Source organism: Esox lucius, chromosome 14 (genome assembly GCF_011004845.1).
Source record: "Esox lucius isolate fEsoLuc1 chromosome 14, fEsoLuc1.pri, whole genome shotgun sequence".
Classification (NCBI taxonomy): Eukaryota; Metazoa; Chordata; class Actinopteri; order Esociformes; family Esocidae; genus Esox; species Esox lucius.
The window spans coordinates 7,594,636-7,666,724 of record NC_047582.1 but is presented as its reverse complement, the minus strand read 5'-3'; the positions used below and the strand labels follow the sequence as shown (position 1 = coordinate 7,666,724).

The window sequence follows — 72,089 nt, the reverse complement described above, 5'->3', positions numbered from 1 at the left end:
TGTAAGGTAGAAGGAAAGTTTTTGAGTGTTGTGGCAAGTGTCTGTGTTCAAATTTTATGTGCATTGTGGCATTTGTTTGTGTTTAAACCTTTTCCATTTGTTTCCAGGGGGAAGGGGAAAGCCATTGTGCTTTAGGCAAGAGGCCCTGGGGCATACACCTCCCATAGCTTTACTCTGTCTAAAACCACTAGGTAAGACCTGGGCGGACCACCCCCTGTATTTTGGTTAGAGCACCGGCGCAAGAGGTGCTAGTTAGGTAAGTTCTTGGTTTGACAGGTAAGGTAGGTTTAGAGGGTTTGGGTTTACTTTTATGTTCTTTGCTTTGGTTCTGTCCTGCCCCTTTTCCCTGAATTACCGTTATGTTCATTAAATAGTCCTGAAAACGGTAATCCTGTCTCTGTCATCCATTCTCGCACCCACGACCCCATACCCATTCTGTCAAGTCATAGGGTGTTTTACGTGTAGCGGGGTGTTGCGCTCTCTCCTCCGGGAGGCGTGCGTAACATACGTGGGGGCTCGTCCGGGATCCAAACGATCCATAAGACCCCGCTACACTGAGCACCACTGTGGTTTTGGTGGGATTGTGGTGTGGCGGCAGTGGTGGTGAGATTGGTGTTCAGTTCCGTCGTTTGCCAGGTCTAGGTCTGTAGGCAAGCGTGCGTAACATGGCTGCCTCGGTCATCTCTACATTTTGTGAGGCGCCTTCTGCTGGCCAACTGGTGGGGCTGCGGAAAGCTGACCTCTTCGCTATAGCTGACCGCTACCATATTTCGGTGCCGAAACAGGCCCTAAAGGCTGAGCCTTTGGTACTAGTTAGAGAGGGTTTGGTGGAAAAAGGGGTGCTGACCTTAAAGGACGAGGAAAGTGAGGGCCTGGACTCTGGAAAGGAGGCTGGTGAGAAGGGAACTGCTGTTTTTGTCTCCCCTGCACGGTCGGAGGACGGTGCACGGGAGGGAGTTATTGGCGCCCCCCTGACACTGCCTAAGTTTGATCCGTTGTCTCCTCAGTCGAGTGGTTCCGGATCTGGTTCAGCAACCGCCAGGTTCAAGGTGAGGGTAGCCCGGTTTGAAAGGGAGCTGAAAGACAGGGAACAGGCCAGACGGATGGAATTTGAATTAGAGGTACGAAAGAAGGAGATAGAGGCCGAAGCTGACAAAGAGGTGAGAATAAGAATTTGACAGCTGGAGTTAGAGGCAGGCTTCAGTATGTCACCTACCCGTCAGCAGGCCCAGTTTGATGTAAGCAAGAATATTGCTTTGGTGCCACCCTTTCGGGAGGCCGAAGTGGATAGCTACTTCTCCGCCTTTGAGCGCGTGGCCGCTGCACTACATTGGCCGCTGCACTACATTGGCCACAGGATGTTTGGCCTCTCCTCCTCCAATGTAAATTATCTGGGAAGGCCCAGGAAGTGGTAGCCGCACTCTCCCTGGAAGACAGTTTACAGTATGAGTTAGTAAAGGCAACAGTACTGAGGGCGTATGAACTGGTTCCAGAAGCCTATAGGCAGCGTTTTAGAAACTACAAAAAAACTTCAAATCGCACTTTTGTAGAATTCGCTAGAGACAAGGAATCTCTATTTGATCGCTGGTGTGCAGCCAGCAAGGCTACAACTGTCAGAGAAATTAGGGAATAAATCCTGCTGGAGGAATTTAACCTTTTCACGCGTGAGTTTCAAATATTCCTTACCGACCCCCCAGCGTGAGTTTTTATGCACGTGACTTCAGTACTCTGCAGCATTTGAACTCATGCCAGCATTTGAACAGTCACCTTGCTAGGTAAGGAACACTACATGCATTGCATTGCAAGCTTCTCTCGTTGACTCAAATTCTAAGAGCTGCAAAAGTTGGTTGATTTATTACTGTAGCTAGCTAGAAAACGTCAGCTAACCGCTAGCAAACGTCAGCTGCCTGCTAGCTAACAAATCGTGACCAGTTATTCAGTGCAGTGAAAATGAATAAACTATATAAAATGCATACAACGGGGAACGTAACTTCTAGAAAGTTTTTGCAATGGTTTTGATCGGTAGTAGTCGCTAATATAATTCGTTTTTGTGCATTAGTGTTGGCTGTCTGTTGGTACGTAACTAACACTTCTTGTCCCGATGCTTTCTACCTGGTTAATATCATAGTATGGTCTTGAAACAATTACAATCAGGAAATAAAGTTATAAACACTGTTTGAGCTAAATGTGAGTAAATAATAGCGCGGTTTTACCAACCATTGTTACGTTACTTGTAGCTAGGTATGCTAATGGTGCGTTCTAAACATGACGTTCTAATCACACCGGTGTGATCGTACGCTCCAGGGACCACTCTAGATTGATCACACCAGTGTGATCGTACGCGCCAAAGGGTTAAAAACCACCTTCCTGATCGTGTTGTTGTTCATTTAAATGAACAGAAAGTGGCGACGTTGTCCCAGGCAGCTGTATTGGCAGATGAGTATTCCTTAACCCACAAAACTGTGTTTGGCGGGCCTCGCTTTGAAAACCGAACAGTGACGTCAACAGCGTCTCGTTCGCCTCGGTTCTCATCCGGTGACAATAAAGCTTCGCCTGAGACCCGCGAGTGTTTCTACTGCCACCGAATAGGCCACGTAATTTCGGACTGCCCGGTTTTAAAAGGCAAACCGAAACAGTCCCCGCCATCGTCCGCTAAACCGAAAGGTGTTGGGTTCGTTCAGACTGTGCGTCGTGTACCGGGCACATCGGTTGTCTCTGTGGACACTGTTAAGCCGGATCCCGTCTACGCTCCGTTTGTGTCTGTCGGTTGTGTTTCGGTAACGGGAAAACCAACCGATCAGAAAAGCGTTCGGATACTTCGAGACACCAGTACAGCGCAGTCACTCATTCTCACAGACAGTTTGCCCTGGTCTGCTGAGACGTACTGCGGCTCACACGTCCTCTTACTAGGCCTAGAGAACAAGCCAAAGTCTGTGCCGTTACACTGGCTTCATTTGACATCTGAATTGGTATCAGGCCGTTTCCGTGTTGGCGTAGTGCATAACCTACCAGTGAAAGGGGTCACACTCTTACTAGGGAACGACATCGCTGGTGGTCACGTGACTCCAGTGTTAGAGGTGGTAGACAGCCCAAGACCCGAGAGTACGGATGATAACCTGATCCAAGCATTTCCCCAGGTGTTTCCGGCTTGTGTGCTAACGAGAGCCCAGTCTCGCAAGCTGGGTGACGTGGTGGATTTGTCTGGTTCCATATTTGAGCAAGTTAGGGTAGAGGACCCAAAATCGAACAGTCCTTCTACTAAGTCTACGGTGTCTAGTCCCATACGGACTCAGAAAGGGGAAAGCGGAGTCGCGCCCCAAATGCAAGACATTCTTCTGTCAGTCACCCCGGAGAAGTTGATCCAGTGGCAAAAGGACAACGTTAGCCTGCGTAAATGTTTTGAGTCAGTAGTGTCCCCTAAGGAGGCCAAGCTTAGGGAGACTGCCTTCTTCATAGATGCAGGGGTTTTGATGCGTAAATGGGCAGCGCATAACGCTGTTAACGACTGGAGTGCAGTCCGGCAAGTCGTTGTTCCAACACCATTGCGAAAGCAGGTGCTGTCACTAGCTCATGATCCTGCATGGTCTGGACATTTAGGGGTAACGAAAACATACGACAGGGTCCTCCGGCATTTCTTTTGGCCAGGTTTAAAGTCCGACATTGTGAAGTTCTGTAAGACGTGTCATGTGTGCCAGCTCGCAGGTAAAGCGAATCAGCCCGTCCCTCGTGCGCTGCTTCATCCGATCCCAGTGATGGGGGAACCGTTTGAGCGCGTGATCATTGATTGTGTGGGTCCACTCCCGAAAACCCGGTCAGGTAATCAATACCTACTCACCATAATGTGCAGTGCTACCCGTTACCCAGAGGCTATCCCTCTCCGTACCATTACAGCTAAAACAGTTGTAAAAGCTATGATATAATTCTTCTCCACATTCGGACTTCCTAAAGTGCTCCAAACTGACCAAGGAACCAACTTCATGTCTAAACTGTTTTCTACCGTGCTGAAAAATGTGTCTATTGCTCACCAGGTCTCCAGCCCATACCACCCCGAGAGTCAGGGTGCCCTCGAACGCTGGCACCAAACACTCAAAGCAATGCTTAGGAAGTACTGCATGGACGCCAGTACCGATTGGGATGAAGGAGTGCCATATGTCTTATTTGCAATAAGGGAAACTATTCAGGAGTCTTTGGGGTTTAGTCCTGCAGATCTCGTGTTTGGACACACCCCACGAGGTCCACTGAAACTGTTGAAGGAGCATGTTCTGTCTCCTACTCCCAGTAGCGCCCCCAAGAATGTGTTAGACTACATCAGCCAGATGCGGGAGAGACTGCACACAGCATGCGTGCTAGCTCAGGGGTCTCTCTCTTCTGCCCAGAAACGCATGAAAGTACGTCACGACAAAACCGCAGTGGAGCGGTCATTTACGCCAGGAGACCAAGTGTTAGTTTTATTGCCAGTCCCTGGCTCATCCTTATCAGCCTGTTTTTCAGGGCCATATCTTGTGGACCAGAAGCTCAGTGACACCAACTATGTTATAAGAACACCAGATTGCAGACGCTCCTCTCGTGTGTGCCATGTTAACATGTTAAAGCCGTATTATGCACGGTGTTCCACTGACAGCTCCCTCAGCCTGCCGGTTCAGCCCGCTGTCTCCAGCGTGGCTGCGGTGGTGCTGCAGCCTGGCACAAACCTAGAGGAGAACGACGATGGGTTGGTGTTACGTCATACGTTGCAGCAGTGTGAACGCCTCAGTAACTCAGAGATGTTAAAAACATTGCCCTTGATAATGGGACATTTGAACAAAGATCAAATGACTGATCTTATTGCCTTGATAAACTGTTTTCTTACTGTGTTTCAAGACGTTCCCAGTCACACCTCTGTCCTGGAACATGACGTGGATGTGGGGGACACCGCTCCCATTCGGCAACATCCTTATCGAGTAAACGCTCGAAAAAGAGATATTGAAAGGTGAGTTTGAGTACTTGTTAAAGATTGACATGGCTAAGCCCAGTAACAGCTCCTGGAGTTCTCCATGTATTCTTGATCCTAAGCCAGACGGTACGTCTTGCTTATGCACTGACTATCGTCGTGTGAATTCTGTCACGGTGCCGGATTCTTTCCCACTGCCTCGGATGGAAGACTGTATAGACAGGATAGGCTCCGCTAAATATGTGAGTAAGTTAGACTTGCTGAAAGGTTACTGGCAAGTGCCTCTGACCCCTCGTGCTTCAGACATTTCAGCTTTTGTGACACCTGACAACTTTGTGCAATACACTGTAATGCCTTTTGGTATGTGCAACGCTCCGGCAACATTTCAGCGGTTGGTTAACATTGTGTTTGCTGATGTACCAAATTGTACTGCTTACCTGGATGATGTGGTAGTCCATTCTCCTACTTGGTCCGACCATCTCTCTACGCTGGAGATGGTGCTTCAGCGCTTGGAGAAGGCCTCGCTAACCCTTAATTTGGCCAAATGTGAGTTTGGCAAGGCAACTGTAACCTATTTGGGAAAGCAGGTGGGAGGTGGTCAGGTGCGCCCCATTGCTAGCAAGGTGGAAGCGATAACTGCTTTTCCTGCTACTCGCCGTCAGTTGCGTCGGTTCCTAGGAATGGTGGGGTACTATCGCACCTTCTGCAAAAACTTCTCGGCGGTGGTTGCTCCCCTGACGTCCTTGCTTAGTCCCAAAGTACCGTATAAATGGTCCGCAGAATGTGACTCGGCCTTCGAGTCAGCTAAAGCGCTGCTTTGTAGTGCCCCAGTGCTAGCTGCCCCCAACTTCGACAAACCTTTTAAGTTGGAGGTGGATGCTAGCATGGCAGGGGCGGGTGCAGTCCTCCTACAGGAAGATGAGGAGGGAATTGATAGACCAGTCAGTTTCTTCTCAAAGAAGTTCAATGCGTGTCAGTCAAGGTACTCAACAATTGAACAAGAGACGCTAGCGCTATTACTGGCTTTACAGTTCTTTGAAGTCTATGTCGGCTCTAGCGCCGTGCCTGCTATGGTCTTCACAGACCATAACCCGTTAACATTTCTCAGACAAATGTACAACCAGAACCGTCGCCTCATGCGGTGGGCTCTGGTTGTACAAGGGTACAATTTAAGCATCCACTATGTGAAGGGTTCCACAAACGTGGTTGCCGACACGTTATCGCGTACTCACTGTGTGTAGGTGTTGTGCATGTTTGCTATAGTTGCAAACCCAGGGTTTGCATCTTTTGGGGTGGGCGTGTTACGTCCCCAGTGCTTTCTTTTGCTCTGTGTTCGTTTGTGTTTTTGTTCCTTTGTGTTCTATGTGGTGGTTGCAGGCTAATTGGCTTCCTGATCGCCGGTTGCAGCTGATTGGTTGGTTTTGGGCTGATTGGAGAGCCCCTACGCCCGCTCGTCAGTGGTTGCAGCTGGTTTAGCCTGCATATAAGCCACAGTTCTAGTGTCTCAGAGGGAGTCACACATGCTGTTGCTTTTGATCTGTGTTGCTATCTGTAAGGTAGAAGGAACGTTTTGTGATTGAGTGTTGTGGCAAGTGTCTGTGTTCAAACTTTATGTGCATTGTGTGTTGTGGCATTTGTTTGTGTTTAAACCTTTTCCATTTGTTTCCAGGGGGAAGGGGAAAGCCATTGTGCTTTAGGCAAGAGGCCCTGGGGCATACACCTCCCATAGCTTTACTCTGTCTAAAACCACTAGGTAAGACCTGGGCGGACCACCCCCTGTATTTTGGTTAGAGCACCGGCGCAAGAGGTGCTAGTTAGGTAAGTTCTTGGTTTGACAGGTAAGGTAGGTTTAGAGGGTTTGGGTTTACTTTTATGTTCTTTGCTTTGGTTCTGTCCAGCCCCTTTTCCCTGAATTACCGTTACGTTCATTAAATAGTCCTGAAAACGGTAATCCTGTCTCTGTCATCCATTCTCGCACCCACGACCCCATACCCATTCTGTCAAGTCATAGGGTGTTTTACGTGTAGCGGGGTGTTGCGCTCTCTCCTCGGGGAGGCGTGCGTAACAGTAGTCAAATAATATTGAATACAATTCTGGTAGAGAATGTGAAATTGATAGCAAAATAGTGTGTTATGAATAATTAAATGGCAGAATTAATTAAATTCAGAAACAAAGACAGTTCTTCCGAAATCATCTTGGTCTATGCTGCCCTCCAGGCCATTATAGAAGCATGGATTTCCCAAGAAAACACAGTTACTCTGGCTGTTTTCTCTTCATCTGACTATGTGTTTTCCCATAGTTCAAGAGCATCTGACTACACACTGTTGTTCTCATGTTCTACAACATACACCGATCAGCCTTAACATAATGATCACCTGCCAAATATTGTGTAGGTCCCTGTTTTGCCGCCAAAACAGCCCTGACCCGTCGAGACGTGGACACTAGACCTGTGAATGTGTGCTGTGGTACCTGGCACCAAGATGTTAGCAGCAGATCCTTTAAGTCCTGTAAGTTGCGAGGTGGGGACTCCATGGATTGGATCATCCCACAGATGCTTGATTGGATTGAGATCTGGGGAATTTGGAGGCCAAGTCAACACCTTAAACTTGTTTTGTCCTCAAACAATTCCTGAACCATTTTGCTTCGTGGCAAGGCGCATTACCATCCGACGCCTCAGGAGAGGGAAACAGTGCCCTACCAACGCTGTTTACTGTAGAGGTGGGCAGCTGTTGACCTCAACTGGGGATGTTGTCGGGCGGTGGAAGGAGTACTTCGAGGATCTCCTCAATCCCGCCGTCACGTCTTCCATTGAGGAAGCAGAGGTTGAAGTCACAGAGGTGGTCAAGAAACTCCTCGGTGGCAAGGCACCGGGGGTGGATGAGATCCGCCCTGAGTACCTCAAGTCTCTGGATGTTGTGGGGCTGTCTTGGCTGACACGCCTGTGCAACATCGCGTGGCAGTCGGGGACAGTGCCTCTGGGATGGCAGACCGGGGTGGTGGTCCCTCTTTTTAAGAAGGGGGACTGGAGGGTGTGTTCCAACTATAGGGGGATCCCTGGGAAAGTCTATGCCAGGGTTCTGGAGAGGAAAATACGGCCGATAGTAGAACCTCGGATTCAGGAGGAACAGTGTGGTTTTCGTCCAGGCCGTGGAACACTGGACCAGCTCTATACCCTCTACAGGGTGATGGAGGATTCATGGGAGTTTGCCCAACCAATCCACATGCGTTTTGACTGTGTCCCTCGTGGCATCCTGTGGAGGGTGCTTCGAGAATATGGGGTCCTGGGTCCTTTGCTAAGGGCTGTCAGGTCCCTGTACGACCAAAGCAGGAGCTTGGTCCGCATTGCCGGCAGTAAGTCAGACTTGTTCCCTGTGGATGTTGGACTCCGGCAGGGCTGCCCTTTGTCGCCGGTTCTGTTCGTAATTTTTATGGACAGAATTTCTAGGCGCAGCCAGGGGCCGGAGGGTGTCAGGTTTGGGGACCACACGATTTCGTCTCTGCTCTTTGCGGATGATGTTGTCGTGTCGGCCCCTTCAAGCCAGGACCTTCAGCATGCACTTGGACGGTTTGCAACCGTGTGAAGTGGTGGGGATGAAAATCAGTACCTCCAAATCCGAGGCCATGGTCCTCAGTCGGAAAAGGGTGGCTTGCCCACTTCAGGTTGGTGGAGAGTACCTGTCTCAAGTGGAGGAGTTTAAGTATCTAGGGGTCTTGTTCACGAGTGAGGGAAGGATGGAACGGGAGATTGTCAGACGGATCGGTGCAGCTTCTGCAGTAATGCGGTCGATGTATCGGTCTGTCGTGGTGAAGAAAGAGCTGAGCCGCAAGGCGAAGCTCTCGATTTACCGGTCAATCTACGTTCCTACTCAATCAATCAATCAATCAAAATTTATTTATAAAGCGCTTTTTACAACAGCAGTTGTCACAAAGTGCTTTACAGAGACACCCGGCCTTAAACCCCAAGGAGCAAACAACAGTAGTGTTGAATTTCAGTGGCTAGGAAAAACTCCCTAAGAAGGTCGAATTTTAGGAAGAAACCTAGAGAGGACCCAGGCTCAGAGGGGTGACCAGTCCTCTTCTGGCTGTGCCGGGTGAGATATTAAGAGTCCAATTGGAATAATAAATAAATTTCTCTTGGCTAAATCCAGAGTATATTTGATTTTAGACTAGGTCAGAAGTATGACCAAGTGGACAAGGACAGGAACAGCAACGGTCCCCCCAAACCAGGTAATCCGCAGGTGTGGACCAGGACCTCATCTCCTTCTAAAATTTAAAATTGGAGGAAACTGAGAAAAGTTAGTAGTACATCCCTCATGTCCCCCAGCACAATAATATAGCAGCGTAACACCTTGGAAACTGAGACGGGGGGGTCCGGTGACACTGTGGCCCTACCCGGGGGAGGCCCCGGACAGGGCCCAACAGGCAGGAAATCAATCCAACCACATTGCCAGGCATCAACCAAAGGGACACTCACCAACCGCAACCCCCCTGAATGAGGGCCGAGTATTGCTAGTAGCGTACAGCCCAACTGCACAAGTGCGCAATAGAGAGTCAACAACAAGCCAGTGACTCTTCCCCCGAAGGGCATTGGAGGGAGGGCATCCCAGTGGCGACGAGAGCCCACCTGGCAAGACAGCAAGGGTGGACAGTATCAAGCCTACTGGTCACCTTCACGCCCCCGGGCCAGGCTACACCTAATTATAAACCGTGCTGTAGAGATGAGTTTTTAGTAGACACTTGAAAGTTTGCACTGAGTTTGCATTTCTAACCTTAATTGGCAGATCATTCCACAGGAGTGGAGCTCTATGAGAAAAGGCCCTGCCGCCAATTGTTTGTTTAGAAATTCTAGGTACAATTAAAAGGCCTGCGTCTTGCGATCTAAGGTTACGTGTAGGTATATATGGCTGGATCATTTCAGCAAGGTAAGTAGGAGCAAGTCCATGTATTGATTTATAGGTTAAGAGTAAAACCTTAAAATCAGCCCTAACCCTAACAGGCAGCCAATGTAAGGATGCCAGGACAGGAGTAATGTGTTCAAATTTTTTTGTTCTAGTTAGGATTCTAGCAGCTGTGTGCAGCACTAATTGAAGTTTATTTATTAATTTGTCTGGATAACCAGAGATAAGAGCATTGCAGTAATCTAATCTAGAAGTAACGAAAGCATGGATTAATTTTTCTGCATCAGTTTTTGATAGGAAGTTTCTAATTTTTGCGATGTTTCGAAGATGAAAATAAGCAACTCTTGAGACATATTTTATATGTTCTTCAAAGGAGAGGTCAGGGTCAAGGGTAACGCCAAGGTTTTTTACAGTTTTTTGGGATACGACCATGCAGCCGTCGAGGTTCACAGTGAGATCTGTTAACAACGCTATTTGGTTTTTGGGTCCTAAAAGGAGCATTTCTGTTTTATTTGAGTTTAAGAGCAAGAAATTCTCTGTCATCCACTTCCTAATATCTGAAACGCATGCTTCCAAAATAGCTAATTTAGGGGCTTCTCCATGCTTCATTGAAATATATAACTGTGTGTCATCAGCATAACAGTGAAAGTTAATATTGTGATTTCGGATTACATCGCCCAGAGGGAGCATGTATAGTGAGAAAAGTAATGGGCCCAGAACCGAGCCTTGAGGAACTCCAAAGCATACCTTTGACTTGTCAGAGGATATGCCATCCACACTAACGAACTGATATCTTTCAGATAAATAAGATTTAAACCAGGCTAGAACATGTCCACGTAGCCCAATATTGGTTTCCAGTCTCTCTAAGAGAAGGGAGTGATCAATAGTGTCAAAAGCAGCACTAAGATCAAGAAGCAACAGGACGGATGCGGAACCTTTGTCTGAGGCCATTAGAAGGTCATTTGTTACCTTCACGAGTGCAGTCTAAGTACTATGATGAGATCTAAAACCAGACTTCTCACCTATGGTCATGAGCTTTGGGTCATGACCGAAAGGACAAGATCCCGGATACAGGCGGCCGAAATGAGCTTTCTCCGCAGGGTGGCTGGGCGATCCCTTAGAGATAGGGTGAGAAGCTCGGTCACCCGGGAGGAGCTCAGAGTAGAGCCGCTGCTCCTCCACATCGAGAGGGGTCAGCTGAGGTGGCTTGGGCATCTGTTTCGGATGCCTCCGGAACGCCTTCCTGGGAAGGAGACCCCGGGGAAGACCTAGGACACGCTGGAGGGACTATGTCTCCCGGCTGGCCTGGGAATCCCGGAAGTGCTGGAGGAAGTGTCTAGGGAGAGGGAGGTCTGGGCATCCCTGCTTAGACTGCTGCCCCCGCGATCCCGGCCCCGGATAAGCGGTAGATGATGCCATGCCATGATGCCATGCAAGGCGCATTATCCTGCTGAAAGAGGCCAATGCCATCAGGGAATACCGTTGCCATGAAAGAGTGCACATGGTCTGCAACAATGCTTAGGAAGGTGGTATGTTTACATTTTTTCCAGCATTCACTTTTTCAGCAATTTCAGCTACTGTAGCTCGTCTCTTGGATCGGACCACACAGGCCAGCCTTCGCTACCCACATGCATCAATGAGCCTTGGCCGTCCATGACCCTGTCGCTGGTTCACCACTTTTCCTTTCTTGGACCACTTTTGATAGGTACTGACTACTGTATACCGGGAACACCCCACAAGGGCTGTAGTTTTGGAGACGCTCTGACCCAGTCGTCTAGCCATCAGAGTTTGGCCCTTAACGAAGTCGCTCAGATCCTTATGCTTGCCTATTTGTCCTGCTTCTAACACATCAACTTTGAGGACAGAAGGTTCACTTGCTGCCTAATATATCCCACTCACTGACAGGTGCCATGTTGGAAACACAACATGTCAGACCAGGCTACTTGTTTCCAGTCATCAAGGGTCCAGTGGCAATGTTCCCGATCCCAGACGAGGCACATAGCTGTGTGTCGGGTATTCATCAGGGGTACTTGAGTTGGGTATTGGCTCCTAAAGCCCATATCCCAGAGGGAATGTTGCCCAGTCCTCAAGCTGATATTTGTTGAGAGCCCAGCATTGAATGCAGATGTTATTTGAGGCAGTGCTGCATGCCAATCACGTGAAAAGATTCTTGACAGCCAACGCTGGTCACATTCTCCCAGTCTTATTATGGCCACACTGTTTTCGTAAGTTAGATGTTTTGCCAGAATTCTTGTAGTCACGGTACTCTCTTGAAATGGTTTTATGTGAAAATCCAAACTTCCAAACTCCTCTACCTCCGAAATGCTATGACCCATCTCACATGCTCCAACTATGTCGAAAATCGCTTAAATCGTGATAACTTCAAATTCACAGTGTGGAAACAGCTCTAGATGCTTCTACAGATGTCTGTAGCTTTATAGATGCACTGGCAGACACAACCAATGACGTGCATTGGTGGTGTTGCTATGTATACTGAACTAAATTATAAAAGCAACACTTTTGGTTTTGCTTAATTTATCATGAGCTGAACTCAAAGATCTAAGATCTTTCTCTATGTACACAAAAGGCCTAGTTCTCTCAAATATTGTTCACAAATCTTTCTAAATCTGTTGGTTAGCACTTCTCCTTTGCTGAGATAATCCATCCACCTCACAGGTGTGGCATATCAAGATGCTGATTAGACAGCATGATCATTGCACAGGTGTGCCTTAGGCTGGTCACAATAAAAGGCCACTCTAAAATGTGCAATTCCATCACACAGCACAATGCCACAGATGTCGCAAGTTTTGAGGGAGTGTGGAATTTGCATGCGTGCAATTGGCACTTCTCAGAGTCTCGTATAGCAGTTGATTATTTCAAGTTTAATTACGTCGCACCACTGGAACAACCGTCACAATACTGACAGAGAATGAGTACAGAGACTAGCAAAGTAGCGTCATGACAGATTGTTCTGATTGTGCATTTCAAGTTTCAAGCTTATATTCTCTCCCAACAGTACAGATGACAGAATTAGCATTTGCAGAATGTATATACAAGGAATAATAGCCACTATGAGGTAGTTTAAAATCCAAGGTTGCACAAATAGCTCCAGGAGACAGAAAATCATAGAATGTCGGTTGCCCAGAGAGCCTGGTCAAAGGCAGGAGATATATCAATCTAGACAGTTACTATATGGGGACTCAAGTTGACTATGCTATTCCCAATAAGGAATAGAGCTCTGTTCACCTGTAGGACGTAAGTAATAATAATGCCGTGCTCTTCAAGAGCTTCTTCCTAGAGAACAGATTCTTATGGCGGTTTTATGGCACAGGCAGAGGCCTGTTTCTCTTACTGCTGAAAGGAGCCAAGGCCCTGGTCAGCCGACATTCCATTCATCGCTGCCCCTGAACACAAGACACTGGCCTTATAAGTTGGAGACAGAGAGAGAGACTAGCTTTTCAACATACAGTGGATATAAAAAGCCTACACACCCCTGTTAAAATGCCAGGTTCTTGTGATGTCAAAGAATGAGACAAAGATAAATCATGTCAGAACCTTTTCCACCTTTAATGTGACCTATAAGGTGAACAATTCAATTGAAAACAAACTGAAATCTTTGAGGGGGAACAATTTAAAATAAAAAACTCACAATAACCTGGTTGCATACGTGTGCACACCTTTTACAAATACTTTGTTGAAGCACCTTTTGATTTTATTACAGCACTCATTCTATTTGGGTAGGAGTCTATTAGCCTGGCACATCTTGACGTGGCAATATTTGCCCACTCTTCTTTGCAAAAGCGCTCCAAATCTGTCAGATTGCCAGGACATCTCCTGTGCACAGCCCTCTTCAGATCACCCCACAGATGTTCAATTGGATTCAGGTCTGGGCTCTGGCTGGGCCATTCATAAACATTCATTTTCTTCTGGTGAATACATGCTTTTGTGGATTTGGATGTGTGCTTTGGGTCGTTGTCGTGCTGAAAGGTGAACTTCCGCTTCATCTTCAGGTTTCTATCAGACGCCTGAAGGTTTTGTGCCAAAATTGCCTGGTATTTGGAACTGTTCATATTTCCCTCCACCCTGACCAATGCCCCGGTTCCAGCTGAAGGAAAACAGCCCCAAAGCATGATGCTGCCACCACCATGCTTCACTGTGGGTATGGTGTTCTTTGGGTGATGTGCAGTGTTGTTTTTGCGCCAAACATATTATGGTCAAATGGTTCAACCTTGGTTTCATTAGACCATAACACGTTTTCTCACGTGCTTTTGGGGGACTTTGTTTTTGCAAACTTCAGCCGGGCTTGGATGTTTTTCTTCGTAAGAAAAGACTTCCGTCTTGCCACCCTACCATATAGCCCAATCATTTGAAGAATACGGGAGATTGTTGTCACATGTAGCACACAGCCAGTACTGCAGTTACTTTAATGTTATTGTAGACCTCTTGGAAGCCTCCCTGATCAGTTTTCTTCTCGTCTTTTCATAAATTTTGGAGGGATGTCCAGTTCTTGGTAATGTCTGTATTGTGCCATATTTTCTCCACTTGATGATGACTGTTTTCACTGTGTTCCATGGTATATCTAATGCTTTGGAAATTATTTTCTACCCTTCTCCTGACTGATATCTTTCTACAATGAGATCCCTCTGATTATTTGGAAGCTCTCTGCGGACCATGGCTTTTGCTCTGAGATGCCACTAAGAAAATGTCACGAAAATCCTACTAGAAGAGCTAAACTTTATTTGTGATCTATCAGAGTCACTTTAATTGATGGCAGGTGTGTTATGACTTCTATTTAACATGGGTTTGAATGTGACTGGTTAATTCTGAACACAGCCACATCCCCAGTTATAAGAGGGTGTGCACACTTATGCAACCAGGTTATTGTAAGGTTTTTATTTTAAATGTTTCCCCCTCAAAGATTTCAGTATGTTTTTCAATCGAATTGTTCACATTCTAGGTCACATTAAAAGTGGAAAAATTATTTATCTTTGTCTCATCTCATTCTTAAACATCACAAAAACCTGTAGACATTTTATATCCACTGTATGTGTAATTGATCAAACATACAGAGTACAAATCCCTTCTAATAAGATAATGAATAAATAAGAATGATAATAAATTACTTTTCTACAGCAGGAATGTCCACCAGAGCTGTTGCCTGTGAATTGAATTTAAATTTCTCTACCATATGCCGTCTCCAAAGGCGATTCAGAGAATTTGGCAGTACATCCAACCGGCCTCACAACCGCAGACCATGTGTAACCACACCTGCCCAGGACCTCCACATTCAGCATCTTCACCTCCAAGATTATCTGAGACCAGCCAACCGGACAGCTGCTGCAACAATCGGTTTGCATAACCAAAGAATTTCTGCACAAACTGTCAGAAACGTCTCAGGGAAGCTCAAATGCATGCTCGTCGTCCTAATCAGGGTCACGACCTAACTGCAGTTCATCGTCGTAACCGACTTTAGGGGGCAAATGCTCACATTCGATGGCGTCTGGCACCTTGGAGAGGTGTTCTCTTCCCGAATGTATCCCGGTTTTCACTGTACAGGGCAGATGGCAGACAGCTTGTATGGCATCGTGTGGGTGAGCGGTTTGCTGATGTCAACGTTGTGGATCGAGTGGCCCATGGTGGCGGTGGGGTTATGGTATGGGCAGGTGTGTGTTAAGGACAACGAACACAGGTGCATTTTATTGATGGCATTTTGAATGCACAGAGATACCGTGACGAGATCCTGAGGCCCATTGTTGTGCCATTCATCCACGACCATCACCTCATGTTGCAGCATGATAATGCACGGCCCCATTTTGCAAGGATCTGTACACAATTCCTGGAAGCTGAAAACATCCCAGTTCTTGCATGGCCAGCATACTCACCCATGATCGACGTATACGACAGCGTGTTCCACGTCCTGCCAATATCCATCAACTTTGCACAGCCATTGAAGAGTAGTGGACCAACATTCCACAGGCCACAATCAACAACCTGATCAACTCTATGTGAAGGAGATGTGTCGCACTGTGTGAGGCAAATGGTGGTCACACCAGATACTGACTGATTTTTCGGACCCCCCAAATACAGTGAAACTGCACATTTTAGAGTGGCCTTTTATTGTGGCTAGCCTAAAGCACACCTGTGCAATAATCATGCTGTCTAATCAGCATCTTGATATGCCACACCTGTGAGGTGGATAGATTATCTCGGCAAAGAAGAAGTGCTCACTAACACAGATAAAGACAGATTTGTGATCTTTTTTTTAGATAAATAAGCCTTTTGTGTATGTAGAGAAAGTCTTAGATCGTTGAGGTCAGCTCATGATAAATGGGGGCAAAAACAAAAGTGTTGCGTTTATAATTCTGTTCAGTGTATTTTGTATGGGCTCGTCTGCACCCGTTTTTCTGGCACTTCAGTGTAGTTTGAAAATACAGTTATTTTGAGATTCTATTTCAAATAATTTTACTCAAATGGCTATCTTCTCATCTACCAATAATTCTAGCTATAAAATAGATTTACGTTCCAGTCTTCCAAGTCTAGCAAGATTCATGTTCCAGTCTGCCCCGACTAACTACAGAATGTTTGAACAGAAAGGCATGGCTTAAAGGTTGAAGTTGCAGACAGACAATGCTCTATCTGGATATTAGCCGGTTGAATAAAATCAAATGCTGATTTTCAACCGGCTGACCTCCAGATCTGTAAGTATACAGTGGCAGAAGTATCCTTTGAAACTGTAGCGCATGCGTGTTCTAACAATGAAGAACTAAAAAGACCACACATCTCCACACATGCTGATATCACGTAGAACATCACCAACAGGAACCAAGTCTTGACATCTTTTTTAATAAACCCATAAATAGCTGCTCTTCAAGACCCCACCCTGGTTCACCATAGTCAGTTCTACCAGGGGTTTAATTGGGATTTCAGAGGTGGGGGAGCCTTACTTTCTACTTGACAGTTGTTTCTTCTAAAATGTTGAACTGCTGGCCAGTGGAAGTATGGGAGCTCAACTCCCCCAGGTCTCATTTCGACCTTATGTGCAGCAGCTTAGCTCCTGCTGGCTCCCACCCAATTTAACCCTGTACTTCTGCAGGGTACTTTCTTGTTATAGCTCATATTTCCTAAATGTTTTTACCATCCTAATTTGAAGTTGTTAATTTTCTGATTATGGGTTTGCCTTGTTGCAACAACTCCTGAGCAGGTGCTGGATAGTCGAAGATCGAGAAGTTTCCTCTAAACCAATCAATCAATGAAAAAATGTGATTGGCTTGGCTTGATGTGTTTAATCATTCTGATTCTTACCACACTGCTCTTTCAACCAGAATGTATACTGTACGCTAGGACAAATGGGCTGAGAATAATGCATAATAATGCCACACACCCCAATCAAGCTCACAGGCTCCCAACCTACTAGTCTCTACAGCATCATATGACAAAGCAGCCTGGGCCAACAGCCACCCTTTCAGTGCATAATTAAATTGTGCCGTCCTATGTTGGACCTCTGGATATTGCCGTTATTTGTAATGAGTAGGGCAGGATGTTTATCGTGTTGTCCTGCCCTCTTGTGGTCCTTGTGTGATGTTGTCTTGTCCATACCATAGTTCAGGGGTGTCAAACCGGTTCCACGGAGGGCCGAGTGTCTGCAGGTCTTTGGGTTTTCCTTTAAATTGGTTCCCAGGTCAGACCTGAACAACCAGGTGGGGGTAGAAATTAACCAATTAGTGAACTAATTAATCAATCAAGTACAAGGTGAGAGCGAAAACCTGCAGACACTCGGCCCTCCGTGGAACCGGTTTGACACCTGTGCCCTAGTTAATTAGGTTGGTGTCTAACACCGGTGCTTCACTCCCAGCTGTCTTGTGTTAGTCTCGTTATCTGTGTATTTAGTTGGCTCCCTTCGTGTGTGTTGTGTGGATCATTATTTAATGTCACTGAGTTTGTTTGGTGAGTGGCAACTATTGTGTTAACTGTTATATGTATAAGATGCGGTGTTACGCACTTTGATTTCAATCCGTTAATAGTTATAGTTTTCCGTTCGTTGTTTGGTTTTGTTTCATTTCACAATAAACTCATGAACGTGAGTCATGCCTGTGCCTGGTTCCTATCCTGCACTCCACAACCGTCGTGACATTGTTGGACTACCCAGATTCAAACACATGGCCCTAACTATGCTAGAAAAAAATCTAATCTAAAATGTGATTAAAATCTTCTAGTGATCTAGACAACTTTCTTCACATTTTCAAAGAAAAAGAAAACATATCGAACATTTTCCAAATTACTAAGAAATACGAAATGAGGATTATTGATTACATGTCTTCACAACCCAGAGTTATTACTCTTTTAGAGTAACTTTTAGCCGCCATTACATCATCACTGGCAACTTGTATATTTATTTTACTGAAATCATGGATAGCAACTTCTAAAAGCAGAGAAAAAGTCAGAACAGAGGTTGGAGCATTTCAGTAAACATGATCCTCGGAAAGCCATTCTGTTGTATGTTTAGCACCAATTGTCCTGCAGAACAATTAACAAGTATCCCAAAATTAAGCTTTCATAGAATTGAGGCAGGTTTTCCTATTTCTTAGTACATGGGCTTTGATGTTTTAATATACACAGTGGGGAGAACAAGTATTTGATACATTGCCAATTTTGCAGGTTTTCCTACTTACAAAGCATGTAGAGGTCTGTAATTTTTATCATAGGTACATTTCAACTGTGAGAGATGGTATCTAAAAATAAAAATCCAGAAAATCACATTGTTAGATTTTTAAATAATTATTTTGCATTTTATTGCATGACATAAGTATTTGATCACCTACCAACCAGTAAGAATTACGGCTCTCACAGACCTGTTAATTTTTCTTTTGGAAGCCCTCCTGTTCTCCACTCATTACCTGTATTAACTGTACTGGTTTGAACTTGTTACCTGTATAAAAGACACCTGTTCACACACTCAATCAAACAGACTCCAACCTTTCCACAATGGCCAAGACCAGAGAGCTGTGTAAGGACATCAGGGATAAAATTGTAGACCTGCACAAGGCTGGGATGGGCTACAGGACAATAGGCAAGCAGCTTGGTGAAATGGCAACAACTGTTGGCGCAATTATTAGAAAATGGAAGAAGTTCAAGATGACGGTCAATCTCCCTCGGTCTGGTGCTCCATGCAAGATCTCACCTCGTGGGGCATCAATGATCATGAGGAAGGTGAGGGATCAGCCCAGAACTTCACGGCAGGACCTGGTCAATGACCTGGAGAGAGCTGGGACCACAGTCTCAAAGAAAACCTTTAGTAACACACTATGTCGTCATGGATTAAAATCCTGCAGCGCACGCAAGGTCCCCCTGCTCAAGCCAGCGCCATGTCCAGGCCCGTCTGAAGTTTGCCAAAGACCATCTGGATGATCCAGAGGAGGAATGGGAGAAGGTCATGTGGTCTGATGAGACCAAAATAGAGCTTTTTGGTCTCCACTCGTTGTGTTTGGAGGAAGAAGAAGGATGAGTACAACCCCAAAAACACAATCCCAACCATGAAGCATTGAGGTGGAAACATCATTCTTTGGGGATGCTTTTCTGCAAAAGGGACAGGACGACTGAACCGTATTGAGGGGAGGATGGATGGGGCCATGTATCGCGAGATCTTGGTCAACAACCTCCTTCCCTCAGTAAGAGCATTGAAGATGGGTCGTGACTGGGTCTTCCAGTGCAACTAAGGAGTGGCTCCATAAGAAGCATCTCAAGGTCCTGGAGTGGCTTAGCCAGTCTCCAGACCTGAACCCAATAGAAACTATTTGGAGGGAGCGACAGCCCCGAAACCTGATGTGATTTTCTGGATTTTTTTTTGTTTTGTTCCTAAAACAAAAGAGTTGAAGAGTACATATGATAAAAATTACAGACATCTACATGCTTTGCAAAATCGGCAGTGTATCAAATACTTGTTCTCCCCACTGTATATAATTTTTTCCAAACATTATTGTGTGTCGATCAGGGGAAAAAAAAAAGGTTGTTACGTAACACAATGTGGAAAAAGTGAAGTGGTCTAAATTCTTTCCAACTGCACTGTACATAGTATTAGGCCCTTGAGCAATTATTTTTTTGTTGCATTCAAACTTTTTTAGACATTTTCCCAAAGGGCTACATTTACACAGGCAAACCAATTATAATCCAGTATTTGATCAAGTTCTGAAACCCCAGTTTTACTGACTTACAAAGATCCAATCCTCTCCCACTATAACCACCCACACTGATTGATTTACAGGTAAACCTTAAGAACCGTGCTTGACTTGGACTGAATAAGGTGCTGGGACTAAAAGTCCCACCCGCAGTGATTGATTTATAGGTCTGAAACTCTACTGCCTCTGTGACTCACACAAATCCTGCCCATCTGCCGAGTATCACCCACAGTGACAGACTGACAGGCAAAACTTTTAAGAGCAGTTCTTCACTTGGATTGATATAGGGGCCAAGAGGTGAAATTGATTCTACTCTACAATACTTTAAAACTAATATTATTTTGAATGTCTTATTCATTTGCATGTTTACATTTGAGTAATTAGCAGACATTTCATCTAGAGGGATTTACATAAAAACACTTCCAATTGAATTGTTTTAATTGTGGCCAAAGGTGTATTACATGTTTTCTTTGCCAAATATTTAGCAAGGAAATAAAATGTTTTGATTGGTGTTGGTTTACCCAGCAAATTATTGCTTTTGAATCAAACACAATGTAATCTTGCACATTATAGTTGCATTACATTACATTTATTATGTTAATAATTATATTGAAGTCTGCATCAATTACTTGAACGTGCAATGACGTATACATACATAAATTGCAAAACAAATCATGGACGTTTTATATGTTTTATTAAAAACATATAACTTTAGAGTTGTCCAAAGTGGCTCCGATGTCAATGTACATCTACTATATTTGAAATATTACTGCATTACATATCTGTCTGCTGATACAGTGTTGATCATCGCATAGCCGTTCTGTTCCCTTCAAAAAATACTTCAATAAATTGATTAGGTGCACTTCATTTTAGATTAATTTGCCATCCGAATACACAGAGATTAGATGTCCATTTGCAGCTGTTATGGACATATTTGTGCATAAAACTAGCGCTATTCTTTTATTGCCTGTGTTTGTTCCAATGACTAGATCTTCTGTAGTGTTCAGGTAAATATGTTTAGGTAAATATGTCCAGATAAAATACCTTGATGAAATACAGAGGCTTATCAAGATTATGCCTTTTTTCAGTTTTCAGTTTCAGTCCTTTACTGAGTTTGTAATGTGGCCAACTTCATTGCATTGAGTCTTTATAAGGTGGAAAGCTGTAGCGAGTATTCTTATTCCAATATCATTTTCCTCCTCTAAAATACAGTGCTCAAATGCTGCCTTTTAAAAATAAAAGCAAATAAAATTAAGTAATTGTACTTCCTATACATTGCAATCCAGTGTAAAGATGTGGAGAAAGAACCAGGGTAAACATTCAAGTTGGTACACAAAATGTTGAGTCCCTGCTTATTAGTTCCATTTGACATAGACGTTCATGCACTAATTCAAACTTCCACGTTAGGCCAATGAAATCCACCAAAAGAACTCTACTCATGGCATACTGAATGCTCGCTGCTTAGCAAGTGGCTCTCAGTAACGGGGAGTATCTGCCAAATAGACAACTAATTATTGTATTAGCATTCATCGTGTGGTCTGATTGTGAGGATTTAATTAGGATTCAGGGTGGTAGTGTTCTGTTGTTTGGGGGTCCTAGCCAGCAGGGCCTAGTGGAATCAAAGACCTGATCATGACACCGGTGTTTACACAGCAACACTGGGAGATTACCCAAGAGGCAATGGGACGAGGCCATGGCAATCTGGCCCGGCACTGAGCTGACAGAGCTAGCTGACAGAGCTCAGCAACAAGCTCTTTGCTCTGTGTACTGAAAGCCTGCTGGGACCATAGACCCTTAAAAGATTGCATTCATAATGAGAATGGAGTTGAACTAGTGGGATAAGCACTTTTAAACTTGTCCCGAGGCTGGAATCTTACTTATTCATTTTATCAAGAACAGGGTTGAGCATAACTTCACAATTCATTAGATGTACAATGAAAATGTTTCTGTTAGTTTGTATAGTTCAACAGGTGCAGTGCTTTACAAAATAATTATATCATGTCATGGAGTTTCTAAGATTGAAAAAAATATTCAGTAAAACTTTTTACATAATGTATTTGACATTTCAGTGATTTATGTTCTATAAGTGGTAAGGAACATGTTTTTGGAAGATGTGCAGCTGTTCTAGCCTTAAGGGGAAGCTGGTTCCCCACACAGAAAACTTGTGAAAAACATATATGCACATATATGTAGACGATTTCTCAACATATATTTACATATGTGCCCTGAATATGTTCATGAAATATATAACTTGCGCTTCTCGCAATATCATAATACAATGCATGTCATATGTTAACATTGAATATGATGTGTTAAAATAATGAAATATTTGAATATGCAATACTTTAAGCATTTCTCTATGTTGGACTAAATGTGTCATCATATGAATAAATTAAATAAATATATAAATAATTGAATGTATACATAAATATATACATATTTAAATACTTAAATATATACACATTGCATTTGCATTGTGTAAACTCCTGCATCATCCAAATGCAATAGACATTTCATTTGGATGGTGTGAAGTTGTGTGTGGAGCGGTACATCACCCATTTGATAGAGCTGTCCACATTGGACTGTGTGTTTTATGCTTGGAACACTGTGATTGGACACTTGAGAAGAAACCCCCAGATGAGGGCTGTCATCATGTAGCACACAAATGAGTTTCAGTGCTCCCTTGTCTGTTATGGGTACATAATTGGGTTGCTTTTAGAACTATTTAGCTAGAGAATTTATGTCATTAGCATGTGTCCTGTTTTCAGTTAGACTGCTTTCATTGTGGCAAGTGCGTAATCAGGTGGAGGACTGGTGAAGTGGGTGTGTCTTGTTTGTGCCAGGCTGCCGGCACAGATCTATAGCTCAATAGTAGACGTAAGTCTTTACAAGGTATGAAAAATACCGATTTCACCGTAGCAATGTTTTTTAGTTGCAGATAGAATAAATAGGCGGAAGGTGTTGAACAGAGAGAGCACGGCCAGGTCTGGTCAGGCTGGACAAAACAAACACAACTCAAGTCACGTTCTCCACTTCCCCTTTATAATCGGATTTAACAATCATAACAAAACGTTACTCCCAACACCCATTCAAAAACTGAATAGGCCTGAATGTATCAGGCTAACTACACATAGACATAAGCAGTCTGACATGCCTTATCCAGATTGGCCCTGATGAGAGACTGAAATCGCTTTTTCCTTTCTATTCTCTGTGAGTTGGGCTACTGGTATGTTGTGTTTGTTTCACCATTTATGCAGGGAACACAAGCATGCAGGGTTGCCAAAATAAGTGCGGTGTGCAACTGAAAGATCGTTAACTATTGCCTGGTTGCTGCTGTTGGTCAGTGGTCAATGCTGTCTCAATATCTTTCTCTAATTGTGTAACCTCCTAGAAACTATACATTTGAATGGACTTAATACTGCAAATGTTTTTTTTTTTCAAACATCAGAACTAGCCTAATTTAGAATATTAATTTGTTTAGAAAAATAGTACGATGTGCTTTGTGTTTTTGGAAAATTGCTTTGCACTTTTTACTGAGAATTTAATCAAATGTATCATGGCACAATATCGATTAGGATGTAATTGAACAGCATTTAATATATTTTCATACAAGTTTATGGTGCCTACAAATTGTACTTAAAACATGCAGAGGACGCCGCTGAGGCCGGGACAGGAGAGGGACGGGAGAGGGAGGCGCCGCTGAGGCCAGGACTGGAGAGGGCGCTGCTGGACGAGGCAGCGGCTCCAGGGCAGTTCGGTTTTCCCAAACTGCATTGACAGTTCTACTTCCATCGTACAGCGGGTGGCCTTGGAATGCGTCTCTGTGTTGCCTCAGCAAATGCCACAACACGTTTTGGAGCGCCAGAGAAAAAGGTGGCAAAATCTGCAAAAAACACCTTCAGGATGCTTATCGTTGCTGAACAAAGTTGCTGCAAGATCAGGTTCAGCTGGTGAGCATAGCAGTGAACAAACTGGGCATGTGGGTATGTGTCTTTCATTAGTGTCTGTACCCCTCAGACGTTTCCACTCATTACAGCCGCTCCATCATAAGTCTGAGCGATCAGCTTTTCTCCCAGCTTCAGTGGTTCCAGCACACCCTTGATGCTATTAGAGAGGCCGAGTCCAGTTTTATCTTTGACTTCCACAAACACCAAAAACCTATCTGTCACTGTATTGTCAGGCAACATGTATCGCAACACAACCATCATTTGGGATTTACAGGAGACATCTGTTGTCTCATCTGCCTGTATGGCAACAAATTATGTCTCGTCCACTTGCTTGGCTATCTCCTCCCTGTAAACTTAATACATACAGTCTAACAGTTCATTTTGTACAGTGCTAGATGTCCCTTTGAAGACGGGCTGAGCATCATAGTGCCTCTGAAGTCTTGAATACATGTTATGATCCAACTGAGAATGTACCTGTTTTCCTCCACCTGTTTGTTATGCTGCTCAATGGAGTGCCTGAATGCACTGTCAACTTGGGCTGTGACGTTTACCCTTCCAAGTAAGCCCAATTTCACAGCATTGTCCAGATGACTCCCGCTGCTCTCATGTTTTGCAATCCTCTCAGAAAGTTGTTTCAAATCTTTGTAACCCGTCCTCGACCAAGTACCATCTCCACCAAATAGCAGACATGGAAAACAGAAGAGTGACTTCTTTTGTATGCTAACCATTAGCCACTTTTTCTTAATAAACCACTCCACCTTAAACCCGCAGTAACTTTTACCAGCAGTTTGAGTGGTGACAATATTCTGTGGCTGATGGGCACCAAGTCGCTTTACGTCAAGTTTCTCCTCCAAATTAAGGGTTTCAAACCAGTTCTCGAGTATGAAATCCACTTTATTATTTTTCTCAAAGCTAACAAACTAGCTAAGACAATCAACCCTCCTCGCTCTTCTTGCCGACTAATGTTGGCTCCAGACATACAGCCAATCCGGTCTGAAATACGAAATGATGCTGTAGTGGGGCTACCGACTGTCAGCCCCAATTGGCATCACATTTGTGTGATCTACATTGATCACACTAACATTCTGAGCATGCGCATTAATATTTTCACACGTACAATGTACATTGCATTGTGAGAGACGGGCTAGCCCCACATTCACGCTTAGCCTATGGCCTACTACTGCAAACTCGAATCAATGCTCTAGAGATGCTGAAAGCTCTAGAGAGGTGGAAAGCAACTTTTCAACAATCTACTAACCTAACGAAAACTCTTTTATCATAACCCTAAACTTAACTCTTGGCCCCCTATCAAACCCACTACTCTGGCATTGCAAGCATCATGCTCTATCAATTGAGCAACACAGGACCCAATGTACAGATGGAATTTCAAAACATAGACGCAGTAAAGCCCAAATGTTCTGTCACTCCAGCAGGAAATGTATTGGAATATTAATGTGGTTATTTTGTTATCTACTCCAATAAAGACGCTAATCATCAAGGTGCTCACAGACAAAACTAAACAGAAATATTGACATGCTTGAATAGCACTATCTGCATTCATAATCTCTCCATAGCATTTTAGATTAAAGTAATTTGATAGGCCAGTGAGTTTTATTCTACTACATAGAGAGAAAAACCGAGCTTTTGGCAGTTTGTTGTTTTCTTTCTTAACCAGTTTTAAGCCTTCTGCAGTGAACGCCATATAATATAAATGTGTTAGTTTACTGATATCTGCATTAGGTAGTGATAGAACAGAAATCAATCCAAAAAGCAGGAGGTAGAATAAACAGCCAAAATATGTTAACATTTGTGTATATCAGATTTGTAATGACTACAGGTTCCCTCATTCAGAGAAGTGTGGCATTTTTATGTAAAAAGACAAAAAGGTCTGAGTAGGAGTTAAATTCATGGCATGCCCAATAATGAAACAGTGAGCGGTTTACTGTCAACACGTTCAGTTGTAGATAATTGTGAGATTTGGGAATCAGGCATTGGCTCCCGTTCTGTCTTTCTTCAGTAACGTCCCTGTGCTAAGGCACTGAAAGACTCAGGCTGAAATCAAAACGATTGGCCACCAGTCTGTGATCATTCTACGTGGATCTTAAACCTTGCCAGCTCACATAGGTTGTTTAGAGAACAACTGTCAAAGCACTGGATCCGTAGACATGTGGTGGAAAAATGACCCAATCAACTTAATTGGGTAAAGTTTGCTTATTAGGAAATAAATTAAGTGAAAGTCACCCAATAAATAATATGTTTGAAAGTATTTTGTTTAATGAAATTAATATCAAATTGTAACCATATGGCAGTTTTTATTTGATTTTATGTATCGAAAGTAAGAGGCACACCCCAAAATCATGCTCAGTAAGCTGATTATTCAGCATTTGAATGTTATAATTGCTATCACTGGGTCACTTATAGCTGGGTCATGGCTATTCTACAACAAAACAATAGTCGTTTTTACCACTCCAAACACAGTGTCATAGCATATGTTGTTTGGACAAAATCTATAATGCCATTGTTTGGAGCATTGGGAAATGTGTGCTCACAGTGTTGAATAGTGTCTGGGAAAGCTTAAGCAAGGGAGTCATTTCATCTTCAATAAGAGAATGTTCCAGGGGAAATGGACTGCAGTGAGAAGTCTTTTGCAAACATGGGATGTTGCTCCGTGCTGGAATTTCACATATCTTACAGAAACACTGAGTCAGAGAGAATGCCCACTGGTACCGTAGTGGCCTTAGGTGAACTGTGTCGAGATAAAAACCAATGAAGTTCCATGTAAGTGAGTAAAGTCAGTCAGGTTAAAATCTGGAACAGGCCATGATGGAATGTCAAAAGTTTGATTGAGTTTGATGTTTTGATACGTAATTTTCTTTCAAAAACAAACAGTCAGAACCACATGGTTAAGAACAATCTGATTGGTCCTGTTTTATGCTTGTAGTGAGCCGGTCCCATGGGCAACCTACCCCCTGCCAAGCCTGTACCCACGAAGGTTCAGGACCCAGGAGAGTGCACACTGGGAGGGAGAGGGCTATGTTTCAGATCAAGAATGCACTCACCGGGAGAACATGACAAGGATCTTCAACACTCGAAAGACAGCCGTACCCTTTAAAACCTCTCATGAAGGCCCATCGGGGCACCTATGAAGGGGAGGCAGGAGCAGCGATAAGATGGAGCGTGGGTAGGGCAGGTTTTAGTTGCGTTTCTCCCTTCAGAGCTTGACTGCTCACCAAGCTAATCTCTCACAATGTCGTCAAGCCCCTCCTTCATGCCTCCTTCAAAGGTGGTGGCAGAGAGGGAGGGGTTCATTTAATGAAACTAGGTAGCCATGGTTAATGAAGTGCTGGCCATCTGCTAGGCCATCCAAGAGCGGCATTACAACCACCTGGAAAGACACCCTGGTCACGGACCACACGCTCCTCCAGTGGGTGGCTCACAACAATGCCTGCTGTGGGGGTGACCCGGTGGTTAATGGTCCTGATTGACTTTTCCTTCACAATGCTGAACTTAGCAGAGACCAGCATGGGAATGCAAATGGCCTCTCCTGGAGCATGCCCTCTGGGCAGCGTCCCCGGACCTCCCCGCAACCCCTATGAGATGAAGCTTGACGCTTAAGGAAGGGGAGTGTGGCGCGCTGGTCCCATCGGCATCTCATCTTAGCTAGGAGGGCCAGCCCCACCCCTCCGAACCTGCCTGTCAGGGAGGCTAATAGCTACAACGCTGTTTCAACCCTTTGAGGTCAAATAACAGTCTTAAATCTGACAATTATGATAATGTCTGCTTTGAGTATGGCCTTTCTTCAGGTCTCTCTTCCTCCAGGCTAAAAATCCTGTGTGGATCTTTGCAGGATTCTCTATTTATATTTCTTATATAGCTAGTGGTCATTATATTGCAGCCCCCTCATAGTCTAGAGGAAGATCTAATTTGCATACTCCTTACATCCTCTTTCTTCTTCTTCTCAAACCCCATTGGAGAAGGTCAGAGAGGCAGTGCAAGAGATACTTTCAAGAAAAGGGCAAGAGAAAGCAAGATCAGGAGCCACAGCCTTGGGAAAAATATGTTTAATTCCTGCATGCGTCACATAACCACACAGTAATTTAATAAACATACTGCAAAGAAGTAAAATGCAATTTGGTTGTTCTAATTTGGGGTAAATTAGAAAAGTGTTCATAAATCCAAACCAGACACTTACTATATAAATAATTTAGAGTTGTTTTTCTCAATCTTTAGCTATAAATTGGGAGATAATGGAGACTCAAATATGACTTTATAAAAGGTTCTGTGGATCTGGTACATTTGATCCTAGCTCTTTGTTTGTTATAGTGGGGAATTGTTCAGAAAGAGAGCAAGAGGTTCAAAGTGCTACTGGGAAGTCTTGCCCTGAGGAGCAATGAGTTTTCCAACTCAGGTTAATGCCCTTGAGAATTAAGTTAAAAGTGAAAAATATATTGAGAGATAGCAAGTGTTGGTTGAAATAGCTCCTTGTGAGTGTGTTGGTGGGTTTGTGGTGAAGGGCTACTTAATGGATGCCCCGGAGCAAAACATTTAGCTTTTTCATTGAAGTTGAATCCCAAAAGATTAGTCATGTCTTTTTGAATGTATGTAGCCTGAGAGAACAAAGTCTGATTGGAGGGGCTGGTTTACCTTTCACTCACTCCCTCATCCACTCCCTACTGAAATAATAACACACAAGCACACACAAACATACACTCCCGTCATCAGTGTAGTTTGCATTGTACAAGATTAGACGCTTCCGTAAAAACAAACAATGACAATTGTAATTCCTGTCTAATTAATTATTTCTGTGTACAATGCCATGGGCTGGGAAGATTATTTACTTTAAAGATACTAATTAGCTGTGCAACACTAATCAGTAATGTAAATTTGGGTTTAAACAAATTTGTAGTTAGTTATTGATTAACCTTAAAACACATTAGAAAGCACAAAAGGATGATTATTCACTGAACTAAGATCAGTTAGCTCAGTTGTATGGAGGTCAGTTAATTGATTGACTGAATTCATCACCAGGACTTCAAGATCAGTAAAGTCCTGCATACATTATGGCTCTCATCAGGGCCGGATTACTCAATCACCTTTACACAGACAAAATTGCAGAGGTCTACATCAGCAACCAATGTCTCTCCACATTCCCACACATTGAGTGCTTCAGCCAGTCTACCTGCAACCTTATTTGAGCTGCAAATCTCCAGGGAAACCAAGGGTGTCCACACCTCAGAGGACCTCTCCTGGACCCACAACACCTAAGCCCTGGTCAAAAAGGTACAGCAGCGCCTGTACTTTCTGAGGAGACTGAGGAAAGCCCGCCTGTCCACCAAGATCCTTGTGAACTTTTACCGCTGCACAACAGAGAGCATTCTGACATACTCCGCCACAGTGTTTAGCAGCTTCTCGATAGCCGACCGGAAGGCCCTGCAACAGGTGTCTGCACAGGGCACCCGGGATCATCAGGGACCTTTCACACCCATACCATAAACTGTTTCCTGTCCTACCATCAGGCAGACAGTACAGGTCTCTTCGGTCCCGCACCAGGAGGCTCAGGAACAGTTTCTTTCCTTCTACTGTAACCCTGCTTAACTCTTCGACCCAGATAACTCTGTGAACTATGTGACTCATAACTTACCACCCCCCCCTGCCTCTCAGGGACCTTGTTGTACTACTCCCTTGTACTATTCTGACACCTCCTTGCTATGCCTGATAATGGAAGTTTTCAGTTGTTGCAGGTACATGTCTACCTCAGGAACCTCACCGCTGCCATCCCTGCATTTCAGTTGCACATACACCTTGTACAATCAATTAGCCTCTTTGCACATTTAGAATTGTCATTGTGCTTGCATTCTTACAGTTGTTATACTGTACACATGTCTACCTTGGGACCTCATTGCTGCATCCCGGGTGTACATGCTACCTTAATACATCACTCCTTCATTTGCCTCGTTTGCACATCTAAAATACCATTTTGAAATTGTAATTTGTACCCAAACAACTATTATCCCACTTAACATACACTATACCTTATACTGTAAAATGTCTGCCCTTCTCTATTTGCCTTTTTGCACATTTAGTATTACCATTTGTACTGCATTTGCCTTCATTGCACATCTGCACATTCCACTAGTAATATACATATACCTAATACTTGTAAATACTATTTGCACATCTGGTTAGATGCTAACTGCAATTCATTGTACTGTACTTGTACTGTTCAATGAAAATACAATTTAATCTAATCTAATATAATATCTTCTCCCTTTGGAAATTCAGGGTTTTCCCTCCATTCACAGACATGAACCCAACATCTGTGCCACCCTCTTTGGAGCTGACCTTCCTACAGCATCTCCTATCCCATTCCACCTTCCCACTGTACATCAGCTTCCAATTTCTGAGGAAACATTCTCATCGCTTCCACAGCTCAGCCTTTGCTCACCCTCCTCTGCCCCCAGACTTACCTCATACTGAAGGGAATCTGTGTGAGGCAACCACCCTCCAGCATGCTCACCTGCATCACTGCTCTCAAGAGTGGCCTCTTCTCTCTCCACATCAATCGAAGCCAGGAACACATCTTCACCTTTGCTTTGTCTCAGATTCCTCTGCTGCTCGAGAACGAACTAAACCCCGGGCAACAACCGGGGGCATTCCCTGCCAGCAGAACAGGCAACACAGTCAACTTGCCGGGAAGTCAGTGCAATGTATTTGTTCAGGTGTACTTTTTAATGCTTTATTGGACAAGAATGTGGGGAAAGATGGACAAGAGTGTTTTTTTCGGAAGGATTAGTGGCCCGGATTCTAGCACATTCTGCAGAAGTACATGTACCCCGAGGCAGCGGCTTAGACAACTGGGCCATACTAGGCCAATATTTGGGATTTTATTGCTAATCCTAGAAGTAATCTTTCCTTTTTTTTATAAGCATCTGCAAATTACAAATGTTTTCCCAGCAACATAACTATTCACAGTTAACTGTTTGTTCTTTGGTTGATTCACATTGACATATTTATTGTTTGTCTCTCAATACCAGCACTGAGTGATTTTAAGTGATACAATGATTATAGTGTCAAAGAGCAGACTGTCAGCTTCTGAAAAAACTGAAGAATGCTGCAGTACAGTCTTCAGTTCCTACTTGTTTCTGGGCCTTTTTGCATTTAGTCTTGTTTTCAGGATTTCTTTCTTCAATGCTGCAACCATATGTCTTCAGTGAGAAGGTGCTTATTTTATCACTTCCTGAACCATGTTTTCTATTCGAATGGTTCTCAACTTTGAGCCTGGAGACATTGAAGGTTGCTACCATGGTCGCAACCACAAGTTTGTCTAAAGCTCTCCTTGATATAAAACAAAAAATAGAGCCAAAGCTACTTTTTAAGCACTCATTTGTCAAAACGTCATAATTCTGTGTGGTGGTGAAAAGCAAATTGTAATTAGTTTCATCTGAGCATTTCTCTATACCACGATTACCAAAAAATACAAAAACACATTCACTTAACTCAAAGGTTAATGACTCAAAGAAACTCAGAGGAGATTTTTAACTAGCCGACAGCATTCCATTGAGAAGGTCATTTTTCTTGATATTTGAAACCCAAAAATCAGTCACTGTCTCATGTAGTTCTAGAAAATATTAATCTATCAAGTATTTTCCCCTTTTTTTCTTTATCTCCCTTTGTCTCTTTAGAACCTTTTCCCCTTCCCCCATCATTTCTCTTGGCTAAGCACTGACCTTGGGCAAGTAAACAGTGTTGGTGATGTATTACATGAACAGAGGGTGAATAATTATCCTGAAGAGCACTGCCCTTCTGAACAGTGGCTCTGAGCTGTAAATACTGTATATATGGGATAGAGAGCATACATTAAGGATGCCATGCCATTTGAAAACAGGGGAGATTTAAATTGGAACCGCTAATAGAAACGTGATTGTTTTAACATGGTGGACATGTACACTCTGTAATGACGTCAAAAAGAATATGGTTTTGGTAAGCAGTACACCATTCAAGCAAACATCGTCAATGGTTTGGTTTGTCAAGTTACGTGAGGTAGACCTGGGATAAATGGTGTGTAAAACCGCAGACTAATAGTAGCCAAGGGAGGTAAATCAATCACTCAACGAACCCATGAATCAAATAGTATTTGATTTATTATGGACTAAGGATTGCAGCGTACATGCTATGGCTGAAAAACTGTTTCCTCATAGCAGCAATCTTCAGAATACAAAAACTCCCCCAAAATGACGAATAATTGCAAGTATGCATCTCAGCCTATAACCATGGTACTGCAGTTAAAGCTAGGTCTTCATACTAAACAGCATACCTAGCATAACTCTCCCCCCTATTTGGACTAAAAAGGGTCTGCAGGAAAGGTTAAAACAATTGCCTGTACATAGGGAATGCAAACAAACTGCTATGGAGCCTGTTGTAATAACTAAATCAAACCCAAGCTGTGAGAAGGTCAATGTATAGTGTTGCTCCCAAACCGTCTATAATTATTAACTTATATGTTTGTACATTAAATTATCTGAATACTTTTATATTTTATTTTATTAGTCCGTGCAATAGTGAACTTGGTTTAAGTTATTGCATTCATTTTTTGAAATGTCCATGTCATTAGTCATGTATAATTTAAAAGACAGAGCTGCATAACGTAGAAGCTGTTTTGAGCTACTGCAGAGAAAAAAATGAAAGCATTGGTGAGCTATGTGATATCTAACTCCTCGCACCTGGCTAAGCAAAAACACAGCGGTCAATCACATCTATGGGTTGACATAGTTGCAAACTAAAAGTATAGGCTGTTTTTTAAATATACTGTTCAACATCTGGGCCATCTTTTTTACCGTTTCAATGCATAACATCAGACTTTAGCACGTCTGTCACGGTCGTGGGATGGAAAGGACACAGGCGCAGAGTAGAGGTAGGGAAGGTAATCCATGTTTAATCAAACAAAAGAAAGAAGGACTCCAACAAACAAAAAGGCAGCAACCAGTGACGTGGGTCTTCCTTACACAGGATACACAAAACCAAAATGAACCACGCCTTGGGGCCTAACAAACTAAACTTAAATAGGGTCCCCAATTGGAGGCAATAACTAACACCTGCCTCCAATTGAGGAAACCAAAAAAAGGAGTAGAGGTGGCTAAAGGCCACCTCCTGTCCTGTCCTGGCTATGCCCCGAGCCCAGCGCAGAGATGGCTAGGGGCACAGCCGGGACGTGACAGTACCCCCCCCCAAAGGCGCGGGCTCCCGACCGCAAGACCGGGACGACCACACCCGGACCGGCGGAGGCTCAGCGCCCGGAGCCGCCGGCACAGGCCGGGGAGGCGGAGCCGCAGGGACAGGCCGGGGAGGCAGAGGGTCAGGAGACGGGAGAGCCGGCGGAGGGACAGGAGCCGGCAGGAGAGCCGGCGGCGGGTCGACAGCCGGCGGAGGAGCAGGAGCCGGGGGAGCCGGCGGAGGGTCGACAGCCGGCGGAGGAGCAGGAGCCGGGGGAGCCGGCGGAGGGTCGACAGCCGGCGGAGGAGCAGGAGCCGGGGGAGCCGGCGGCCAGTCATCCGCGGGCCCGGGCGGCGGCGGCCAGTCATCCGCGGGCCCGGGCGGCGGCGGCCAGTCATCCGCGGGCCCGGGCGGCGGCGGCCAGTCATCCGCGGGCCCAGGCGGCGGCGAAAACAGGGCAGCGGGAGGAGCTGGCGGCTGAGGCCACTGGGCAACGGGTGGAGCTGGCGGCTGAGGCCACTGGGCAGCGGGAGGATCTGGCGGCTGAGGCCACTGGGCAGCGGGAGGAGCTGGCGGCTGAGGCCACTGGGCAGCGGGAGGAGCTGGCGGCTGCGGCCACTGGGCAGCGGGAGGAGCTGGCGGCTGCGGCCACTGGGCAGCGGGAGGAGCTGGCGGCTGCGGCCACTGGGCAGCGGGAGGAGCTGGCGGCTGCGGCCACTGGGCAGCGGGAGGAGCTGGCGGCTGCGGCCACTGGGCAGCGGGAGGAGCTGGCGGCTGCGGCCACTGGGCAGCGGGAGGAGCTGGCGGCTGCGGCCACTGGGCAGCGGGAGGAGCTGGCGGCTGCGGCCACTGGGCAGCGGGAGGAGCTGGCGGCTGCGGCCACTGGGCAGCGGGAGGAGCTGGCGGCTGCGGCCACTGGGCAGCGGGAGGAGCTGGCGGCTGAGGCCACTGGGCAGCGGGGGGCGCTGGCTGCGAGAACCGGTACGGCGGGTCCCGATAGCCCCACCAGTCCTCACATCTCCCTACATCAGGGAAAGCCCTCATAGGCCCCACCGGCGTTGTTGCCCGATGCCTAGGAGCTGGCACCGGGCAGGGCTGGGGCACCTGGACTACCCCACACGTGAGCACGGGTGGCACGGCCGCGTCCTTCCACTCCGCCTGCCCCCACAGCACCCCGCCAAGAAATTCTTGGGGCGGACACACGGAGGTTTGCTTACGTCGCCTCCATCGACGTCTCCTCCGGGGTGGATGCTGTGGAGGCCCGGTGTGCCGCAGAGGACAGTAGGGGTTCTCCTCCTCCTCGGTGTCGCTGTCCGGCCAACCGAGGAGTTCCCCTACCGTCCATTTCTGCTGTGTCTCTTGGTGGTGGTTCATTCTGTCACGGTCGTGGGATGGAAAGGACACAGGCGCAGAGTAGAGGTAGGGAAGGTAATCCATGTTTAATCAAACAAAAGAAAGAAGGACTCCAACAAACAAAAAGGCAGCAACCAGTGACGTGGGTCTTCCTTACACAGGATACACAAAACCAAAATGAACCACGCCTTGGGGCCTAACAAACTAAACTTAAATAGGGTCCCCAATTGGAGGCAATAACTAACACCTGCCTCCAATTGGGGAAACCAAAAAAAGGAGTAGAGGTGGCTAAAGGCCACCTCCTGTCCTGTCCTGGCTATGCCCCAAGCACAGCGCAGAGATGGCTAGGGGCACAGCCGGGACGTGACAACGTCATACAGATCAGGGTCACAAAATTACCCCTAACCCTGTCCATGTAGTGTACTCTGCTTCTTCTTGGACAATGGCAGCAAGCACTTTTATAGCTTGATGGCACCAGGACAAAAATAGCAGTTGTGCACAAACACTTTATAAATAATAAGAAACACATGCTTTTTTTATGGTACAAAAACAATAGAAAGGAGAGAGGTAGAATTGATGAATTATTGGTGAAAGCGTATATCTGGAGAAATACTCTGTATTGCTCTTTCTCTGTGTATATAACTTTATGGTTGGCTATCTATCAATTCCCCAATGCAACTAGCTGTGCTTTGCTCTTCTTTGTGTGTGTGTGTGTATGTGTTTGTGTCTTCATAAAACTGCCACGCTTCACCCATCTTTGAGAGAGTCCGGAAAAAAAGTTACATCGCAGCATACTTCTTCGTAATAAAATAATGTTCAGTGTATCAGTATGTAGACAGAGATGTGTTATATATATTGTTATATCTGCCTGAGGCAGGGTTTTGTCAATTTAGGGAGGGCATAGGATCACATGCTTAAATTGTGGGATAACAGAAAAGTATATTGGAAATATCCATACAGATTCAGGTCAAAGAGGGACTGAGTAGATCATGATGGGGCTAACCTTCCAGCAAGTTATCACTTTTTTCATTTTGCTAGAGAAGTTGAGTTTTTTTCATTTTGCTGAACAAGCACATTCTGTCGTGGAGCATGACAGTTAAACCTTTCTCCTGTAAGGGACAAACTATCTTCATAGTCTGATATAGTTACTTCAGTATTTAAGTTCTTCCTCCCGTTTTTTAAAATGGTCTGTAGAAGGTGGACAAACAAATGTAAATTTGTGGGGGCAGTTTCATGCACCCATTAATAAATATAAAAGGCCTAGGTCTTTCAAATGTCTTACATACTGTAGTCTCTGTAGTTATTTGAATGGAGTCCACCAGAATATGCAGTCATGTTGTTTGGGAGAGAATATGGCAAGGCTGTGAATCTGTATGGGACAGGTCATCCTCACAAACAGAATATGCGGGTAAGAAGGGAACTAGTCAGGGAGGCCACCAGGAGTGGCCAATCAAAGCCTGGAACTCAATCCAATTGAGAATATATGTAGAGTTGAAAATTGCAGTTCACCAAAGGTCCCCATCCATCTTGATGCCGCTTGAGCAACTTCGTAAAGAATGGGCAAAAAATGCTGTGTGCAAAGCTGCTAGAGACTTGTAATCCAAATGTTATCGCTGCCAAAGATAGTTCTATAAAATGAATGAAGGGGGGAATACTTATGCTACCAATTATTTTCTGTTTTGTATTTGTAATTAATTTAGAATAATTTTTAGATTTTATTATTGACTTTGACATTATGGATTTTTTGTGTTGATCAGTGGCCAAAAATTCCTAACTAGATCCATTATGATTTAATGATGTCGCATCGCATCGCATCGCATCATCTTCCGCTTAATCCGGGGCCGGGTCGCGGGGGCAGCAGTCTAAGCAGGGATGCCCAGACTTCCCTCTCCCCAGACACTTCCTCCAGCTCTTCCGGGGGGACACCGAGGCGTTCCCAGGCCAGCCGGGAGACATAGTCCCTCCAGCGTGTCCTAGGTCTTCCCCGGGGTCTCTTCCCGGTGGGACGGGACCGGAACACCTTCCCAGGAAGGCGTCCCGGAGGCATCCGAAACAGATGCCCAAGCCACCTCAGCTGACCCCTCTCGATGTGGAGGAGCAGCGGCTCTACTCTGAGCTCCTCCCGGGTGACCGAGCTTCTCACCCTATCTCTAAGGGATCGCCCAGCCACCCTGCGGAGAAAGCTCATTTCGGCCGCCTGTATCCGGGATCTTGTCCTTTCGGTCATGACCCAAAGCTCATGACCATAGGTGAGAGTAGGAACGTAGATTGACCGGTAAATCGAGAGCTTCGCCTTACGGCTCAGCTCTTTCTTCACCACGACAGACCGATACATCGACCGCATTACTGCAGAAGCTGCACCGATCCGTCTGTCAATCTCCCGTTCCATCCTTCCCTCACTCGTGAACAAGACCCCTAGATACTTAAACTCCTCCACTTGAGGCAGGAACTCTCCACCAACCTGAAGTGGGCAAGCCACCCTTTTCCGACTGATGACCATGGCCTCGGATTTGGAGGTACTGATTTTCATCCCCACCGCTTCACACTCGGCTGCAAACCGTCCAAGTGCATGCTGAATGTCCTGGCTTGAAGGGGCCAACACGACAACATCATCCGCAAAGAGCAGAGACTAAATCGTGTGGTCCCCAAACCTGACACCCTCCGGCCCCTGGCTGCGCCTAGAAATTCTGTCCATAAAAATTACGAACAGAACCGGTGACAAAGGGCAGCCCTGCCGGAGTCCAACATGCACAGGGAACAAGTCTGACTTACTGCCGGCAATGCGGACCAAGCTCCTGCTTCGGTCGTACAGGGACCTGACAGCCCTTAGCAAAGGACCCAGGACCCCATATTCCCGAAGCACCCTCCACAGGATGCCACGAGGGACACAGTCGAATGCCTTCTCCAAATCCACAAAACACATGTGGACTGGTTGGGCAAACTCCCATGAACCCTCCATCACCCTGTAGAGGGTATAGAGCTGGTCCAGTGTTCCGCGGCCCGGACGAAAACCACACTGTTCCTCCTGAATCCGAGGTTCTACTATCGGCCGTATTCTCCTCTCCAGAACCCTGGCATAGACTTTCCCGGGGAGGCTGAGAAGTGTGATCCCCCTATAGTTGGAACACACCCTCCGGTCCCCCTTCTTATAAAGAGGGACCACCACCCCGGTCTGCCATCCCAGAGGCACTGTCCCCGACTGCCACGCGATGTTGCACAGGCGTGTCAGCCAAGACAGCCCCACAACATCCAGAGACTTGAGGTACTCAGGGCGGATCTCATCCACCCCCGGTGCCTTGCCACCGAGGAGTTTCTTAACCACCTCGGTGACTTCAGCCCGGGTGATGGACGAGTCCACCTCTGAGCCCTCATCCTCTGCTTCCTCAATGGAAGACGTGACGGCGGGATTGAGGAGATCCTCGAAGTATTCCTTCCACCGCCCGACGACATCCTCAGTTGAGGTCAACAGCTGCCCACCTCTACTGTAAACAGCGTTGGTAGGGCACTGTTTCCCTCTCCTGAGGCGCCGGATGGTTTGCCAGAATCTCTTCGAGGCCAGCCGATAGTCCTTCTCCATGGCCTCACCGAACTCCTCCCAGGCCCGAGTTTTTGCCTCCACAACCACCCGGGCTGCAGCCCGCTTGGCCTGTCGGTACCCGTCAGCTGCCTCAGGAGTCCCACAAGCCAACCAGGCCTGATAGGACTCCTTCTTCAGCTTGACGGCATCCCTTACTTCCGGTGTCCACCACCGGGTTCGGGGATTGCCGCCTCGACAGGCACCGGAGACCTTACGGCCACAGCTCCGAGCGGCCGCTTCGACAATGGCGGTGGAGAACATGGTCCACTCGGACTCAATATCTCCAACCTCCCTCGGGATCCAGTCGAAGCTCTGCCGGAGGTGGGAGTTAAAGATCTCTCTGACAGGAGACTCGGCCAGACGTTCCCAGCAGACCCTTACAGTACGCTTGGGCCTGCCGAGTCTGTCCAGCTTTCTCCCCCGCCATCGGATCCAACTCACCACCAGGTGGTGATCAGTTGACAGCTCCGCCCCTCTCTTCACCCGAGTGTCCAAGACATACGGCCGCAGGTCAGATGAGACGACAACAAAGTCGATCATCGACCTGCGGCCTAGGGTGTCCTGGTGCCACGTGCACTGATGGACACCCTTATGCTTGAACATGGTGTTCGTTATGGACAAACTGTGACTAGCACAGAAGTCCAATAACTGAACACCACTCGGGTTCAGATCAGGGGGGCCGTTCCTCCCAATCACGCCCCTCCAGGTGTCACTGTCGTTGCCCACGTGGGCGTTGAAGTCCCCCAGTAGAACAATAGAGTCCCCAGTCGGAGCACTTTCCAGCACCCCTCCCAGAGACTCCAAGAAGGTCGGGTACTCTGCACTGCCGTTCGGCCCGTAGGCACAAACAACAGTGAGAGACCTATCCCCGACCCGTAGGCGCAGGGAAACGACCCTCTCGTTCACCGGGGTAAACTCCAACACATGGCGGCAGAGCTGGGGAGCTATAAGCAAACCCACACCAGCCCGCCGCCTCTCACCATGGGCAACTCCAGAGTGGTGAAGAGTCCATCCTCTCTCAAGGAGTGTGGTTCCAGAGCCCAAGCCGTGCGTAGAGGTGATCCCGACTACCTCTAATCGGAACCTCTCAACCTCACGCACTAGCTCAGGCTCCTTCCCCGCCAGCGAGGTGACATTCCACGTCCCTAGAGCTAGTTTCCGTGTCCAGAGATCGGGTTGTCTAGGCCCCTGCCTTCGACTGCCGCCCGATCCTCTTCGCACCGGCCCCTTATGGTCCCTCCTGTGGGTGGTGAGCCCACGGGAGGGCGGCCCCACGTCGCCCGTTCGGGCTGAGCCCGGCCGGGCCCCATGGGGGAAGGCCCGGCCACCAGGCGCTCGCATACGAGCCCCAACCCCGGGCCTGGCTCCAGGGTGGGGCTCCGGCTGCGCCATACCGGGCGACGTCACGGTACTCAATATTTTTTTCATCATTAAGGGGGGTTTGAACCGCTCTTAGTCTGACCCGTCGCCTAAGACCTGTTTGCCTTGGGAGACCCTACCAGGGGCATATAGCCCCAGACAACATAGCTCCTAGGGTCACTCGGGTACTCAAACCCCTCCACCACGTTAAGGTGGCAGTTCAAGGAGAGGGATTTAATGATGTGACACAATTAAATGTGGAAAAGCAATGGGTGTGAATACGTTTGATGGCTGCTGTACATCCTCCATGGGGGCGTATTGCGAGAGTAATGAAAATAACATTGATTTAAAGTTATTCTTAGTTTCTTCCAAATACAAATGATGTACAGAATGATTTACTGATAATATACTGATTATGACAATCATTGCCACAATAGAGGAGTGTTTTTAAGCCAAAGAGTGACAGCATGGATGTTAGCGGCACAATGGTCAAATATATAATTAAGAAAGCCAGTTATCATCAGCTCCTGGCTGGGGTGCCTCTAGGCATCTCTATGTGCACTTCTGTTTAAGCATCTCCAATAAGAGGCAGCTGCTCCCAATTGCCTCTGATTGGGGATCCTATTTAAGTTATCCTGGTTTGCCTTCTGTTTTGTGGCTCATTGAATGCTGTGTTGTGTCAGAGCATGTTTGCGGGTGTGTTATATTATTTTGTTATCTGTTGACAGTAGTAATAATAAAAGGACGTTTCCCTGTGCACTCTGCTCTACACGTCATGCCTTCCCTGGAACATGGCCATTCTTGTGCCACCTTAGAAAGGTGATTTTTACCTATGCTTTGGGTTTTATAATCCCAGTTGAACAGGTTGATAATAATGTCAAATTGTTTATAAAATACTTGGGGTTGAATTTGTGGATATAAGTAATAGGCTAATTGTCAGATGAAAACTATCCTAATGTCAAATATCTCTTCCCAGAAATATTGAGGGAATTCTCTAAAATGTTGTCTATGCTTTGAGTTTGTCTGTCACTAGGGGAAGATCGTTTAAAATACCAGACAGGAGCCTTCAATGGCGAGTTAAATCCCCAGATATGTATATTTACCTGAAAAGATCCTCTATAGGTAATGTTCTAAGCAGTGTTTTAAAAATAACTAAAAACAGTTAGTACAGTTCCCATAAATTAACCAGTTACAATACTTAATTACTTACTTTATCAACCAATCAAATGTTTTCATAAAGCCCTTTTTACATCAGCAGTTGTCAAAGTGCTTTTATAAAACACCCAGCCTGAAACCCCAAGGAGCAAGCAACCACAATATTGAACCACAATGGGTAGGAAAAACTCCTTAAGAGGGGCTGAAATTTAGAAAGAATCCTAGAGAGGAACCAGGCTCTGTGTGGTGCCCAGTCCTCTTCTGGCTGGGCAGGGTAACATTTTGAGAGTACTAGTTGTAATAATTAGTAAACGCATTTGGGTTTTGTCCAGAGACTATAAATCCTAAGCCAGGTCAGAAGCATGACCAGATGGACAAAGACCGAGACAACTGGGTGTGGGGGTTATCAGACTGGCAGCTGGAATTGTCTGTAGAGAGTAAGGCTAGTTATGCTACTTACTATCTGTAGAAAGTAAGGAGTTAAGTCCCTTGATTCTATATTATGTGTTTGTCACTTATGCCCAGAAGGCAGAAATTTAATTGATTATCATATAATTACTTAGTCAGGAATTGTATAGTCAAGAGTCAGTCACCAGCATATAACATTATCGATCAACATACTGCAAGAGTGACTGGTCCTATTATCTCAAGAAATCATACACTCACTTAATCAACCAATCACATGGCAGTTGCTTCAATGCATTTAGGGGTGTGGTCCTGGTCAAGACAATCTCCTGAACTCCAAACTGAATGTCAGAATGGGAAAGAAAGGTGATTTAAGCAATTTTGAAAGTGGCATGGTTGTTGGTGCCAGACGGGCCGGTCTGAGTATTTCATAATCTGCTCAGTTACTGGGATTTTCACGCACAACCATTTCTAGGGTTTACAAAGAATGGTGTGAAAAGGGAAAAACATCCAGTATGCGGCAGTCCTGTGGGTGAAAATGCCTTGTTGATGCTAGAGGTCAGAGGAGAATGGACCGACTGATTCAAGCTGATAGAAGAGCAACTTTGATTGAAATAACCACTCGTTACAACCGAGGTATGCAGCAAAGCATTTGTGAAGCCACAACACGCACAACCTTGAGGCGGATGGGCTACAACAGCAGAAGACCCCACCGGGTACCACTCATCTCCACTACAAATAGGAAAAAGAGGCTACAATTGGCACAAGCTCACCAAAATTGGACAGTTGAAGACTGGAAGAATGTTGCCTGGTCTGATGAGTCTCCATTTCTGTTGAGACATTCAGATGGTAGAGTCAGAATTTGGCGTGAACAGAATGCGAACATGGATCCATCATGCCTTGTTACCACTATGCAGGCTGCTGGTGGTGGTGTAATGGTGTGGGGGATGTTTTAGGCCCCTTAGTGCCAATTGGGCATTGTTTAAATGCCACGGCCTACCTGAGCATTGTTTCTGACCATGTCCATCCCTTTATGACCACCATGTACCCATCCTCTGATGGCTACTTCCAACAGGATAATGCACCATGTCACAAAGCTCGAATCATTTCAAATTGGTTTCTTGAACATGACAATGAGTTCACTGTACTGAAATGGCCCCCACAGTCACCAGATCTCAACCCAATAGAGCATCTTTGGGATGTGGTGGAACAGGAGCTTCGTGCCCTGGATGTGCATCCCACAAATCTCCATCAACTGCAAGATGCTATCCTATCAATATGGGCCAACATTTCTAAAGAATGCTTTCAGCACCTTGTTGAATCAATGTCACGTTGAATTAAGGCAGTTCTGAAGGCAAAAGGGGGTCAAACACAGTGTAAGTATGGTGTTCCTAATAATCCTTTAGGTGAGTGTATATCATTATGAGAAGCAATATTAGTGTTTAGTTCTTTAATCAAGAATCTCTTAAACCAGTAAGTTATTTTCTATTGCAAGTGCCTCTACATTTTCAGGCCTAGTTTAATCAACCACGTAGATGTACAGACCTCAATACTAGATAGATCCATTGCAGTGAACAATGAAGAACACACAAACAAAGCTGTAGCCATGTACACTGATAAACCTACCTCCTCAAAAAAGAAAATGTTAGGCACATTGCAATTTGAAATCTTTTTGCAATAATGTGCATAATTTATTAATGTTTCATTACTTTTTTTCAGAGGTGAATAATCACTAAATCGTGTTTAGAAATAGAACCTTTAGATGTTCATTTGCGATCAACTTTGGTTGTCCAACAGAGGATGATTTGGGATCAAAGTTTGGTTGTTCAACAGGTAAGACATTCCAGCGAAACATAACAGCAACCCTGGTGATTGGTTATAGACTAGGGTAATAGTGACAGAGTCAAATAGTAAACTGATTTCCACGCAGCTCAGCGTTCCGGTACATTCATAGAACACGTCTACTGTTCCGGCCCGCCCGCCGCCTCGGACGGATATAATTCACTTCCTATGGATCTTTTAGAAAAGCAAGAATATTCAGAGAACAACAAAACCCCTTGGCTTTCTCTGATGAGTATCTTTATGAAAGAGGGAATTATGTATCTTTGTCAGCTTCTTGAGCCGTATGTTGCCAGTGTGACACATTGAAGTTGTGTGCTTACAGTTCCACAGACTGCATGCATAGCGTAAAGTTACAGGCTGTTTTATGTGGGCTGTGGGTGATGCAGAGAACTTAAGCAAAAACAGGGTCTGTCGGTGGTTTTTACTCTAACAGATCTACTTGATACATATGTTGTGTTCCCAGACCACTTGCCCATGCAGTCTATTAAAGAGTTTTTTTTAAGAAATAGCATGTAGACAATAACTTACGTTGACTACTTCATCTATAAATAATGTAGACCCTCTGACGTTTACTGTTGTATATTATATGCAGCATAGTCTTTTCATAGGTTTCCCAGAGTGATTGGTGCCATAGATTGCACCCATATTCTGATAACAGCATCGCTGGATGAGAGCGAAGATGATTTTGTTAATCGCAAGTCACTCCATAGCGTCAACATTTAGAAAAAGGAAAAATAAGGTTAGTCATTGTTTGGTCATACTGGTACATTGCCTACATGGACACCAAGGGTTTTCAAAAAAATGAGTAGTCTGGAATAATTCCTTTTTAGTCCATATTGAAATATTCACACCGCACATGTTTCACAGTTGGACTATCTTTCTCCCCATCATGGAGTCCTTTCAAATGCACATTGATGTTGTATTGTCCTGTAGTCCATCCCAGCCTTGTGCAGGCATACAATCTTATCCCTAATGTCCTTACACAGCTCTCTGGTCTTGGCCATTGTGGTGAGGTTGGAGTCTGTTTGACTGAGTGTGTGGACAGATGTCTTTTATACAGGTAACAAGGTCAAACAGGTGCAGTTACTACAGGTAATGAGTGGAGAACAGGAGGACTTCTTAAAGAAAAACTAACAGGTCTATGAGAGCCGGAATTCTTCTGGTTGGTAGGTGATCAAATACTTATGTCATGCAATAAAATGCAAATTAATTATTTAAAAATCATACAATGTGATTTTCTGGATTTTTGTTTTACATTCCGTCTCTCACAGTTGAAGTGTACCTATGATAAAAATGACAGACCTTTACATGCTTTATAAATAGGAAAACCTGCAAAATCGGCAGTGTATCAAATACTTGTTCTCCCCACTGTATGTATTCTTCATATTTCACTAAAATGATTGTTTGCTCCTCTTGAATTAAATATGTGGCTCTTGTAGACTTGTCCATGCTTGTGATTGGTCACATGGTGCACCGCTCCTTCGTCACTAGATTGGGAAAACCTGGGTTGATTTAACGAAACGATAACCACCGTTGTGACACGGCTCATGCAGGACTGCGGATGTTAGGTTTAGTGAAACCAGCTAATGAAAATAAATCCTGGGCATGTTGAACTAGCTTTGTAGTATAGGCCTCTGTTACGGCCCATTCAGAATCTGGGCCACAGTCAATATTATGCAAATTAATTCTGCTAATGCGAGGCGTTTATCCAATGGAAGTAGATTCGGTTGTAAACAAGAGAGGTCCTGCACTTGCACCCTTGTGCCCCTCAATTGCATGTTCTCGCTAGGGGTGCAAGACCATAGGGTGTCCCAATTCTGCAGTGTTGTTTTCTAGGGGTGATCATCAGCGCACTCTTACGATATTCAATGATATTCTTTAGTATACAACTAATTAATTTTTATATCAATCAATCAATCAAATGTATTTATAAAGCCCTTTTTACAACAGCAGTTGTCACAAAGTGCTTTACAGAGACACCTGGCCTTTAACCCCAAGGAGCAAACAACAGTAGTGTTGAATTTCAGTGGCTAGGAAAAACTCCCTAAGAAGGCCGAATTTTAGGAAGAAACATAGAGAGGACCCATGCTCAGAGGGGGGACCAGTCCTCTTCTGGCTGTGCCGGGTGTCACGTCCTGGCTATGCCCCTAGCCATCTCTGCGCTGGGCTCGGGGCATAGTCAGGACAGGACAGGAGGTGGCACATCTAGCCACCTCCAATCCTTTTGGTCTCCCCAATTGGAGGCAGGTGTCGGTCGTTGCCTCCAATTGGGGACCCTATTTAAGTTCCTTGTTTTTGCCCTGCCGGTGTGGTTCATTTTGGTTTTCTTCCTGTATGGAGTATCCTATGTCACCGGTTGCTGCCTTTGTTTTGTTTTGTTTTGGCAAAAACATTTATTTTCCTTATCCATTAAACATGGATTACCTCAGTTTCTTTGTCCTTCCACACCCCAGCACGTGACACTGGGTGAGATATTAAGAGTTCAATTGGAATAATAAATACATTTCTCTGGGCTAAATCCAGTCTATTTGATTCTAGACTAGGTCAAAAGTATGACCAGGAGGACAAGGACAGGGACTGCAATGGGCCCCCCAAACCTGGTACTCCGCAGGTGTGGACCAGTACCTCATCTCCTCCTAAAATGTAAAACTGGAGGAGACTGAGAAAAGTTAGAAAGTGCATTCCTCATATCCCCCAGCACAATAATATAGCAGCATAACACCTTGGAACAGAAAGGGGGGGTCCGGTGACACTGTGGCCCTACCCGGGGGAGGCCCTGGACAGGGCCCAACAGGCAGGAAATCAATCCAACCACATTGCCAGGAATCAACCAAAGGGACACCCACCAACCGCAACCCCCCTGAATGAGGGCCGAGTATTACCAGCAGCGTACAGCCCAATTGCACAAGTGTGCAACAGAGAGTCAACAACAAGCCAGTGACTCTTCCCCCGAAAGGCATTGGAGGGAGGGCATCCCAGTGGCGACGAGAGCCCACCTGGCAAGACAGCAAGGGTGGACAGTATCAAGCCTACTGGTCACCTTCACGCCCCCGGGCCAGGCTACACCTAATTATAAACCGTGCTGTAGAGATTCGTTTTTAGTAGACACTTGAAAGTTTGCCTTGCGGCTCAGCTCTTTCTTCACCACGACAGACCGATACATCGACTGCATTACTGCAGAAGCTGCACCGATCCGTCTGTCATTTAATAAATGTATTATGCTAAATAATTATTCACAAAACTAAATACCAATGATATTCTTTACCAAACTACAAATTAATTGTTATTGAAACATAATACAAGTGTAATGAACACCGGGACCAGGGGTTTTGTGGTTCCAATTGCGGAACGCAACTGTCGATTTATTTATAAGGGAAAAGGCACGAGCAAAACGAGAGAGACAGACAGGCAGGTTCGGTAACCGGGTGATCAGTCCACGAAGGCAACAGTACAGGCAGGAGTAGGCAGTTACGAAAATCCAGAAGCAGGCAGGCAGTCACAATACCGGTTGTTGGGAGCGTTCAGGTACACCGGGAATGTGAGCGCGTAGCGGTGGCAGGCAAGGAGTGCGAAAGGGAGGGGCTGGAGTAGGAACGACGCAAGGACCTCACAGGACACCCTACCCCACGGCCGGCTCCCGACAGTCGGGACTGCTGCGGTGGACAACCCCGCGAACGGGGCGCAGGATGATCCGCGTGAACAGTGTGGAACTGCGCAGCAAGGTCAGCGTTGAGAATGGCGCGAGCTGGAATCCAGGCCCTCTCCTCTGGGCCATAGCCTTCCCAATTCACCAGGTACTGCAGGCACCCATTCCGGCGGCGGGAATCCAGGATCTCACGCATGGTGTACGCAGGCTCCCCATCGATGTCCATCAGAAGTGGTGCAGGATGCTGAGCGACCAGCGGATTCAGGGGACTGTAATGCACCAGCTTGAGGAGGGACACGTGAAAGGTGGGGGAGATCCTGTACTGACGGGGAATTTGGAGACGATAGGTAACAGGGTTAATGCGATGTGTAATTTTTATTTATGTATCTTACCCCCGATGTATCTGGGGGTAAGCTTACGGCAGGGCAGGCGCAGGCGGATGCCCTGGGTTGACAGCCAAACCTGTTGGCCTGGATGATACAGGGGACACGGGCGGCGACGACGATCCGCGTGGGTTTTATGTGTGCTGGATGAATGCTGGAGGTGACGATGCGCTGTTTCCCAAAAGCGTGCTGCATCGGAACCAGTCGTCCACTGCGGGAACCTGACCTGGTTCTGTATCCCATGGGAAAAGAGGGGATTGGTAACCAAATAAGTATTGGAAAGGGGTGAGCCGGAGGGAGGAGTGAATGAGGGAGTTTTGTGCGTATTCTACCCAAGGTAAATACCAGCTCCAGTTGTGTGGCGGTTTCTGGCATTGCTGCCTTAGTTACTTCCCAATGTCCTGGTTCAGTCTGGCTGTTGGACTCCGGATGGTAGCCGGAGGACAGGCTAACGGACACCCCCAGTCGATCGCCATAAGGCCCTCCATACACAGGAAATGAACTGAGGTCCCCTGTCAGAAACGATGTCCTCAGCTATCCCGAACTGCCGGAACAGCTGTTGAAACACAACCTCTGCCAGTTCGGTGGCATTGGGCAGGTTAGTCAGGGGAATCAGACGACACATCTTTGAGAACCGGTCCACTACAGTTAAGATCACGGTGTATTCGTTTGAGTACGGTAGGTCTGTCACAAAGTCCATGGCAATGGGCGCAAACAGGGCAAGACAGCACGTAGTTGCGGACGTCATCAGACAGGTGCGTTCAAAACTTCTGACCGGTCAGGGCGGATAAGGGGGCCGCGGTGGTGTTGAAATTCTGGGTGAAACGCCAGAAACGCTGCATCTCCTTGACGGTTTGAGGCCGAGGCCACTGACGTACCGCGGAGGAAACCTTGCTCTCGTCTGTCCGGACACCGCCTGGCAACAGCACCGATCCCAGGAAAGCAACCGTGGAGAAGTGGAACACACTTTTTTCCAGCTTCAAGTACAGGTGGTGCTGCTGCAGCCGCTGTAAGACCTGTTGGACATGGCCGATGTGCTCCAGTAGCGTCTTGGAATAGATGAAGATGTCATCAATGTACACTATTACAAACTGATCGATCATATCCCTGAAGATGACGTTCATAAAGGAAGACGGCAGGGGCGTTGGTGAGGTCGAAAGGCGTAACACAATACTCATAGTGGCCACGCTGTGTGATGAAGGTGTTCTTCCACTCATCCCCTTTTCGTATGCGCACCAGAAGGTATGTGCTCCGCAGGTCCAGTTTAGTGAAGATGGTGGCCTGTCCAACTTGTTCTAATGCAGCAGAGATCAGCGGCAAGGGGAAGCGGTTCTTTATGGTTATCTCGTTTAGTCCCCGATAATCAATGCAGGGTCGTAAACCGCCATCATTTTTCCCGACAAAGAAAAAGCTGGAAGCGGCAGGAGATGTCGAGGGGCGAATGGCTCTTTGACGAAGGGACTCATCTATGTAAGTGTTCATGGCTTCGGTTTCGGGGATGGACAACGGATACACACGATCCCTGGGAAGCGGAGCTCCTTTAACCAGGTCTATGGCGCAGTCCCACGGGCAGTGTGGCAGCAACTCTGAAGTCTTCTCTTTGCTGAAGACCTGCTTGTATTGGTGGTAGACAGACGGAAGCTCCTGGGTGGGTGCTGACGCAGAACCTTCCACCAAGGTGGCCCTGCAGGGCACACTCAGTCGATACAGAGAGGACGTGCTCCAGGCCGTCAATTCCCCCATGCTCCAGGAGATGTCTGGGTTCGTGTAGGCAGAGCCAGGGGTGTCCCAGCACCACCGGCTCATGGGGAGAGGGCACCACAAGCAGCTGAAAGAGCTCGGCGTGCAGAGTGCCTACTTGCATGTTTAGCTGTTCAGTCTGATGGTGGACATAGCCGGTCAAACACTTTCCTGAACAACGCTAAGCCTCTGAGCCCAGTTCGGGGCTGTTGGCAGACCATAATGCCGTGGCCCAGTCCAGGGCTTTGTCCATCAGTAGGGAGATGACGAAATCCACCTTGTTCTTGTCGCAGGTGAACTGGCTCGGGTGATGAGTGACCTACAGCGATCACTGCATAAGAAACCCCTTGCACTTTCCAGGAGACCCGTCGTACTTATTCGGCAGGGAAACAAAAGGAAGTGAAGCGGAGGCAGTAACCACACCGGATGGAGGAGGCGTGGGCACAGATTGTCATACAACTGACACATCTCCTCAATTCTCTCCTCCTGTTGTGACAGTCGCGCTTGCAGTTCTGTTGGATCCATTGGTGATGGTGAGGTATTCTGTAATGAACACCGGGACCAGGGGTATTGTGGTTCCAATGGCGGAACAAAACTGTCGATTTATTTATAAGCACAAGGGAAGAGGCACGAGCAAAACGAGAGAGACAGACAGACAGGTTCAGTAACCGGGTGATCAGTCCACGAAGGCGACAGTACAGGCAGGAGTAGACAGGTAGGAGAATCCAGAGGCAAGCAGGCAGGTCAGGAGGCAGGCTTCTATATACAGAGACAAATGGGGACGGGAAAGGAGAGGACTACAGGCTGGGAATACAGGCTCAAAAATCAAGGAACAGCGCTATGCAAAGGCTTAGCATGTACACTGCGAACAATACCTCACACTTCAGTGGAGGTGGAGAACAGGCTAAAATAGAAAGAGGCAAACAGGGCGCAGGTGTTCAGTATTCCGGTGATTGGGATCTGGATTGGTATGAGAGTTCAGGTACACCGGGGTGTGAACGCATAGCGGTGGCAGGCAAGGAGCGCGAAAGGGAGGGGCTGGAGCAGGAACGGCGCAAGGACCTCACAACAAGCAATATCCTCAACAATTTAACAATTGTATTACACATTGCTGTTACACTGCAATGTTTTTACTTGAAGAGAAAAAACTATTTAAATTTAAATTAATTTATCTTTGAATAAGTGTTGTGTAATTTTCATTTAGTACATTTGTGGGGCCTAATAAACAAATGAAAATACTATAGCCTGTGTTCTTAGAAACAATCGTTCTATGTACTATCTTTTTTTTTATATGATAAGACTTTCAGTATAAACACCTGAAGCTGTGTGCTGACTGTGGGGCAGGCAGCAGTATAAAGACTGAACGCGATGCATAAATTCATAGGTGTTTTATAGCCCAAATCTCCTAAAACAATCGGCAAAGAACTTCTATATTTTATCAAATAGTCAATTTAATTATTCATGTAGGCTACGGTAAATCATCCTTTGATCATCCATTTAATCTGCTAATCAAATTTACAAAAAAGTTGAATAATACACTGCAATGTTTTTTTCTTGAAGAGAAGGCTGTGTTGCAATACACACAACCAAGCCTAGGCCATTGTAGAACAATGCAAGAGGATACATATCCTTGCATCTATCAATATTATTTCTATGAATAGGCTGTAGCCTGTGTTATTCTTTAAAATGAATCATGTTTATCAAGCAACCATGCTTTAGGTCCATGTATGGCTATTCATGCGTATATCCTTTGATCGTTGCAAACTGTTCAATAATGTCTCTTCTTTTACCTTGTACATCATCACAATGAGATCAAAATGAAAACTATATTCTATTGGATTTATCTTCGAATAATTTTATTATTGTGAAGTTTTCATTTAGTACATTTGAAGGGCCTAATAAATGAATGAAAGTACTATAGCCTGTGTTCTTAGAAATAATCATTCTATGTATTCTATTTTTAGTAGTTTTTTTGTATGATAAGTATGGGCTGAAATATGTGCCACCAGAAACTGAATTTGAATCATTTATATTTGAAATTGTATTGTTTAATTTGAATAATTGCATTGAAAAACTGAATCTGAATTGTATAATTTGAAATTGAATTTATTCGTTTGGATCCGAAGTCCAATAAAATGTGATCCTCAATAATCCGTGTATCATTCGTTCTTTTCATATTCAATTGAGATTCCAAAACGGAAAATGAAAAAATGGTTCGTTATTTCGTTATTCGTTTACGAATCTGATACCAAAAAACGAATAACGGGTCATTTTTCGTACTTTCGATTTAATGCTCAGATCAAAAATAGGAAATGAAATAACGGGCCACGGACCGATTTAGATTTTGATATTTAATTTGTCCGATTTGTGTGAACCGGAAGTTATTGTCTCGTTAGCTTGATTCATTTCTTCAGTTTAGAGTTTAACCAAACGTTAGCCTTCAAAACCATCATGGAGAGTTTCATCTTGTTCAGAGGAAGTAAACGGGTGACTGTCAAAGAGCATAACACAGTCTGTTTTCCTAGCTACTTAACAACACCACTGCATTTCAGTTACTGTTTTCAGACATATCTTTGGGTGACATTTATGAGGTACCACAAGGCATCTTGGAAAGGTGTATAGTCATTATTTACCACATGATTAAAAAGAAGAGAGATGTCAGGGTAGTTTTCTGCAAAGTCTTGTTCTGCATGACATCTATCCTCCTCAGATGAAAATGGGTCAGTTCCAAAAACTGACACCCAAGTTAGCGAGGATCCAAACTCTTGCTCATACATGTTTGCCACAACAGAGGCATTGGGCAGCAGCTCTTCAGAGATTTTAGCTGGACAGCCACCTGCTGCAAGTTCATTGGGTATCCCACGTCCTAAAACAAGGAAACAAATAACTAACAAAGCAATGCCATTTATGCTGTATGTGGTTGGCGTGTGAAAAAATAACTGCTTCAAAGGGTTGTACATATTCAGTTTAGCATACCTGGGATCCTGTGTGCATTCCACGATTGCACCACTCTGCCTAGTCCAATTTGGCTTAATTGACATGTCAGGTTTGAAATGCAGAATTTAGTCATATTGTCCTCCATGTTGAGGACTTCTTGGTCCAGCAGGTGTACCAGGGCCTGTTTCAATGGGTAGTTAACGCGATTGTTCACCTCGGGCCAAATCCTTTCCACTCGAAGATTCTGTTGAACACAAAACACGATTTCAGATGGAATGAAAATGTAATAGATTAGTTTGGGAAATTAATTCCAATTTTAAATGCTTTCACTCCTTATTTGTTAGAATAAAAAAAGCATTTGATTATATTAGTTGTACTGTTAGTCCATATTACAAAACCCTCACCCTTGTTGATGTTGTTTGAAGGTATGGTGGCCTGCTAGGGTTGTGTATATGTCTTGACAGCATCTCTTGCATGTACAAGCACATGTAAAACTCCCTGCCATGGTCGACCCTGAGTTGGTCCCACATCCCATGGTTAACCACTGCAGATCTGAGATAAAACAATGTGTACATGTGCAAAGGGCTGCACTGAACTTAACTGATCCAATAAGAAAATTACATCCAATGAAAAGAGAATATACATTGCACAGAAAATATTATGACAAAAACATTGGTTCTAAATGTATTTACTGTACCTGTAAACTTCCTCATAAATCACAAGGTTGTTTTTCACTGGCATGGTGGCATTGGCAACAATTTTGCCGCTGTAGCCATCAACTGCCACGACGTGTGTCACTCCAAACATCACAAGCTTCTCGTTTTGGTCCATGTGAATTTTATGGCCCATATATTCCGCATGATACGGGATGGGATTTAGATTACGAGCACCCTGAAGACATGTTTTATATTTTGAGCCCAGAATATTCACGAACCATTTCTACATCAAAGAAATTCTTATATGCATGCAACATCATGTACTGTAGGCCTACTTCATTCTTAGCATATAACTTGCCTGACGTCGGAATTCGTGGTATGGCTGATGAATCTCTCTGAGGATTTTCCCAACTCGACATTCTCCTGCATGCACTCCCATTGAAGACAGATATCCAGTCATGAACTTGCGGCCATAAGATGGGCCCGTCTGTTAAGAAAAATACAGTTATTCGCTACAACATTTGAAAGACGGGCAGGATATAAAATGTGAAAACCTAAAAAAAAAAACTTACTTCATATATTGATCCAACCACAGCCCTCTCCAGTTCTGTGTCCGATACATGTCTTTTTCGCTTAAGGTTGTGCTGAACACAGAATCTTCTCACACTTATTTCAGAACATCGCTGGACATCCATCTGCTGCAGCGTTGTGGAAATCTCTACATGTGTCTTGCCAGTTTCAAATTAATCTTTAATTAAATCAGCATATGGTTCCAGTGCGGCCATGGTGTCAATACGAAATTACTTAAGAAATACTGAGTCATTAACTTACAATCACTGCATAATTGATGTTTTCCAGGCCTCGTCTAACTGTTTTCCAAATTGCGGGAAACGTCCATAGACAGTATATAAAAAAAACTTGGAAACTTCCAAGTGCAACACACGAAGAAGACCGTAACTTCCGGTTCACACAAATCGAACAAATTAAATATCAAAATCAAAATCGGTCCTGTGGCCCGTTTCCTAATTTCCTATTTTTGATCTGAGCATTAAATCGAAAGTACGAGAAATGACTCGTTATTCGTTTTTTGGTATCAGATTCGTAAACGAATAACGAAATAAGGAACCATTTTTTCATTTTCCGATTTTGAAATCTCAATTGAATATGAAAAGAACGAATGATACACGGATTATCCTCACTGAAAATTAAACTCTCTATATATCTTCACATTCACTTCTCACAATTCAGATTCAGTTCTCAAATTCAATTTCAAGTTACTGAGACAGACATCCGGGTAGTTGGAGGATGAAGGAAGAGCAATCGAGCGCAGATCGATAGATAGCGTTCATTGGCGCACAGGACTCCTCTTGGGCCAATCAGCACCTACGTTTTGGAGCATAGTACATGAAACAAGGAAGAAGCTCTTGCCTTGCCAGTGGCCGGCCTTGACCCAGAACGTCAGTCTGGCGTGACCACCATGGATTCGGCTGGGACAAATACGGTAATTACAATTTCACATATCTACGATCTAACGATCCTCTCCAAGAACTGCCACCTTAACGTGGTGGAGGGGTTTGAGTACCCGAGTGACCCTAGGAGCTATGTTGTCTGGGGCTATATGCCCCTGGTAGGGTCTCCCAAGGCAAACAGGTCTTAGGCGACGGGTCAGACTAAGAGCGGTTCAAACCCCCCTTAATGAAGAACAACATAATGAGTACCGTGACGTCGCCCGGTATGGCGCAGCCGGGGCCCCACCCTGGAGCCAGGCCCGGGGTTGGGGCTCGTATGCGAGCGCCTGGTGGCCGGGCCTTCCCCCATGGGGCCCGGCCGGGCTCAGCCCGAACGGGTGACGTGGGGCCGCCCTCCCGTGGGCTCACCACCCACAGGAGGGACCATAAGGGGCCGGTGCGAAGAGGATCGGGCGGCAGTCGAAGGCAGGGGCCTAGACAACCCGATCTCTGGACACGGAAACTAGCTCTAGGGACGTGGAATGTCACCTCGCTGGCGGGGAAGGAGCCTGAGCTAGTGCGTGAGGTTGAGAGGTTCCGATTAGAGGTAGTCGGGATCACCTCTACGCACGGCTTGGGCTCTGGAACCACACTCCTTGAGAGAGGATGGACTCTTCACCACTCTGGAGTTGCCCATGGTGAGAGGCGGCGGGCTGGTGTGGGTTTGCTTATAGCTCCCCAGCTCTGCCGCCATGTGTTGGAGTTTACCCCGGTGAACGAGAGGGTCGTTTCCCTGCGCCTACGGGTCGGGGATAGGTCTCTCACTGTTGTTTGTGCCTACGGGCCGAACGGCAGTGCAGAGTACCCGACCTTCTTGGAGTCTCTGGGAGGGGTGCTGGAAAGTGCTCCGACTGGGGACTCTATTGTTCTACTGGGGGACTTCAACGCCCACGTGGGCAACGACAGTGACACCTGGAGGGGCGTGATTGGGAGGAACGGCCCCCCTGATCTGAACCCGAGTGGTGTTCAGTTATTGGACTTCTGTGCTAGTCACAGTTTGTCCATAACGAACACCATGTTCAAGCATAAGGGTGTCCATCAGTGCACGTGGCACCAGGACACCCTAGGCCGCAGGTCGATGATCGACTTTGTTGTCGTCTCATCTGACCTGCGGCCGTATGTCTTGGACACTCGGGTGAAGAGAGGGGCGGAGCTGTCAACTGATCACCACCTGGTGGTGAGTTGGATCCGATGGCGGGGGAGAAAGCTGGACAGACTCGGCAGGCCCAAGCGAACTGTAAGGGTCTGCTGGGAACGTCTGGCCGAGTCTCCTGTCAGAGAGATCTTTAACTCCCACCTCCGGCAGAGCTTCGACTGGATCCCGAGGGAGGTTGGAGATATTGAGTCCGAGTGGACCATGTTCTCCACCGCCATTGTCGAAGCGGCCGCTCGGAGCTGTGGCCGTAAGGTCTCCGGTGCCTGTCGAGGCGGCAATCCCCGAACCCGGTGGTGGACACCGGAAGTAAGGGATGCCGTCAAGCTGAAGAAGGAGTCCTATCAGGCCTGGTTGGCTTGTGGGACTCCTGACGCAGCTGACGGGTACCGACAGGCCAAGCGGGCTGCAGCCCGGGTGGTTGTGGAGGCAAAAACTCGGGCCTGGGAGGAGTTCGGTGAGGCCATGGAGAAGGACTATCGGCTGGCCTCGAAGAGATTCTGGCAAACCATCCGGCGCCTCAGGAGAGGGAAACAGTGCCCTACCAACGCTGTTTACAGTAGAGGTGGGCAGCTGTTGACCTCAACTGAGGATGTCGTCGGGCGGTGGAAGGAATACTTCGAGGATCTCCTCAATCCCGCTGTCACTTCTTCCATTGAGGAAGCAGAGGATGAGGGCTCAGAGGTGGACTCGTCCATCACCCGGGCTGAAGTCACAGAGGTGGTCAAGAAACTCCTCGGTGGCAAGGCACCGGGGGTGGATGAGATCCGCCCTGAGTACCTCAAGTCTCTGGATGTTGTGGGGCTGTCTTGGTTGACACGCCTGTGCAACATCGCGTGGCGGTCGGGGACAGTGCCTCTGGGATGGCAGACCGGTGTGGTGGTCCCTCTTTTTAAGAAGGGGGACCGGAGGGTGTGTTCCAACTATAGGGGGATCACACTTCTCAGCCTCCCCGGGAAAGTCTATGCCAGGGTACTGGAGAGGAGAATACGGCCGATAGTAGAACCTCGGATTCAGGAGGAACAGTGTGGTTTTCGTCCGGGCCGTGGAACACTGGACCAGCTCTATACCCTCTACGGGGTGTTGGAGGGTTCATGGGAGTTTGCCCAACCAATCCACATGTGTTTTGTGGATTTGGAAAAGGCATTCGACTGTGTACCTCGCGGCATCTTGTGGAGGGTGCTTGGGGAATATGGGGTCCTGGGTCCTTTGCTAAGGGCTGTCAGGTCCCTGTACAACCGAAGCAGGAGCTTGGTCCGCATTGCCGGCAGTAAGTCAGACTTGTTCCCAGTGCATGTTGGACTCCGGCAGGGCTGCCCTTTGTCACCGGTTCTGTTCGTAATTTTTATGGACAGAATTTCTAGGCGCAGCCAGGGGCCGGAGGGTGTCAGGTTTGGGGACCACACAATTTCGTCTCTGCTTTTTGCAGATGATGTTGTCGTGTTGGCCCCTTCTAACCAGGACCTTCAGCATGCGCTGGGACGGTTTGCAGCCGAGTGTGAAGCGGTGGGGATGAGAATCAGTACCTCCAAATCAGAGGCCATGGTCCTCAGTCGGAAAAGGGTGGCTTGCCCGCTTCAGGTTGGTGGAGAGTGCCTGCCTCAAGTGGAGGAGTTTAAGTATCTAGGGGTCTTGTTCACGAGTGAGGGAAGGATGGAACGGGAGATTGACAGACGGATCGGTGCAGCTTCTGCAGTAATGCAGTCGATGTATCGGTCTGTCGTGGTGAAGAAAGAGCTGAGCCGCAAGGCGAAGCTCTCGATTTACCAGTCAATCTACGTTCCTACTCTCACCTATGGTCATGAGCTTTGGGTCATTACCGAAAGGACAAGATCCCGGATACAGGCGGCCGAAATGAGCTTTCTCCGCAGGGTGGCCGGGCGATCCCTTAGAGATAGGGTGAGAAGCTCGGTCACCCGGGAGGAGCTCAGAGTAGAGCCGCTGCTCCTCCACATCGAGAGGGGTCAGCTGAGGTGGCTTGGGCATCTTTTTCGGATGCCTCCGGAACGCCTTCCTGGGAAGGTGTTCCGGTCCCGTCCCACCGGGAGGAGACCCCGGGGAAGACCTAGGACTCGCTGGAGGGACTATGTCTCCCGGCTGGCCTGGGAACGCCTCGGTGTCCCCCCGGAAGAGCTAGAGGAAGTGTCTGGGGAGAGGGAAGTCTGGGCATCCCTGCTTAGACTGCTGCCCCCGCGACCCGGCCCCGGATAAGCGGAAGATGATGATGACATGATGACGATCTAACGATCGTTATAGCTGTTTTGTAGAAACGTTTCGTTTAGTCCGCGAGCATACACAAATCATGTTTACAATTACATTAGACGACTAGCTAGCACCATTGTTCTATATTTATGACTAGCACGATAGCATTGTTTCTGCTATTATTTTAGCAACTCAGCTAGGAGCGCTGGAGCTAGTCTACAAACAGCTGTGCGTACAATAACAACCCCCTTTTTTTTTTTTTTTTTTTTACTGTCAGTGAATAGCACCGAGTGAAAGTCAATGATTTCTTTATAACTAGTGACAGTGATCATGTCGTTAGCTCAGATAAGTACCGGTAAACTTAGTAAGATCTAGAAATAGAAGGCATCGTGCTAGCTAACTTGCCAGTCCCACCTTTGACTTAAAACAACCCAGCTGTTCTTTTGGAGATTAATTTTTGACCAACTTATGCTGTGATCTGCACAATGTTTAGCAAGGTGAAACTTAACGTTATAGTGATTATGGGCATGATCCAACCAGTTACAAATTAGTTTTTACTGTTAACATGGTATAGGAAACATATCTGGCAATATTGTTACATTCATAACTAGTTGGCTTGTAGTCACATAAAAAATATAATTGGTTTGCTACTATTCCTTAATTTTGGTGGTTCCTCATCCATCACATTTGATATGAACTTGACATGAAATCCATAGCAATCAGTGATGATTGAATCTGTTTATGATAAAGCAATTTATCATAAAATAGATTATTTTACCAGCTACCTCTCTGTAGCTCACATCTCCTATTTGGAATATTATTAGTTCCACAATAGATATTAATACCCTACTATTAATGTATGAAATAATGTCATCTAATACATAGTATGTCAGTGATTCTCAGTGACATCCGAAAAGAATAGCTCCAGCTGATGAAATGGGTTGCATTACTAGATGATATATGTTAACAATTCATTAATACTATCTTCTGTTGGTTTTAGGGAATCCAAATTGAGGATTTTGATTGGGAGAGCTCAGGGCTCTCTCATAACTCTGCCAACACAGGTGTTACCATGCCAGAAATGGAATGTCCATTGAAGACAGAGGACATTGAATCTCTACGCGTTGCCATTGATCCCCTTTCTCATTCAAATAGTTTTGGAAAATACATTTATTTGACCACACTTGCACATGCATTGTACCTACTTCACCATCATTGACAGTCATGCCTGTGCCAATCAGAGGACTAAAGGCTTTTAATAATTCATGATTGCTTAAGTCCAGTCTAGGACCCCATGTATCCAGGCACCTTATAGTCCACCTTCCATTCACAGCAATTTTTTTAAATCGGACTTCTGTCTTGCTGACACAACCACAGGGAAGCGGGAAAGAACGTAGTGAAGGACATCTTCTCTGACAAACATTGTAATGGTGCGATGGAAATGCTTTTTGAAGTGTAACATTCAATGTGGCTAACAATGATTTATACTTTCTAAAATATCAAATCAATTAGCCATGCACACTGGGTCATTTAATGCACACTGGGTCATTTAATACACCCATGAACAGTGAATTGGGTTAACATATACGAACTGGATTTGACAAAAAATGAAATAAGACTGCACAAATATCTTATCTATTACTATTTGAGTCTGAATGTACAGGTGCTGGTCATAAAATTAGAATATAATCAAAAAGTTGATTTATTTCAGTAATTCCATTCCAAAAGTGAAACTTGTATGTTTACATTCATTCCACACAGACTGATCTATTTCAAGTGTTTATTTCTTTTAATTTTGATGATTATAACTGACAACTTATGAAAACCCCAAATTCAGTATCTCAGAAAATTTGAATATTGTGAAAAGGTTCAATATTGAAGACACCTGGTGCCACACTAATCAGCTAGTTAACTCAAAATACCTGCAAAGGCCTTTAGATGGTCTCTCTGTGTAGCCTACAGAACTAGACTATCATGGGGAAGACTGCTGACTTGACAGCTGTCCAAAAGACAACCATTGACACCTTGCACAAAGAGGGCAAGACACAAAAGGTCATTGCTAAAGAGGCTGGCTGTTCACAGAGCTCTGTGTCCAAGCACATTAATAGAGAGGTGAAGGGAAGGAAAAGATGTGGTAGAAAAAAGTGTACAAGCAATAGGGATAACCGCACCCTGGAGAGGATTGTGAAACAAAACCCATTCAAAAATGTGGGGGAGACTCACAAAGAGTGGACTGCAGCTGGAGTCAGTGCTTCCAGAACCACCACGCACAGACGTATGCAAGACATGGGATTCAGCTGACGCATTCCTTGTGTCAAGCCACTCTTGAACAAGACACTGCGTCAGAAGCGTCTCGCTTGGGCTAAAGACAAAAAGGACTGGACTGCTGCGGAGTGGTCCAAAGTTATGTTCTCTGATTAAAGAAAATGTTGCATTTCTTTTGGAAATCAAGGTCCCAGAGTCTGGAGGAAGAGAGGAAAGGCACAGAATCCACGTTGCTTGAAGTCCAGTGTAAAGTTTCCACAGTCTGTGATGGTTTGCGGTGCCATGTCATCTGCTGGTGTTGGTCCACTGTGTTTTCTGAGGTCCAAGGTCAACGCAGCCATCTACCAGGAAGTTTTAGAGCACCTCATGCTTCCTGCTGCTGACCAACTTTATGGAGATGCAAATTTCATTTTCCAACAAGACTTGGCACCTGCACACAGTGCCAAAGCTACCAGTACCTGGTTTAAGGACCATGGTATCCCTGTTCTTAATTGGCCAGCAAACTCGCCTGACCTTAACCCTATAGAAAATCTATGGGGTATTGTGAAGAGAAAGATCCGATACGCCAGACCCAACAATGCAGAAGAGCTGAAAGCCACTATCAGAGCAACCTGGGCTCTCATAACACCTGAGCAGTGCCACAGACTGATCGACGCCATGCCGCATTGCTGCAGTAATTCAGGCAAAAGGAGCCCCAACTAAGTATTGAGTGCTGTACATGCTCATACTTTTCATGTTCATACTTTTCAGTTGGCCAACATTTCTAAAAATCCTTTTTTGTATTGGTCTTAAGTAATATTCTAATTTTCAGAGATACTGAATTTGGGATTTTCATTAGTTGTCGGTTATAATCATCAAAATTAAAAGAAATAAACACTTGAAATATAGTCTGTGTGGAATGAATGCATACATTATGCAAGTTTCACTTTTTGAATGGAATTACTGAAATAAACTTTTTGATGATAATCTAATTTTATGACCAGCACCTGTATATGCATATTTGAAACTGCAACATTTCACTTAAACCTGATGAAATGCCTGTCCTAGATGGAAGGCCTCTGTCATCACTTGTTTGAACTCAGAAGTTTGCATATGCTTAACAGGCAGGAGGATTGTATTACTACATGCAGCGACTGTTGGGTGGCAAACTGTATGTGAACCATACAGGATGTCACAGGTGTGATTGAACTGCACAAAGACTGAAGTTTTCTTCTGGTAAGACAGGAATGTGGCCCTGTCCTGTGAGCCACTGCAGAAACGTCCTGGGGGACAGGTGACCTGGATAGTCTACTGTGTCACCCGCCTCTGGATGTTCACCTTTTCAGAGACAGAAAGCAAACAATCATGTTAAATATTTGGTTTACCTGTACCAGCACAGAGTTACAATGATAATGAAATCTACATGGAAACTTAATTACCAAATAAAAAAATACAAAGTGGGATGTTTTCCATATTCCAAAGAAAATGTATTGCAAAAAGTTATTCAAGTAAATGGCTAGCTATATCAATATAAAACAACATTAATACAACAGGCAATTGTTTTCCCTGCAAATACGGAGAACAGCCAGTTTTCTTTCGAAGAGTAAATGTGCTATTTTTGTGTTCAAGTCAACCGGAATTAGCTATGCATTCAATTCAAATGAGTAGGGCTAGTGCTATGGTGTAATTGCCCGGAAGTTTATGGCCTTACATTATGCTAGCACCTGCCAAACACAGCGACACAGACACACTTACTACTCTCCCTCCCTCCCTCTCAGTAAGCAGTACCCTGACGGTGTCAATGACAATCACAAGGAGTAGTTATCGGAAATAATCATGCTGAAGACATGACCAGTCTACTTGGCGGCGGCTAGCACTAGCTACGTTTGCAACAACATTTTCACCGGAGGAAGAGGCAAACGCTTAGAAATAATAAACACCAGGCAAAGATGTTACCAGAGCTCTTTTATGGTAGCCTACTAAGTAGGCTACCATAAAAATGTGGGATAATAGCTACTGTGTTTGCAACGTCGAGATAAAGATTTAATTTCCCCTGTTTCTATAAAAACAGCTATATCATTAACATTTAAACAAAAGATCGTTAGATCGTAGATATGTGAAATTGTAATTACCGTATTTGTCCCAGCCGAATCCATGGTGGTCACGCCAGACTGGGCGTTCTGGGTCAAGGCCGGCCACTGGCAAGGCAAGAGCTTCTTCCTTGTTTCATGTACTATGCTCCAAAACGTAGGTGCTGATTGGCCCAAGAGGAGTCCTGTGCGCCAATGAACGCTATCTATCGATCTGGCCTCGATTGCTCTTCCTTCATCCTCCAACTACCCGGATGTCTGTCTCAGTAACTTGAAATTGAATTTGAGAACTGAATCTGAATTGTGAGAAGTGAATGTGAAGATATATAGAGAGTTTAATTTTCAGTGAGGATCACATTTTATTGGACTTCGGATCCAAACGAATAAATTCTATTTCAAATTATACAATTCAGATTCAGTTTTTCAATGCAATTATTCAAATTAAACAATACAATTTCAAATTATGTGATTCAAATTCAGTTTTTCAATGGAATTATTCAAGTTTAGCAATTCAAATTCAAATATAAATGATTCAAATTCAGTTTCTGGAGGCACATATTTCAGCCCATAGATAAGACCTTCAATACAAAAACTTTCTTGTACTCTTCAAATTCATTAATAATTCATACCATTTAAATACAGGACTTTTTCTTCCTTTTGCTGAGATAATGAGGAGGCTGGACATGCTGACATACTGAGTTCTGATTGGTCATAACGCGACTGCTTGGTCAGTAAATCATTGTGATCCCAGGATTTTAAAAAATGGACAACTGCGATCACATTGGTACAGCTGTGAATTGTGTCGCTGCCCTGAATAGTATTATCAACAAGTCTGAAGTTGTGAGATTCTACCTTTTGGAGTACAATGATGCCATGACTCAAAAGATGAATCAGACGATGATGAGGAAATCCCAGGCTTTGATACTGTTCAAAACTTTCAGGCAAAATTGAGGCATTTCATTGCATTATTATAGAAATAAATTGTGATTATACACCTGTACTCTTAGTTTTAAGTCAATGTCGTCAGCAACCAATGATAACCAATGGATGCTATATTCTGCGATGCAAAGCAAGCAGAATCACATGGCCAACCTGTATGGACAGAGTTGAAGTGGTTGCGTCAAATGCATCTCGTCCTTTGGCAGAGTGCTTCCCAACACACTTTTTCTCCTTAAATATTGTGATTAATTCCATATTATGTTTTAGCTGTAACATGGGCTGCTTCCAACATATCTAACAAATAGTTGCCTAATCTTCAAAAACTCTTCATGTCTGAGTTTTTCAGTGCAACTCTTCTCGGCTGTGTTGTTCGGTGCATTTGACAAATAAACCTTGAAACTTAAACTATATAACACTTGAACTAATATATAACAAGAGGTAGGCCTATCGCCTATCATTGTTCTGAGAAAGATGCGTAGAATATCACCTTTAATGAGTCGGCTAATATAGATACACACTGTTTTTACCAATTAAACATGCGCTTCATCAGTCACTAAACTGCTTATAAGCGTCCACGTTTTTGCGCATGATGAGGCGCTCAATTGTTATTTTGATTCAAATAACAATGTCTTTAAAACATAAAATAAAAAAAGCATTCAGCCTGTAATAATTATTTCGTGCACCTATTCTTTTTCAATTTAAGTAATCCAAAAGTAATCATACATTTTTTCCAAAGTATCTGTAATCCAATTACAACGGATTACAGTTACTGTTTTTCAGTTGCTCCCCAATTCTGGCCGTGAAGTACGCAAGATGGTAGCTCTTGTTAAACTGCTTGATGCATTTGTTGTGTTCCCTGGCCATTTATGTGTTTTTAAGATCAAGTATGCTTTTTATGCGATCGCAAGTAATTAGCAAAAAATACTTGGTCTGTTTTTAATATGCATATACTGGGCCTAGCCTATATCCAGAATACATGTTTTCCCCATAGAAATTCCGAAGGTGATAGGTGTGATTGACCGTATGCATATCCCCATTAGAGCGCCCCTGTGAGAACATGAGGGGGGTTAAGTGAATATGAAGTCATTTCACAGCATTGATGTTCAGGTATTTCATTGAATTCACACAGGTAGCCCTGCAACCTAGGTGTTCTATGGAGTTGTTCTTAAATAATTAACAGTGAGTAATGTGCCAATTTCAGAGATGTAGCCCATGTGTAGGCCATAAGTGAATGATCTTGTTTTCACATGTTTCAATAGACTATTTTACTCGTCCTGATATCTCAATCATAATACAAATAAGAGTCTGTAAGCCAAAATAGAGAACATAGGACAAGAACACTGCTCTCAAGAATGTACTGTCGGTAATACTCTTCCAACAAGCCTCCCTGCCTTTGCTGGCCACCAGGGTGTTAGATTTAGCCGTTAACCTTTCTTTAAACTCCTCACATCCTTTCTATATAAACGTGCATACTTCCAGGAAAGAAGATGGAGCATGAGCCATTTTGCAAAAACTCAGCTTGCGTTGCCAATCGTGCCCCTTTAAGAGAACGCTCACAAACACCATGACTTTCCTTGATAACCCTGAGTTAAATCTGAGTAGATTGAACCCCCTTCGTAGCATACCCCTCTGTTATCTAGCTTGTGTGTGATTATGCTTAGCTATTAAGTTTGCATAGATTTCACAAAAGTAAGCAAGCCACTTAGTTTGACAATGAGCTACCTGATTGACCGTTCATTCATCCAGGTGTGTGTGATTATAGCTAACCTATAACTGTAATGGCTCAGTGGCTGTCCACCCTCACTCAAACTATCTGCTCTTACATTGCTGCTACTATTTATTATGAAACCTGCTGCTAAGCTATTTTACATTTCACTGTACTGTTTATACCTGATGTATCAGGTCCATGTGAAAAATTAATTTTTATTTTATGTGGTTTGATATAGTATGTGACCAGTAACCAGAACAGTTTAGCATAAGGCCAGAGTGTCCCCATTTAAATATTTCAATAGCTGGGTGGAGTTAATGCCTAAGAGGGTATGTATTACGTTGAATTGGCGTAAACAAAGACCAACTCTCTGGCAAGTGTGAATCTTTCAAGCCTCTTTTCTCAGAACTAAGTAGAGCAGATTTTGCAGGTGAAAATTTTAAAGCAGCATGTCCCATATCTTTAACACTATTGTATTATATACCATTACAAAGCTCTGAATCTGTATCTTTGTAACAAAATGTAATAAAAAGGAAAACTCAAATTTTGTGATAAGCCCAGTTCAGGAATTCTGTCACATTAGTATGATAACGAGCCAGTAGATGAACTGGTGCTCTGGCTGCAGTGGCGTTGTTAGGCCTGGGTGTGCGGGGCTATAGCCCCAGATCTCAAATTGTCAAAAAAATATTATAATAAAAAATAGCCTATCTATAATTCCAATCGCACATTATGACAGGTGTAGGCGTGTAGGCTGCTAGCAAGTACATCGACATTTTCCTAATGTACATTCAAAACCCTGAACTTTCTGTCCCGGGGAGGGGGGGTAAGCCCCAAATGTATTGTGATCCAAGAAAAGCCTTTGTCTGGCTGGATGGCGATGCTGCAGTGAAGAATGTGTATGCTAATAGGAAGTATTTGTATGCCAATGACAGATCTCTGGTGGATCCTGGGGGTCTGAAAGGTTTGGTGGTTCCAGTGTTAATTAGTAGTCTGACTACTGTAACGCATTACCCCCAACACAGTTTTTTCACTGAAATGGTTTTATTTAGTTGTAGCAAGAGGTGCATAGTATGAACTGGTGAAAATGTAAACTGTCACCCATCACCGTCCCAGGTAGTGTGGGACACTTTGTCCAGTGGTTACTGGGGAAGGTGCTATTTGTGGTGGAGGTAAACTTAATAAGAAACGTTAGTCAGTTTAACACAATGCGTTATGGTGTCTTGCGAAATATTATAAATGGCGAGTTGCAAAAGTCATACAGTTCATGGATGCTATTTGTGGTGGGGGTAAACTACATAAGAAACAACTCAGTTTTAAAAGTTCTTCATGGTGTCTAGAGACATATTGAAACTCAGCGTGATGTTAATGATTTAACATTGAAATACCTCTCAGCAGATGTATACAGTGGGGAGAACAAGTATTTGATACACCGCCATTTTTGCAGGTTTTCCCACTTACAAAGCATGTAGAAGTCTGCAATTTGTATCATAGGTACTCTTCAACTGTGAGTGACGGAATCTAAAACAAAAATCCAGAAAATCACACTGTATGATCTTTAAGTAAAACATTTTCCCTTCCATGAACTGCCACCTTAATGTGGTGGAGGGGTTTGAGTACCCGAGTGACCCTAGGAGCTATGTTGTCTGGGGCTATATGCCCCTGGTAGGGTCTCCCAAGGCAAACAGGTCCTAGGCGACGAGTCAGACTAAGAGCGGTTCAAAACCCTTTAATGATGAGTTACATTTCGAGCACATGCGAGCGCCTGGTGGACGGGCCTTTCCCCATGGGGCACGGCCGGGCTCAGCCCGAACGAGCGACGTGGGGCCGCTTTCCCGCTCACCACCTACAGGAGGGACCATAAGGGGTCGGTGCGGAGAGGATCAGGCAGCAGTCGAAGGCGGGGGCCTCGACAACCCGATCCCTGGAAACTAGCTCTAGGGACGTGGAACGTCACCTCGCTGGCGGGGAAGGAGCCTGAGATTTTGCGTGAGGCTGAGAGGTTCCGACTAGAGATAGTTGGGATCACCTCTACGCACGGCTTGGGCTCTGGAACCGCACTCCTTGAGAGAGGATGGACTCTTCACCACTCTGGAGTTGCCCATGGTGAGAGGCGGCAGGCTGGTATGGGATTGCTTATAGCTCCCCAGCCCTGCCGCCATGTGTGGGAGTTTACCCCGGTGAACGAGAGGGTCGTTTCCCTGTGCCTACGGGTCGGGGATAGGTCTCTCACTGTTGTTTGCGCCTACGGGCCGAAAGGCAGTGCAGAGTACCGAACCTTCTTGGAGTCTCTGGGAGGAGCGCTGGAAAGTGCTCCGACTGGGGACTCTATCGTTCTACTGGGGGACTTCAACGCCTAAGTGGGCAACGACAGTGACACCTGGAGGGGCGTGATTGGGAGGAACGGCCCCCCTGATCTGAACCCGAGCGGTGTTCAGTTATTGGACTTCTGTGCTAGTCACAGTTTGTCGATAACGAATACCATGTTCAAGCATAAGGGTGTCCATCAGTGCACGTGGCACCAGGACACCTTAGGCCGTAGGTCGATGATAGACTTTGTCGTATGTCTTGGACACTCGGGTGAAGAGAGGGGCGTAGCTGTCAACTGATCACCACCTGGTGGTGAGTTGGATCCGATGGCGGGGGAGGAAGCTGGACAGACTGGGCAGACCCAAGCGTACTGTAAAGGTCTGCTGGGAACGTCTGGCCGAGTCTCCTGTCAGAGAGATCTTTAACTCCCACCTCCGGCAGAGTTTCGACTGGATCCCGATGGAGGCTGGAGATATTGAGTCCGAGTGGACCATGTTCTCCACCGCCATTGTCAAAGCGGCCACTCGGAGCTGTGGCCGTAAGGTCTCCGGTGCCTGTCAAGGCGGCAATCCCCAAACCCAGTGGTGGACACCGGAAGTAAGGGATGCCGTCAAGCTGAAGAAGGAGTCCTATCAGGCCTGGTTGGCTTGTGGGACTCCTGCGGCAGCTGACGGGTACCGGCAGGCCAAGCGGACTGCAGCCCGGGTGGTTGTGGAGGCAAAAACTCGGGCCTGGGAGGAATTCGGTGAGGCCATGGAGAAGGATTATCGGCTGGCCTCTAAGAGATTCTGGCAAACCATCCAGCGCCTCAGGAGAGGGAAACAGTGCCCTACCAACGCTGTTAACAGTAGAGGTGGGCATCTGTTGACCTCAACTGGGAATGTCGTCGGGCGGTGGAAGGAGTACTTCGAGGATCTCCTCAATCCCGCCGTCACGTCTTCCATTGAGGAAGCAGAGGATGAGGGCTCGGAGGTGGACTCGTCCATCACCCGGGCTGAAGTCACAGAGGTAGTCAAGAAACTCCTAGGTGGCAAGGCACCGGGGGTGGATGAGATCCGCCCTGAGTACCTCAAGTCTCTGGATGTTGTGGGGCTGTCTTGGTTGACACGCCTGTGCAACATCGCGTGGTGGTCGGGGACAGTGCCTCTGGGATGGCAGACTGGGGTGGTGGTTCCAACTACAGGGGGATCACACTTCTCAGCCTCCCCGGGAAAGTCTATCCCAGGGTACTGGAGAGGAGAATACGGCCGATAGTAGAACCTCGGATTCAGGAGGAACAGTGTGCTTTTCGTCCAGGCCGTAGATCACTGGACCAGCTCTATACCCTCTACGGGGTGCTGGAGGGTTCATGGGAGTTTGCCCAACCAGTCCACATGTGTTTTGTGGATTTGGAGAGGGCATTCGACTGTGTCCCTCGCGGCATCCTGTGGAGGGTGCTTCTGGAATATGAGGTCCTGGGTCCTTTGCTTAGGGCTGTCAGGTCCCTGTACGACCGAAGCAGGAGCTTGGTCCGCATTGCCGGCAGTAAGTCAGACTTGTTCCCAGTGCATGTTGGACTCCGGCAGGGCTGCCCTTTGTCACCGGTTCTGTTCGTAATTTTTATGGACAGAATTTCTAGGCGCAGCCAGGGGCCGGAGGCTGTCAGGTTTGGGGACCACACAATTTCGTCTCTGCTCTTTGCAGATGATGTTGTCGTGTTGGCCCCTTCAAACCAGGACATTCAGCATGCACTGGGAAAGTTTGCAGCCGAGTGTGAAGCGGTGGGGATGAGAATTAGTACCTCCAAATCCGAGGCCATGCTCCTCAGTCGGAAAAGGGTGGCTTGCCCACTTCAGGTTGGTGGAGAGTGCCTGCCTCAAGTGGAGGAATTTAAGTATCTAGGGGTCTTGTTCACGAGTGAGGGAAGGATGGAACGGGAGATTGACAGACGGATCGGTTCAGCTTCTACAGTAATGTGGTCGATGTATCGGTCTGTCGTGGTGAAGAAAGAGCTGAGCCACAAAGGGGAAGCTCTCGATTTACCTGTCAATCTATGTTCCTACTCTCACCTATGGTCATGAGCTTTGGGCCCTGACCAAAATGACAAGATCCCGGATACAGGCGGCCGAAATGAGCTTTCTCTGCAGGGTGGCTGGGCACCCGGGAGGAGCTCGGTCACCCGGGAGGAGTTCAGAGTAGAGCCTGTGCTCCTCCACATCGAGAGGTGTCAGCTGAGGTGGCTTGGGCATCTGTTTCGGATGCCTCCGGAACGCCTTCCTGGACCTTGAGATGCTTCTTACGGAGCCAGTCCTTAGTTGCCCTGGCTGTGTGTTTCGAGTCGTTGTCATGCTGGAAGACCCAGCCACGACCCATCTTCAATGCTCTTTCTGAGGGAAGGAGGTTGTTGGCCAAGATCTTGCGATACATGGCCCCATCCATCCTCCCCTCAACACGGCCACTCCAGGACCTTAATTGGCTTCTTCTTGAGCCACTCCTATTTTTGCCTTGGCCGTGTGTTTTGGGTCATTGTCATGCTGGAATACCCATCCACGACCCATTTTTAATGCACTGGCTGAGGGAAGGAGGTTCTCACCCAAGATTTGATGGTACATGGCCCTGTCCTTTGTCCCTTTGATGCAGTGAAGTTGTCATGTCCATTTAGCAGAAAAATACCCCCAAAGCATAATGTTTCCACGTCCATGTTTGACGGTGGGGATGTTGTTCTTGGGGTCATAGGCAGCATTCCTCCTCCTTCAAACACGCCGATTTGAGTTGATGCCATAGAGCTCGATTTTGGTCTCATCTGACCACAACACTTGCTGCCTTTTAAGATTTAAAGGTGTATGTGGGATATTTAGTAATTTGATTTGGTAATAATTTTTTCATACAATTAGGACTCTTTTCAAAAGTGATTTAAATGATCAAGTTTATCAACTCACCGCAAGTTTTCATCCCAGTACCTAACAGCAGTCAGGGTGCTGTTGGTTAGCACGTGGAGGTCTGTGCAACCCTCCATGGATATGCCACCCCAGACCATCACTGACCCACCACCAAACCGGTCATGCTGGATGATGTTGCAGGCATCATAATGTTCACCATTTCCAGACTCTTTCACGTCTGTCACGTGCTTAGTGTGAACCTGCTCTCATCTATGAAGGGAACAGGGCGCCAATAGTGGACCTGCCAATTCTGGTGTTTTCTGGTGAATGCCAATTGAGCTGCACGGTGCTGGGCTGGGAGCACAGTCCCCACTAGAAGACGTCGGGCCCTCATGCCACCCTAATGGAGTCAGATTATAACAGTTTGGTCAGAAACATGCACACCAGTAGCCCGCTGGAGGTTATTTCATAGGGCTTTGGGAGTGTTCCTCCTTACAGAATTGAGCAGATACTGGTCCTGCTGCTGGGTTGATGCCCTTCTACAGCCCTGTACAACTCTCCTCGTGTAGCGGCCCATCTCCTGGTATCTCCTCCATGCTCTTGAGACTGTACTGGGAGACACAGCAAACGTTCTTGCAACAGCAAGAATGGATGTGCCATCCTGGAAGGGCTGGACTACCTTTGCATCCTGAATGGGCTGCAGGTACCACTTCATGCTACCAGTAGTGACAAAAACGCACAACTAGAGACTAATCAGTCCGGATGGATAAGGAGAGAGCAATTGTCTGTGACCACCACCTGCAAAACCATTCAATTTTTTGGGGTTGTCTTGCCTCTCTAGTGCATCTGTTGTCACTTTCATTTGCACCAACACAGGTGACAGTGATTCACAATCGCTCATGCTTCCTAACTGGACAGATTGATATCCCTGAAGTTTCATTTACTTGGTGTTGTACAGTACTGTGAAGATTGTGTTCCCTTAATTTTTTGGAGCTGTGTATAATCAAAGAAAATAGTTAGTGTAGTGCTGTTGAACAGAGGAAAGATGGAATCAGGCAAAAGTAGGATGCCCGAGGGCATTTAGTTATCCATAAATTGGTTTTGGCTGTTTGCCTCTGGGCTCATGTGGAGGGATCTTTTAATCATCGGCATAATTTGTAGGGAAAAAGAGAGAGACATCTCGGTAGTTCGATAGGTGTCAAGCTTACCTCTGGGAAACAGTTTGTACCTCTCTTTATAAATCCCAGAATCAACTTTGATGGAGACAAATACACAAGAGTGGAGCTGTCCCCCCCCCCCCCCCACACCCCACCGGACTTCAGAATGTTCCAGCATCTCCTAGAGCCTTCCCAGTGCCCACTCTCCCCGGTGCTAAGCCTCACCAGAGCGCACACTCTGTCAACAGCTGTAGTTACACACTTTTTTGGTGATATTATGCAAAATATGCTTATGTTCACCAAAACCATAAATAATTCACTTTCTTCCCTCACCATCCTTCATTCACCCCGATCCCCTTGTACGTTAGTCCTGGCATCCATGTTTTAAGTTGAGTTTGCTGTCTGTTTCAATCATTTTTAACCACTGTTGCTTCACATTCAAATGGATAACTGAATCAACACAAAAATATTTTGGTTTTCCTTATGATGTTTCCATCAGTCTAACGAAGGGCTTCTTTATATATTCCTAGGAAAGATAGGTTAGGGCTTTGTTGAATCATGTTCTTTAGATCTTTACTTAATGCTTTATCTTTCACATTTTCAGCAAATATCTTGAAAGGCCTTGGGATCACCACTGCTAACCTCTTCTAACAGACCCAAAAGTACCAGAGAGTAATCCATCAAACTCTCACCTCTCCTCTGCTCCCTATACAGAAACTGTCTTTGCAGAGAAATGAGTGATTTATCATTACCAAAAACCTTCTCCAGCACCTCAAAGATACTCTCTGGGTTAGAATGTACGCTTGCTGGTCTGCATGTTATCTCTTGTTTGGTTTGCCCTTACAAATGTTTTTTTTTTTTACTGACTTCTGGCTGTCATGTCTTGAACCCATAGCAAACTCATAAATTAATATGTTGTTAGAGGGTTGCCTAGTAAAAAACATCTTACATTTTTTTTCTTTTGGACTGTAAAACACTTTTATATTGTGGTGGCCTCAGTTGTTGCCCAGGCTTTTATTCTTTTATTCTTGTTAATTGAAGTGCCTTTCTCTTCAAAATCCAGTTGCCGTTTCATAGTTTCAAACTCCTGGCACCTTTCTTCCATGTTGGATAATGACTGATCACCATTGGTGTTCTTTCCTCTATAATACTCCCCAGCTTGATTCATTTGTCGTGGTTACGTTTATTTCCATTTATTGCCAAATTCTGTTGCATAGGTAAATAGACTCAATAAATGTTAACATTTATGTTGATGATAAAAGTAGAATTTCACTATTGTAGTAAAGTTCATATTGTTGCCACCCATACATCCCTGTTCAGCGCCGCTAGCATAGGACTAGTATTGGAAAAGTGGTTTTCACATGCTTATAGTTGTAACACTGACCAGATTGGCAAAACATTTTACAATTCTAAACAACACGTTGTATAATGTTAACTAGAACGCTAAGCTAGCAAGCTCTTATCGACTTAGTTCCTTAAGGTAAACCAAGGAAGGTTTTCTCTGTCCGGCAGAACTAGCCGAAGACACATAGAAAAAATGATCTTGCTAGGTTATAGTTGTACCAGTTCAAGTTCAAAGTTTTATCAAATGCACCAAATAACACAGCATCATTCTGAACAATGAAATTCTTGTGACATGACAAATATCTACATAGTAAGAATTAAGAATGAACATCTATATAGCAATAATATACATGATGTAAACTAGCAGAA

The 72,089-nt window shown here is 45.6% G+C and overlaps 1 protein-coding gene across 1 annotated transcript; it reads right to left on the bottom strand.

Annotated features, from left to right (window-relative positions):
• Window positions 1–48,798: 48,798 nt before the first annotated feature.
• Window positions 48,799–52,888, bottom strand: LOC114840861. The gene is made up of 10 exons (XM_029125168.2): window positions 52,783–52,888; window positions 52,569–52,697; window positions 52,252–52,445; window positions 51,959–52,106; window positions 51,594–51,798; window positions 51,213–51,483; window positions 49,498–49,521; window positions 49,271–49,376; window positions 49,041–49,160; window positions 48,799–48,936 (listed from the first exon to the last, which is right to left on the bottom strand). The coding sequence occupies exons 2-10, from the start codon at window positions 52,668–52,670 to the stop codon at window positions 48,799–48,801; spliced, it is 1,308 nt and encodes a 435-aa protein (XP_028981001.2). The 5' UTR covers window positions 52,671–52,697; window positions 52,783–52,888.
• Window positions 52,889–72,089: the final 19,201 nt, after the last annotated feature.

Bases quoted from the DNA above. Each gene is read 5' to 3' on its own strand.
- LOC114840861 (XM_029125168.2), bottom strand. From the start codon at position 52,670: ATGACTGGATATCTGTCTTCAATGGGAGTGCATGCAGGAGAATGTCGA. The intron at 52,446-52,568 runs GCAAGTTATATG...ACATGTCTTCAG, and splicing joins ACCACGAATTCCGACGTCAG to GGTGCTCGTAATCTAAATCC. The intron at 49,161-49,270 runs GTCTGTCTCTCT...TGTTCATTACAG, and splicing joins CCCGGTTACTGAACCTGTCT to AATACCTCACCATCACCAAT.